The sequence below is a fragment of the Urocitellus parryii genome, chromosome 3 (genome assembly GCF_045843805.1).
Source record: "Urocitellus parryii isolate mUroPar1 chromosome 3, mUroPar1.hap1, whole genome shotgun sequence".
NCBI lineage: Eukaryota > Metazoa > Chordata > Mammalia > Rodentia > Sciuridae > Urocitellus > Urocitellus parryii.
The window spans coordinates 33487363-33559451 of record NC_135533.1 but is presented as its reverse complement, the minus strand read 5'-3'; the positions used below and the strand labels follow the sequence as shown (position 1 = coordinate 33559451).

Here is a 72089-nt window from a genome sequence, read left to right as displayed (position 1 = left end):
TGTAAGACTCCCAGTTGTTTTAGAGAAATATCTTTTTTGATTCATATCATTTTTTTTTTAATAATTATTTATTTTTATTTTTGTGTGGTGCTGGGGATTGAACCCAGGGCCTTGTGCATGCAAGGCAAGCACTCTACCAACTGAGCTATATCCCCAGCGATTCATATCATTTTTTTGTTTGTCTTTAACTTTGCCCAACTTGATCATTTTTAGCAATCCTTGTAAACTTATTGGCCTTTGTGGTTTTTCTATAATTACCATTTCATGATATAATGACATTACCTCTTTTGTTTTTCATATCTGTAAACTAAGAAAGATTTAAGGATATACCTTAAACATGTATGAAGTATTTGGGAGCATGATAATTTTAGCAATAGGTAATAAGTAAAAAGAAAAAAATACATTAATATCAAAAGAACAACTTGATTTAATTTGAAATTATCATGTTTTAGAATGTGTCTGTTATTCAGTTTATCAAGAAACAGTCTCAGAGAAATGACTTGTCCAATGTCTTATAGTTACCCAGAGTCTTCTTAGGATTTGAGCCCAAATCCTTTTGAATTCAGTCCTCTCTTTCTAGTTACCACAAGATGCTGCTTAAAAAGCCAGTGGATTTATTAAGGTGGAAAACTGTTTCTATCTTTCCTTTTTGTGTACCTTAAATTTTACTGTATTACAATTGGGATGCCTTTACTTCCAAAGAAGTAACCTACCAAAGAACCCAGTTTGTTTTAATTGAATAAAAAATGAAGTATAATATCTTCTCTATTTACACAAGTCCTGGGAGAATTTCCTTTCCACCACTCAGCCTCATTCACACAGTATACACACATTCTCACTCTAACATAAAACTAAACACATTCTAGCCAAATATACCATTATTTTTTAAGTTCTATATGCTTCCAATAACATTGCCTTAAAAAGTAACTTAACATGAATAAGTGCTGAAGGACTTTAAAGTAAGGGCATGATGCTAAGTGATATAAAGTAGTCACAGAAGAACAAATACTACATGATTTCACTATTGGAAGTATTTAAAATATTTAACATAGAAGCAAAGAACAGAATAGTGGTTGCCATGGGCTGGGGGTTGGAGGGAAATGAAGAATTGCTAATTAATGGATATAAAATTACAGTAATACAAGATGGATAAGTTCTAGAGATTTGCTATACAATATTATCCCTATAAACAACAATACTGTAGCATAAAGTTAAAATCTGTTAAAGGGCAGATCTCCTGTTAAATGTTCTTACTACAATTAAAAATTGTTATTATACTATATAATATATGATTTGCTTCCAAGTTTTATAGTATGAGAATCTTTTTTTTAATTTTCAGAAAGTTGCAATTTTACATGCTAAAAGTTGTACTTTTTTGTATCCCTTTGATTGAAAAATATTTGAATAAAATCAGTATGCATTCATTAAAATTTTGAAATGCATCTATATTTTCTTTATCATATGGCATCTCTATCTGTTTGAAAAGTATTCACTCAAGTGTGAAAAATAGCTAACTATAAGGAGCCTGGACAAATTATTATAGGCTTTGGGAGACATGCCAGGAAGATTAAAATTTATTTTGTAGGAAAGATGAAGTCAGAAGAGGGTTTAAAGCAAAGTGACAGAATTTGATTGATTATATTTTCTGAAAAATAATTTTGGCAGCAATGTGGAGAGCCAAATAACATATGGAGAGTCCTGTAGCAGGAGGTCAGTTAGGAGGTAGATGATGTGAGGAGCCACAGTGATATAGAGACACCTCTAACCCCAGCTAGATGGGGCATGGCTAAGGATGTCTCCATATTTGAAGAATATGTTGGAAGACAGTACTATGAGTAGAATAAGAAATATCAGAGGAAGCAATATTTCATTCATTCTGATTTGTTTTGGTGGGGAAGGAAATTGGAGTAAGTATGGGCAGATACAAATAATATTGAGTTAGATTTTATATATATATATATATATATATATATATATATATTGTGTTAGTTGGCACTTATTTCATCACTGTGATAAAAATACCTGAAGGGGGAAAATATCTAAAAGAATAAAGATTTGCTTTAGCATCCAGTTTCAGAAGTTTCAATCCATGGTCACTTGGCTTTGTTGTTGCTGAACCTGTGTTGAGACAGAATATCATGGTGGGGAACCCTGGCAGAGAAAACTGCACAATCCGTGGTGGCTGGGAAAGAGAGTGGGAAGGGAACATCCAGGGACAAGATATACCCTTCAAGGACAGAACTTATTTCTTCCATATAGGTCACATAATCTATCATTTCCATCACCTCCCAATAGTCTATTCAATTATGAACCTATTAGTGGATCAATCCATTGGTAAGACCAGAGTCTTCATGGTCCAATCATTTCCCAGAAGCCCTACCTGTGAACTTTGATGTAAATCTTCAACACATAAGCCGTTGGGGGACATTTCATATTCAACCATAAACATATATATACATGAATTTTATATATACATATATTCATTACATATTGTTAGGGTTTGGATATGAAGCAACCTCTGAAAAGCTCATGTGTTAGAAACATGATATCTAATTCACCAATATTCAGAGGTGAAATGATTATATGTTATTAAAGCTGTAACATCATTGGTGGATTAATCCATTTAATGGATTAATAATTTGAATATTACTTTGTGGAAACTATAGGTAGGTAGGTAGGGTGTGACTGGAGGAAGTAGGTCACTGGGGGCATGCCTTTAGGGAGTAGTATATTTTGTTCTTGGCTGTTCATCCCCCCTTCCACCAGTCTCTCTGCTTCCCAGATGCCATGAGCTGAACTGCTTTCCTCCACCCTGCTCTTCTACCATGATGTTCTGCCTCACTTTAGACCCAAAGCAATGGAGCCAGCCAAGCACAAACTGAACTTCTGAAACCACGAGCCAAAATAAACTTTTCCTCTCCTAAGTTGTTCTCATCATGTATTTTTGTCACAGTGAAGAAAAGCTGACTAAGATACATATACATTCAATATATAAAGATTGAAGTATGATTTACATCCAGATGATGTCCATTAAGCTGCTATATATGTGGGTCTAAAACTGATGCAGTATGAGTAAGAGCTTCAGATAGCCCTGGACTATGTCCCCAGTGACATAAGCAGAGACTAAGGAGGAACTTAGTGCAAGTGTTTGTTCTTCACTTCTCTTGGGAGAGGAGCAAATTTATTTAGAGTATGTTCATCTTGACCCCTTGCTGAAAGAGTTGAGATTTCTGAAAATTCTATGTGTTATTCCAAATATATCTTTACTCCAGCTGATAAAACTTAAAGGTCTGTAGAATGTGTGTGTGTGTGTGTGTGTGTGTGTGTGTGTGTGTGTGTGTGTTTGATTTCTCTTAGGAACAGAGACTGAGACAAGCATTCTTTGAAAACAATTCATTTGGGAATTTCAGAAAACACTGATATAAATTGGAGTAGTAAAATAGGGAAGGGAAGGCAAATAAAAAGAGGAAATATTAGAACAAGCAATCACAGTGAAAGGCTAGAGCTTAATCCCATGAGGACTTCTGGGAAAAGATGCAAAATGCCAAGGGATTAGGCAGCTCAGGTATTTATAAGCCAATTCCCAAGAGTTACTGAGGTCATTCCTTGGGGTGCTAATTCCCTTGCACTTTTCACCTGTCAGAAGCGTAGATAGACACATTGTGCTTCTGGCAAAAATACTCCAGGCAATAGGGATAGATACAGGCAAGTGGAAATCACATAAAGTCCACTAAAAGGTCTGAAGGACATGGAAGGAAGACTGAGTCTCCTCTCCCAGTCCAACGGAAATGACTGTATGCATTGGCAACAAGAAGATGCCCGTAGGCCTCTAAGAGATTACCTATTAAAATCAACAGGAAACATGGAAAAATATATCTTAATTGAGCAGGAAGGGAAAAAAATCACTGTAGCCCATATGTTCAGGCTAATGTGTTCAAAGGGAGCTGGAATAGTCATCAGGAAAAAACAAACCTGGAAAAAATATGTTGGAGCTGCATGGCTGTAGACCCTGAGTGCTCTTATTAGCAAACTAATTAGTTTTCCAGCACCTTCAATAATATCAGTGTGTTAGCAAGGTTTTCATCATTGTTACAAATTCCTGAGATCATCAACTTGAAAAGAGGAAAGGTTTATTTTGGCTTACAACTTCAGAGTTTCAGTCTGAGGTGGGTTGGTCTTGTTACTTTTGTGCCTCTGATGGTGGGGGGGGTGGGCAGCACATTCATGGCAGGCACACATGGCATACCTGTTCATCTTATGGCCAGGAAGTCAGAGAAAGGAAAAAGACCACAGTCCCATAATCCCCTTTGAAGGCATACCTCCAATGACCTAAAACCTCCCACTCGATCCTGTTTCTTAAAGTTTCTACCACCTCGAAAGCTGAGGACTAAGCTTTGGACATATGGCCTTTGTGGAGGTGGGGTCATTCCAGATCCAAATTATAGCATTCTGTCCTGGCCCCCAAAGGCTCTCGTCCATCTCATAATGCAAAATGAATTTTGTCCATCCCTAAGAATTCTGAAGTCTTACTGGATCCAGCATTGCTCAAAAGTCCAAGTCTGAAGTCTCCTCTAAGACTCAAGGAAAACTCAGTCTTTATGAAAAATCAAAAGGAAATTACATACTACCAAGATAAAATGAATAGACATTCTCATTCTAAAGAGAGAAATAAGAAAATAAGGAAGGATTGGATCAAAGTGAGACTGAAACCCAGCAGGGTAAATGTCAGATCTTAGTGTCGGCATCTGGGATACACTGTGGCGGGAGGTTGGCTGCCAGTGGTTGAGGCAGCTCTATCCCTATGATTTTGCTGGCTGCAGAACACAGTGGCCTCTCTTGGGCAGGTTTTGCTTGCTGCCTGCAGCTTCCCTTGGCAGGCATTGCACTTTCTTGGCATCTCTATCTTCCTGGGCTCTCCACTGCAGCTTTGGCTTCACTTTCACAGCTCCACATATCACCCCGTCAAGGCTGGTGGGAGAGACTAACCCTGCCACACTCTGCCTGGCCTCTTAGGCTTTCCTTTGAAATCTTGGTGAAAATTTCGTGACCACATAACACTTACAATTAGTATTTTAAATGAGTTGAGGGTAAACTTTTTTGTAAATGGGCATATAATATTTTAGACTCTGTAGACCACATGCAGTCTCTGCTATAACTATTCAACTATTCCACTGTCACATAAAATAGGCATGGCTGTGTCCAATAAAACTTTATTTATAAATGCTAACATTTGAATTTCGGGGTTTTATTTGTAATAAAATAATAACTTTCTTTTGTTATTGTTTTAGCCATTTAAAAGTGTAAAATCTCTTCTTAATTTGTTGGCCATACCAAAAGAAATACAGGCAATATTCAGATATGACTCACAAGCCACAGTTTGCTGACCCCTACTGCAGAAATGAAAGGAGATGGATACCTCATCTGTGACAACCCTTGGTCACTTGAATGTCCTTATCATTCTATGACCTTTCCAGACCTCAGCAAATGCTGTTCTTCACATACTGTGTCATTGACCCTCAGACACATTGATGATGGCACTTTCTTAATCTCATCAGCAGTTTTATTGTCATCATTGTTGTCATTTTCCATTTTTGACATAGGCTTTATGACTTCTTGTTAAGTCCTCTTTTATGTGATATATTCATAGACAGTAACATTCACTCCTTTAATGTGTACAATTGCCATCTAATTCCAAGACAGTTTTCATCACCCCAAGCAGAAATTCTGTACCATTAGCAATCACTTCCCATTCTCCTCTTTCCTGCCTTCTGGGGATCACTAACCTCCTTTTTGTTTCTATGGATTTGCCTATTCTAAACTATGTATATAACTATAATCGTATAATATGTAGCCTTTGATGCCTGGCTTCTTCCTCTTAGCATAACGTTTTCAATGTTTGTCTATGCTACAGCATGGATCTGTACTTCATTCATTTTTTATGATACAATAGTATTCCATATATGTAAATGCCACATTTTATTTATCCATATATTGATTGATAAACATTCGGCTGTTTTCACTTTCTTTTGGCTACTTAGGATAACACAGTTATAAACATTCATGTACAAGCTTTTGTTTAGATATGTTTTTAGTTCTCATGGATTTACATCTAGGACTGGAAGTGCTGGATCAGATAGCATCTATGTTTAGCTTTTTGAGGAACTACTACATCAATAGGTTTTAAATCCACTATGTCATGACTGCCACCTAGCTGACAATGATTATAAACACAGTCAATTGTAAGAAGCATTCTGATTTTGAGGAGGTTAAAATTGGAAGGAAACAAGGTGTGTTTTAGTATTTCTACCACAGAATAGAAGAATTAGACTTTTATTGCACATTTACAATTGAGGGAAAAAGCAATAATTGCTCTTGTGGGTGCAAGCATCCTGTCCCACAAGTCAGATGATATTTCTTATTTTAAAGTAAAATATTGGAATTCCAATTTACATCTCAGAATAAGTCTGATCACCATGAATCTACTCTAGCTCCTGAAAAGATATAATTTTTTGGATGCAAAATCAAAAATCCGAATTTTAGATCCTCACGTCTTCAAAAAATAACATATTTCCTGAGGCTGTGTTGGCTTGCCACCTGTCAGCCAAGCCTAGACTTCACCTCTGTGAAGTCATCTGTGCTCTTTAAACTGTTTTTAAATTTGAGAGGTAAAGGGGTAACAATGAGGAGGAGACATATGGAGACTTCTTTTTGTAAAATTTCGAAGGTGAAGGCAGACAGAAACATAAGCACTTTCGTCTCTAAATTGGCTAGATGACAATGGACCTTGGATGGTAGAACATGGAGAATGGGTAGAGAATGGATTAGGTAGTCACCAGCATTAATGTAAGAGACTGGTCTGGATGGGTATCTTAGTCTATACATGCTGCTATAACTAAATGTCTGAGATTATTGCCCATAGTTCTGAAGCTGAGAAGTCCAAGATCAAGATGCTGAAAAACCAGCCCCTACCTCAGAGCAAAGCCTGTCCAAGGAAGGGGGCATGACCCTTGTCCTTGGAAAGACCTACAGAGCACTCCTAGGCACATACCCTGCTGAGTTGATTATCTCCAAATAACAGGAGAGATCTGCTGCACCAGGTGTCCCTGACTCAGTCAGGCTAGGTAGGGATCCATAGCAACCCCCTAGTAGCCACCAATCAGCATGAGACAGGGAAATACCTGGGATGCTAGATGACCCTCCCAGTAGTTTATGGTGATTGATAACATGTTGGGAAACCCTGTAGTTCAGCAGGAACACCCCTCATGGCTTAAACCAATCAGTTCAAAGGAATTTCCCTATTTTACTAGCCAATCACCCTTACCCAACTTGTTCCCGCCAGTGAATGTGCTAATCATGTTTTAGAGTTGTTTTATGATTTTCCCGTGGTGTGTGATGATTTGCTAAGAGATGCTATGATGTTTGTGGGGGTCCCTGCCTTCTCCAAAGAATGTATAAAACTGCTACAAACCCTGGGCTCGGGGCCTCTCAGCATCACCAGTTGCTGTGTGCATGCGAAGGACCGAGCTAGCTCGCAATAAACACCTCTTTGCTGCTTACATTGATCTTGGTCTCTGGTAGTCTTTTGGGGGTCCCGAATTCGAGCATAACAATGCCAACAGATTTGGTGTCTGGTGAGGACTGCTTTTCAGCTGCCAAGATGGTGCTTTGTTGCTGTGTCCTTATAGAAGAACAGAAGGGCAAAATGGGAAGAGTGCTGGATCCTTACATAGCAGAAGAGATAGATAGGCCAGGCAGCTCTCTGAAGCCTCTTTTATAAAGGCATTAATCCCAATCATGAGCATGGAGCCCCCTCATATCCTAATCATCGCCCAGGGGCCCTACTCCTCAATGCTTAAACCTTGGGGTTTAAGCTCCAACATGTGAATTCTGGAGGGGCACATGTATCAGACCACAGCAGAGGGGGTTCAATGTTTTCTTCTCTGAAGTCAATGGAGCCAGAGTAGCTGAGCCAGTGACATTTGGTTTTTGGAGGAATAACCATAGGGAATCTGCAGATATAACTTGTATGGACTATTGTGTGTGCTTGGGAAAGGGAGGATAGTTAAAGCTTATTTTAATTATTCTCTAAAACTGGAATAAACATCAGGGCTGAATAATGAAGACTAAGTGATTATTTAAATCATAAGGATAGAAAATAATTTTCTTGTTCAGGGTTGTCGTTATTAGTTTCTGAAAAGACAGAGTTTGAGAAATTCTGGGTTGAGTGTGCCTAAGTGTTTGCTGAACAGATTTGGTGTCTGGTTGAGGACTGCTTTTCAGCCACCAAGATGATGCCTTGTTGAGGCACCATCCATTGGGTTACAGCGATATTCAGTGCGGTCAGTATTGGGGCAACAGAATCCTGGATGATGCCTGGGAATATTCTTATGTGGAATATTCTTATGTGGATAATTACATTCTGAAAATGTTTTTCTTAGATTCAATGCAGCAGGGGCAATTTGGAATTAATCCAATTATTATGGCCACATAACAAACCTCCCTAAAACTTAGTTTTACATGTATTTTCCTCACATAGTCATTGTGTTCAGTGTTTGTTTCAGCTCTGCCTGGTGTCAGCTGAGGGAATTTGAAGATTGGGGGCTGAAACTATCTGAAGGTTCTTTTGCTCATATGTCTGACAGGTGATCCTAGGAAGACTCAGACATCTGGAGTTAATAGCTGGGACTCCTTGGACAGGTCTTTTTATTTTTACATGAAGTCTTTCCAGCAAGGCAATTTCAGAGCAGTGGGGCTTCTAGTACATCAGCACTTAGGGCCTATGTCCTAAGAAATACAGCCAATCAGTTGGGACCCAATCACCTTGTTATGATTTAGCTTCGAAGTCCAAGTGTGTCATTGCCTCAGGGTCTTAGTTGATGCAATTACAATGATCTAGAAGAATGGCAATGTCACAGTGTAAGAAGAGCAGTTAGGATAGCTGTGGCCATCTTTGGAAAATATACTCTCACAGGCCAACCTTTGGTCACAACAATTATATCTATATCATATGCAAAATACCATTTTTTTCCCTCAAGACTCTCAGTTATCAGCTCTTTATGACATCAGATCAAAGTCCAGGATCTTGACATGTAAATCTGGTCCTGGTGAAGAGGAGGATGCATATAGTTCCTTGTGTTCAGCAACTTAAGTACAATTTCTATTGATCTAAAAGGTCTGAGACTACAAAGACAAGTTCTATGTTTCCCAAACATCCAACACACAATAAGAGATTTAGGATTACTACTAAAATGAAAGGAAAAATGGGAAGCACACAGGAGTCACTGTTCAAAGTAACTTTGAAATAAGGCCAGGTACATTCTATTCTACCAGTTTCTTGATTAGAAATCAGCTTTACAGTCTATAATTAATTTTTCTTAGTTCCCTTTTCTGGGTTCTCTGCTTTAGCACTAGAGTCATCAATGGTTTTCATGATAGAGAATGAAAAATTGGCTTCAGCAGCCAATTTTCTCAGCTTCCTTCCTACCTATAGTTGTTTGGGAAGTGAAAGCCCTCTTTTGATTTTGTGCTGTTTCTATTCCTTTTAACTTAAACTGAATATTTCTCCCATATAATTCTCTTAAAAACTGGGTAGGTCTTCTCTGAAATTTATTGAGTTTTATTCCATTATGTAAAAGCCACACTCACAGATCTCATTGGCATAAGACTTTCTTTGCCCTGGGTTGGTGATAGGAAGATTCAAATAGCTGGGGGCTGGCCCAGTTGGGCTTCCTGAGCACCTTTTCCTACTTCTATGAGGCTTCACAATGTGGCCTCTCATTAAAGCATCTTCAGGATAATCATCCTTCCTATATATCAGCTTAGAGTTCCCAAGATACAATCCTAGGAGACAGAACCTGGAAGAATCCTTATGGCCTTCTATGATCTAGACTTAAAAGTGACATTGCACTACTTCTGCCACGTGCTATTGTTGACGTAGGTATAAAGGTCTGCCAGTATAGTGCCAGATTCTGAGACCCCAATAGACCTCCAGGAGCCGAATCCAATGCAATCACACAAGAGTCTTTATTGCAAGCTCGAGCCTAGACTCACAAGTGTTTCCAACGCAGTGGTCCCGAGGAGTAAGTCCTGACTCTTAGTTCAGTGAGAATTTATAGTTTTGGGGGGGATACTCTATGTGTCACAACATCACACAGCAAATCATTTCATATCGTGGGAAAATCAAACAACAATTCTTAATATTGATTAGCACATTAACTGGCGGGAACAAGTTGGGTAAGGGTGACTGGTGGGTTCAGAGGTGGATACATTTGAACTGATTGGTTTAGGCCATGAGGGGTTGCAAGAGTGGCCTAAACTGCAGGTGGCCTAATCATGTTATCAGTCACTGAAGCTACTGGGAGGGTCACCTGGCATTTCAGATTTTCCCTGTCTCATGCTAATTGGTGGGTTGCTAGGGGGTTGCTATGGGTCCTCACCTAGCTTAACTGAGTCAGGGATACCTGGCACTCTACTGTTATTTACAGACAAACAACTCAGCAGGGTGGCTATGTGCCTAGGAGCTCTGTGGGTTTTTCCAAGGACAAGGGTTACGCCCCCTCCCTCTAGACAGGCCTTGAGATAGAAGCTGGTTTCTCAAAAATGGAGTCATATCAGTTTCTCACCTGATCAATGGGTACAGCTATTTTTTGGAAATCCTATCTTGTGTATTGCTTCCAGTTGTGATTTCTCAGCTCCTAATTCACCTCCTGCTGCCATTCTCTCCCCAAACCATTGGTCCTCCTCTTTAATTTCAGTTATTTTTTGAAAAAAAAAAAAGGATCCTATTATTCTACTTAAAAACCTTTTTTTTAAGTCGCTCAAGCTTCTTTACTATTGTCCCACTTGTCCCCATGCATATGATTATTTTTTCAGGGAAATATAAGCATTATAATGAAGGAAATTAAAATTTGTTTAGAGGTTTTTACTTCATGGGTGCTTTTCATGATCTATCTCTTCAATCAATGACTTACTGAAAGTACAATTTATGATGCTAGAAATCTCTTGATTAAGAAGATTTCTCATATTTGAAGATGTATATCAACCAATCAAATCTTTTTATAAATACCCTCTTTTGATTTCAGATTTCTCATATTTGAAGATGTATATCAACCAATCAAATCTTTTTATAAATACCCTCTTTTGATTTCAGAGGCATATTCTTTTGAGTAATTTGGGTTTGTGTGGAAATGTACCGTGGGTGGGGAAGGAGGTCATGTTAGCTTAACTGTCTTTATTTAATAGGAACTAATTGCATTCTTTTTTTTTAATATTTATTTTTTAGTTGTAGGTGGACACAATGTCTTTATTTTATTTTTATGTGGTACTGAGGATCGAACGCAGTGCCTCATGCATGCTAGGAGAGAACTCTACCACTGAGCCACAACCTCATCCCCCTAATTGCATTCTTTTTAAAATATATATTTTTTTAGTTTTACACAGACATAATATCTTTGCTTATTTTTATGTAGTGGTGAGGATGGAACCCAGTGCCTCACATGTGTAAGGCAAGTGCTCTGCCACAGAGCCACAACCCCAGCATTCTTAATAGCGCAATTCAAAGAATTTTTGTGAAGGGACAGGAGTCATGAAAGCATATTTAGTGATGATTTCATATTATTAATTCATTACAGTTTATTCTTCCATTATGTCCTGTAGCAAAAAGAGGATGAAACAGGGTTGTATCTCAGCAAAGCCACCTACACAAATCAGTCTTGCAGTACGTGGACAATATGGTGGGGTTTTGGATTTGGACAGTTTGAGTTCAAAAGCTGGATAATCATTCTGACCTTGAACAAGTTGCATCTTATCCAAGTCCTGCCATACCACCAAGGAAAAGAAGAATAAAATACTTTAAAAACATATTGTCAAGTTTAAATAAATTTGATCTTTAAAGATTAGCAAATAGTATTTTCTCTACTTTAGAGTGCCATGCTTCACCAACTTATATCTGTTTAGTGCTTAAAATTCTAGGGCTAAAGAAATCTTAAACTATAGTAAGTAGCACAATTTGGCAGGTTAAAGCTTCAGGAGGGAATGCAAGTTGTTTATGGTCACATCCTATGTGACCACGTGACTGGGGCTTGAGCCCAGAGACTTACCTGACATGCCAGCTCTGCTTTCTTTGTATGGATGTGGAGATTAACCTGCAAGTACATACTGATGAAAAATCAACATTGCATTGAATTGAATAACAATCTGAGTTTCCTTAGTGCTGGTGAATGTGTTGGTATGTAAGCTGCTTTCTATCTAAAGGTGTTCCCAATCTAAGGACACCAAGACTTAAACCAGCCTTTCTGCAGTTGCACTGGAATAGCAGCTGAAATAGAGACTTGTGACCAAAGAGGGAGGGTGGTATTAGTTTTGCCTGTAGACAAAGGGAGCTCATCTCTAAAGCTTCATAATTCTAGCCAGTCTTTAGAAGTCATTTGTTAGTTCAACAGATGTTTAAGATGTTAAGTCTTTACCAGTTTTTAAATTGGTCAGAGGAAAATCAGGCAAATAATGTGCCAAATAGTTTACAACAAGGGAGAGAGATTAGATAAAGAGAGTAATTACCACCATAAGTAATAACTACCTCATTAGCACTTTGCTCTAGTGGGGAAAGATTTTTTTGTGTTTTGTTTATTGCTATATTCCTGGGCTCATGTTAAGATCTGAGTAAGTATTTGTTCAATTGATGCACTTTCTCAGAAGTGATGTGAACAAATATAAAAGGTATTGACATTTGAAGAACATTAAACTAGACAATCACTAAATACTGGGGGGGGGGAGGCACCCCCCTCCATATTCTCCATGCAAATGAGAGACATTCATCCTACATGGTTCAGAGTAGCATGTGTTTTTCTGACAGCCTGGCTCTCAGATGTAGTTTTGGGTTTTTTTTTGTTTTGCTTCCCCCTCCACTTTGTTCAATATTAATTTAGAATATTTCTCTTGCTACAAAACTTATACAAAGAAAAGAACAAATGTACATATCTTAAGTATAAATTCACTGAGATTTGGCAAAATTATTCACTTGGATAATTTAAGCTCCTACCAAAATATGAAAATTTATATCACTTCAAAAAAATTCCCTTTTGCTCTTTCTCAGCTATTGTATAAATTAGACCAAGAACTTCTCCATGAATTTGCCCCTGGATTTTGTCTTCACTACAGGTTGAGAACCATTACATCAAAAACCCATTAATGCCAAATACAAATCAATGCATACCCAGTTATTTTACAAAATAGCCTAAGAAAATGATTTAAAAAAAAAAGAATCAAAAAATGTAACACCAAAAATCCAAGTAACTCAATCAATAAATTGGCTAAGGAATTGAACAGACATTTCACAGAAGAAGAAATATGAATGGTCAAAAATGTAGAAAAAATGTTAAACATTTTCAGCAATTATAGAAATGCAAATCAAAATTACACTGAGATTCAGTCTCACCCCAGTCAGAACAGCATTTATCAAGAATACAAGTGACAATAAATGTTGGCAAGGATATGGGGGAAAAGGTACACTCATACATTGCTGGTGGGGCTACAAATTGGTACAACCAATCTGGAAAGCAGTATAGAAGAGATTCCTTAGAAAACTTGAATGGGACCACCATTTGACCCTGTTATCCTATTTCTCAGCATATACCCAAAGGACTTAAAATCAGTACACTACAGTGACACAGCTACATCAATGTTTATAGCAGTTCAATTCACAATAGCCAAGCTATGGAACCAAACTAGACACCCTACAACAGATGAATGGATAAAGAAAATGTAAATATACACAATGGAATATTACTCAGCCATAAAGAAGAATGAAATTATGGCACTTGATGGTAAATGGATGGAACTGGAGAATATCATGCTAAGTGAAATAAGCTAGTTCCCCAAAACTAAAGACAGAATGTCTCTGATATGTGGATGCTAACCCACAACAAGGGAGGGGAAAAACAGAAGTTCATTGGACTACACAAAGAGAAATGAAGGGAAGGGAGGAGGGATGGTAATAGGAAAGACAGTAGAATAAAATGGACATATCTTTCCTATCCTCATATATAAATGACATGACCAATGTAACTCCACATCATGTACTACCACAATGATGGAATCCTAATCTGAACAAGTTATACTTATTCTATGCATATATAATATTTCAAAATATACTCTATGGTCATGTGAAAAAAAAGATGTAGTTTTAATATGGCCATTTCCATCTCTCCTTTCTCACAGTGTCTAGTTAAAGATGGATTTTTTTTTCTTTTGCAACAGCAGATTTCCATACCCCTTTGTGACCCTAGTGGGGCTTTGCAGAAATTATGTAATCTACCTCCTAAGTCGAAATATCCAGGTATGGGAGGTTGAGGAGAGCTGAGGGTATTCTGTGGCCTTCAAAGACTGCATAAAGTGTGTATCCTGAGCATCAGCTGAACAGCTGGACATGGAGAATACTTGACCGTGGATTACAGCTGGGCAGAGTGGGTTGAGATGGAGTGTAGGGAGCACCATGTGGGTGATGCTGTTTTGGCACCTTCTTATAGCCACACCCTCTTACTCTTTCCTGCCTTCTTCCTAGCTTCCAATTGGATGTTTCCTTCTGGAAGCGAATGACTCACAACCCACAGACACATGATATTATTTTGCATATCTTACAAATAACAATCACAATAATGAAATCCACTATCTTAACAAGTTGACTGCTATTTTTCCTTGAGCCATCAATTCCTTCATTATATTTGCATAATTTTGAGATATTCGTATTCAGAACAGGGGTTAGCAGGTTTCTACCCTGGTTGGTCATTAGAATCATCAGGGGGAGCTTTAAAGATGTGGCCACACCAAACTCACACATACATCATTTCTGGGTGAGGGTTAGGCATCTGTGTAGTATAGGTGACCCCTGACTTATGATTTTAAACTCTACAATGATATGAAGAGATATGCATTCAGTAGAAACTTCATTTTGAATTTTGAGTTTTGATCCTTTCCCTAGCAATACGTGGTGTGATATTCTCTCTGGCAGCTGGGAGGCAGTAGTGAGTCACAGCTCCCAGTCAGCCAAGTGGTCCAAACAATACTTGCTCTACAGAGTACCATGTTGCTAAGCTCTGATGTTCAGTAGGTGCATTGAATGCATTTTGATTAATGATAGTTTCAACTTGTGTTGGATTTATTGGGACACAACCCCCCACCCATAAAAATCCAGAAACGTGTATTTTTAGAAAGCTCGACAAAGACTCTTAATATGCACAGAAAGTTGAGAACCATTGAGAGTAGATTCAGTTTTATGCAGCATTTAGAATTAGAAGTTCACTTTTCTGTGCTCACATAATAGCTTAGTCCTTCAGATAATTATTAGATTAAAAATTGAAAGTGGCTAAAAAATACCCCCCCCACACACACACACATCCCAAATATCAGGTATTTCTTTCTTAGTTTTACACACAGTGCTGAGAGGTAGAGTTACAGGAAGCCCTAGGTGGTAGGTGGGAAGTACGTGATTCCTCTCCACAGGCCTGGGGAGACGGATTGTGCTCCTGGCAGGGCCCAGGAACAAGGCCTCTAATTTGTGAATGTGGTATGAAGCTGAAGGGCAAGAACCACCTCAGGTCTCACATTGGTAATCATAGATGCCAGTTTTTTTCCAGCACACTTTAGTGCATGGCACTATGTTAAGCGTCTATAATCTTCTGTTTATCTCTAATTTTCTCAACTGGAGATAGAAAGTTGATTTGCTACTTTAAGCTGACAGCAGAAATAACCAAAGCTCAATGAAGTAAAGCAACTTGCACAACATCACATATCTTATAGGTTATTTATCCAGGATTTCATCATCTATTATCTGACTGTAAAGCCAGATTCTTTGGCAGATCCACAGCATAAATACACAGTATAGGCTTCCCAAGAGAGCCCTGGATTATTCTTCTTGTCTCATGATTTTTTTTTTTTTTTTTTTTTTGGTACTAGGAATTGAACCCAGGGCTTTGTGCATGCTAGGCAAGTGCTTTATCACTGAATTATATCCCAGGTCCCTTTTATTTTCAATTTTGATACAATACAGGGTCTTACTAAGTTTCCTAGACTGGCCTTGCACTTTTGGATCCTTCTGCCTCAGTCTCCTGAGGAGCTGAGATCTCCCGTGCCACCACACCTGGTTTTTCTTGCGATTTTTAATAGCATTTCCTTTCATTCTTATAAGCACCACACAATAAGTTATGTGGTCATCTTTTACATATTGTAATGACAGTGCCACAAAACCAAGGCTTTAATTCAAGTGCAGAGGGTGTCAAAGAGTCTAAAAGGAGCAAGGGGGAGGATGGCAGGGTGTCCTCTTAGGTGGTCCGGGAATAACTGATAAGGCAACTGTAGGTTTAAGAAGAATGGAGACCTATTAGTTAATAGAAGAGCAAACAGTAAACTGGAGGTGAGAAGGTGTTCTGTAGGGAGAGGTGGTGCTGTGATATATGCACATTCCAGAGGTAGGGTGGGGAGGAGAGCATGGTGTCTGTGTCCCGGAAAAACAGAACACCAGTGAGTGTCCCCTTGAAATTCATGTTGAGACTAGTCCTCACTGTGGTGGAATTAGCAGGGAGCCTTTTGGGAAGTGATTAAGTCATGAGGGCTCCACCCTTATAAAGGGACTGAAGGAATCTGGCTTGGGGCCTTTTTTGTTCTACTCTTGCCACAAGAAGACACAGCCTTAACTCTTTTTCCCTCTCAGCCTTCTGCCATATAAGGATACAGCAAGCAAGCCCTCCCCAGACACCCAACACCGGGTGCCTTCATCTTGGGCTTCCCAGTCTCTTCCCAGTTCTTCCCAGAACTAAATATAAAATAAATTTCTGTCCTTAATAAATTACTCAGCCTTCAGTATTCTGTGATAGCAGCACATACAGATGAAGAAAGTGTTAAAATATGATTTTCAAAAAAATTTTAAATTATGATTCCTATGACAGGGACAAATAACATCATTTGAATTGGGGGATTACCTTTACAACATATGAACTAGTAGGGGTCACATTCAAACGACAGCAGAATGGTTAGAACTTGGGCTTATATAACACCTTAACTACAACTTAAAGGTTGTTGTAGTATGATTTGCTGTGCAAATTCCTCTCAGTAGCATCCTTTGTATTATCTTTAGTGATAAGTTTATATCCTTTTCCTGATGTAGGAAGTGGGGCCACCTGCTCAAGGGGGATTTTATGATCTGCTTTGAGGCAGATGGAGAGGGCAGAGGGTTGTTTTAATATTTGCTTTTTCTCAGTTGCCTTCAGTTCAAAATAATATTTATGCCAAACTATCATATTTTGGGATGCCATATTTAGCTGCTCTGTACCTATGAATATGTCAATTTTTACTTACATGGTAAAAGGAACTTTATAGATGTAATTAAGTTAAGGATCTTGAAATGGGGAGATGATCATGGATTATCTGGGGGCATATTATAATAGGATTGCAGATGTATCAGAGTCAAAAAAGAGGACAGAAAGTGAGAAGCAGAGATCAGAGTAACGTGAGGAAGAAGTCATGAGCCCAGAATACAGGCAACCTCTAGAAGCCAGAAAATGCAAGGAAATAGCTTCTCTCTTAGAGCCTCAGGGGAAATAAAGCTCTTCTCATATTTGGATTCTGAACTTCTAACGTTATAAATAATATTTTGTTGTTTAAGCAATAATGTTTCTGGTAATTTGTTATAACAACAATAGGAACCTAATACAGATCCACCGACTCTCAGTTGAAGTTTTTTTTTTTTTTTTTTTTTTTTTTTAGAGAGAGAGAGAATTTTAATATTTATTTTTTTAGTTATCGGTGGACACAACATCTTTGTTGGGATGTGGTGCTGAGGATCGAACCCAGGCCGCACTCATGCCAGGCGAGCACGCTACGGCTTGAGCCACATCCCCAGCCCTCAATTGAAGTTATTAATAGAAGGTTTACAGCTAAGACTCTCATAATCTCTTCTTCAAAACCATCACTTCGCTGTTTGCACCAATCCCAGACCTGCATCAGTATCCTTGCTCAATTTGAATCAACTCCTTCCTTCTTGCTTTGAAAGATCCACTTTAAATAAAACTTCTAATTCTTAAAAAATTCTGACCTTGCTGTAAATACGGTAGAAAACACTACCAAAGCTTCCAGTAGAAGGTGGTTTTCCTTACCACAGTAAACAATACACTCAGCTTTGTCTAATCAACACATTGTGCTTGGTGAATACCATGGTTTGGCATGGTTTACTTGTGGTTTATTGTTTAATGTGTCCCCCAAGAGCCCATTGGGATTAAAGACTTGGTCCCCACCATTGGGAGATGGTGTATTTTGCTGTAGTCATACAAAGATGACTAATTTAGTAATGTTTGGGGAACTAAATTTTGACTGTCATCTAGGTAAAGCAATTACCATTGGCTAGTTTCTTAAGGTGCTGCTTCTAGGGCTTCATAGAAGCTTTGGTTAACACTAATTCTTGCTTTTGGCTTCCTGGCCAATAGGTGAAATGGTACAGATTACAAATACTGCATCCTGCTAGAATATTCAAGCCCCGCATTGGGTGTGAATTTTATGCTTCTGTCCTTTCATAGAGGGCCAGAATTTGGGCAGAGGTGAAGAGAGACATGTGCTCCCCTAGGACTGTGCTAGTGTCTGGGATCTAGCTTGGGGCAGAGATTGTTATCAGGATACTCAGGGTAGATAAGTAAGGTTTGAATGGTTCACATTCAATAAGCCTCAAGAATTACTGGATGGCAGCTTCCCAGGGTCTTTCAATATAGAGGTCATAACCAGACATTTGGAATCTGTGAATGGGTTGGCCCAGAATTTCCTGGGGAAAGTAGCTTGAAATGCTGTCTCACCACACAGCAGTCCCATTTGGGAAATTTAAAAAAAAATATTTATTTTTAGTTATAGGTGGACACAATATCTGTATTTCATTTTTATGTGGTGCTGAGGATTGAACCCAGTGCCTCATGCATGCTAGGCTAGCGATCTACCTTTGAACCACAACCCCTGTCCAGGAAAATTTTTGATTGAGTCACTAAGACAAGAAGCTTGTTTTGACTCCATTTACTTCTCTAATGTTATAATCCCTGTGACTACCATCATCTTCCATTTTAGCACCTTTTAATTTCCTTATCACCCCCAATAGGCCTGGATTCTTCTGCTTTTCCATACTCTCTATTCAGTCAACAGAATGGTTGGTTTCACATGGCTCATGGTTTCACATCTTTGCCTTCTCAATACCAAACCTCAGTTACATCATATCAACGACTCCTTCAAGAAGCCTGATTTTCTTGCCCTTTTGTGCTTCCCCCTTTGTTCCAGTCTGGAGCATCTATATGAACCTCTCTCTGGCTGTCTTTACTTCTGGCTCTGTCTGTTAGGTATTTGTCCCTTCCTGGATTGTGCCACTAGAAGAGAGTGGTTTCTGGCCTCTGTGGGATTGTCATTCTTCCATTTATTTGCCCTTTCACTTCCTTTTTGATGTGCCTTTCTAAGTATGACACACTTTTGCCAGTCTCATCAAGTTCCACTCCCTGAATATGACACTCTAAGCATAAAAAAAAAAAGGATTCCCTGACATCCAAACCCTTTTAACTTCTTTTTTTTTCCCCCTAGACTTACCTATTATTCTGCCCATTTCTACCCCTTCTCTCCTATGACACGGTTCCCTGAGAGATCAGCCCCAGGCGTGAATTACAGCCAGCACCTCCTTTCTTTGTCATACTCCTTGAAGATTTTTCTTGTATTGCTCCCACCACTTCAGAATGGGAGATTCTTGATTTTCACAAGGTCCTTTCCTCTCAGCCTCTTTGACCTTAACGTCAGCATAAACTAGAATTCCGTGTAGTCTCATCCTCAGCCTAGACTACAGCTTAACACATTATCACCTTTGCCCATTTAAAGAACACAGAAAATAAGCACCAGTTTACTAGGTAGGTGTGTAAGATGACCATCAAATGATCTCATGGGAATGTGCTATTTCCTGTAGTTATCAGAACAGGCTTTGGACTGCAGCTCTTCCATTCACAAATGGAAATTTCCAAGAGTTCCAGAAGTAATTTAGGTAGAGAGATTCATGGTTACAAAAATCACAGTGGCCTGATATTAAACCAGAAACCAACATACCACTTTGAAAATCTGTAAGTATTTTATTCTGTGCACCGAAATTCTTTCTCAGTAATAAATGCACACAAGAAAGCCAATTATGTAGTTATTAAGCAATGATCATGATGACTTAACAGCAAGAATATGGTTCATGGTTTCAATTTATCTTACATGGAGGTAACTGTCTAGAACATTGACATTTGAAAGGCCTAGAAAACTAAATTTGTAGGTCAGAGTTTCAGAGGCCAAGGTTGTGCTGTACAGATATTATTTCTTTGATTTTTAAAATTCATTGGTTCTTTTTAGCTATACATGACAAGTAGAATCCATTTTGGTATAATTATACAAACATGGAATACATCTTATTCTAATTAGGATCCCATTCTTGTGGATGTACATCATGGTGAGATTCACCATGTTGTTTTCATATATGTACATGGGAAAATTATGTCAGATTTATTCCACTTTCTTTCCTTTTCCTATTCCCCCTCCTTCCCTCAATTCCCCATTATCTGATCTACTGAACTTTTATGTTTTCCCCTCCTGCCCTTATTGTGGGTTAGTTTGTACATATCAGAGAAAACATTTGACCTTAGGCTTTTGGGGACTGGCATATTTCATTTGGTGTGATAAATTTCCAGATCCACTCATTTGCTGATAAATGTCATACAGTCATTCTTCTTTATGGCTGAGTAATACTCCATTGTGTATATATACCATATTTTCTTTATCCATTCATCCATTGGAGAACACCTTGGTTGGTTCCATAGCTTAGCTATTATGAATAAAGTTGCTATAAACATTGATGTGGCTGTGTCACTGTAGTATGCTGATTTTAAAACATTTGGATATATGCTGAGCAGTGGGATTACTGGATCAAATGGTGCTTTCATTCCAAATTTTCTGAGGAATGCCCATAATGCTTCCCAGAGTAGTATGTTCTCTATTTCATCTTCCTTTAAATCTGTTAGGATCATCAACTGAACTTGAGTAAATTTGTAAAGGTAAAATTTCTAAGCTGCAAGAGTCTGAGTTAAAGTGTAAAAGAGTGGGCATTGTAAAGTTTCTAAATTGAAAGGCTTGGGCTAAAAAAAAATAATAATAGACCAGGTATTGTTAAATTCCTCTGCTACCCCAGGAACCTGTAATCTCTGTAGCTGTTAGGACAATACCTGAACTGCCCAGTAAATATTTCCATTGATTCCCTGTTTTTTTATTAGCTAAGGGCTCCAAATAGCTCAGTACGTAAGCATCTAGGCTCCAAAACCAATCAGTTTAAATGTGTACCCCGCTCAGGAATGACCAATCACCCCTGCCCAGAATCATGTATGATTTGTTCTGATGTATGCAAAGCCCCCCGCCCTCTCCAAAAAGTGTACTTAAGCTCTGCTTGACCTCTGCTCTGGGCTCTGGGCTGCTCTCCCTTCCTGAGTGAGCCTTGAGCCCCAGCATGCTGGTTCAATAAAACTTCCCCCTGCAATTGCATGAAGCTGGTCTCTTGTGTGGTCTCTCCCTCCGACGCTCCGCCGGACCCTTACAAATTCTCTTCTTGCTTAGCGTTGGCTATTTTGTGCACTTTAGAATTAAATATTGATTTTACTCATCAGGCTTTCAGAGCTCTAACTTCATGGCACCACGTCAGATCACCAGTGCCTTCTTGATTTCCAAATCCAGTAGCCAATTTTCATTCCCAGTCTTCCTTTAGTATGATAACTAGCCCCCTGGTTGTTCTCTCACATTATTACCTTGGCTTCTTTCCCCTATCTTGTCTTGATTTTTCTCCTTCTCTCTCTCTCTCTCTCTCTCTCTCTCTCTCTCTCTCTCTCTCTCTCTCTCTCTCTTCTCCCCTCCCCCCCCTCTCATTTTCTCCTTGTATCTCTAACTTATCCTTCTTGATATTGAAGGGTACTGGGATATGCTACCCCAACTATACTATTATGGCATAAAGAGTATTTCAAAATCTGAAAGCAATTGAGAAAACTTAAATGCAGGGAAAGCACTCTATCCTTCTCCTATCTACATAAAAATAGAGCATACATTTCCCTGTTTCTTACCAGGGAATGAAAAACTCCTTTTTATCAATGGAATTGAAGATAACACTGAGATGGGTCTGCATTTTTAAAAAAGACCTCACTGAATAACCCTTACCCTCCATTGGTCTCCCTCTTCTATTTACTTTCCCACATTTACCACCCCTTTTATTAAAATGATATGAAAGTTAATGGGTCTAACTGCTGTTTTGAGTTTTCACTTCTCTCTGAAGGCCTCCATGTACATATAAAAATTAATTTAAAGGAAAATTGTTTGCCTTTTTCCTGCTAACCTGTCTTTTGTGATTTAATTTGCAGATCTCATCTAGAGAATATAAGAGGGTGGAAGAAAATGTTTTTCCTACCCTCCAATGTCTTCTGCCCACTTTAACAGTGTGGGCTTTTTTCAACAACTCCCCTTATCCTCTCAGGGCCCCTGATTCTGATTCCTAAATATGATGTTGCTTCTTAGATCTTTATCATTTATTCATCACCTAATATTTGTTGAGCACTTGCATTGTTATTGGACCCTAGGAGCAATGACTATCAGATCCAATGCCTTGAAGTTTACTTTCTAGAGAAGTGAATTTTAAAATAAGGACATAAATTTATAATATATCAGATGTTAGTAGGAAAATGTAGAAAAATAAATCAGGCTCAGAAGATAAATATAATAATCACACTATTGATATTTAGCAAATATCATTCTTTAAATATTATGATATGTCAAGAACTGTGCTAATCACTTGTCTTCATAATTTAATCCTTAGTAAATATTATTATTCACATTTTGCAGAAGAGGGTTCTCATTGTTCCAAGTCACCACTAATAAAAAAGTAATCTAACCACAAAACTGTTTTCTTAATTCGCATTCTACAGTGCCAAATAAACACCAGCAATTGCACTCAAACCATCTGAAGAGATCTAAAAAAAAAAAAAAAAAGTGCACACATCTGTGCTTTAATCCAGTTTACATTTCAATAAACATCTTTGAAAGTGGAATTAGGAAATATCTATTTTGGAAAAGTGCCAGAAAATACTGGAGGAGAAACAGACTTCCCTCACCCCCTTAGTTCTTATGTGGGCTCTTTGACTGACCCTAGGAGCCCAATTAATACAAGTTCTAATTAACAGAGAAATGCATAAAATTTTACTAGATTTACATGTGCAAGGGGCATTTTAACACCAGAGAGAAGGCTGAAGACACCACCAAGGCATGATGCTTTTATATGTTTTAGAAAAAAAAAATTATGGAGGAATGACACAACAGAAGGATATCTGGACCAGGGTGCTAACTTCTAGGGATGTTAATAAGAGATATAGGAGGATGGTGGCTGTGCAAGCTAGTGGAAGATAAGGGTTACTCCAGGGTTTGTTTATTCAGATTCAGTGCAGCTCCAATGATCAGTCTGTAGAGACCAAGGCTATTTTCCAGCTTTGATATGGGAAATGCATCCCTGCCTGAAGAATGTTTATGGTTTGCTGCATGTAGGGAAAGACAGGCTAAGTGGCTCCCTCTGAAGTTAGTTCCTCAAGTGATTTCAGCTTAAAATAGTCAATATATCAATATGGCATATTTTAAGATGGCATGTCCTTAATTCTTTGGACATGAGACTCTGTTCTTGACCCCTATTTCCAACTCCTAATAGTCTGTCAAGAATCTTAGTTGAGCTGAGTGCAGTGGTGCATGTAATCCCTGTTTTCTTAATTCGCATTCTACAGTGCCAAATAAACACCCGCAATTGCACTCAAACCATCTGAAGAGATCTTAAAAAAAAAAAAAAAAGTGCAGACATCTGTGCTCTAATCCAGTTTATATTTCAATAAACATCTTTGAAAGTGGAATTAGGAAATATCTATTCTGGAAAAGTGCCAGAAAATATTGTAGGAGAGACAGACTTCCCTCACCCCCTTAGTTCTTATGTGGGCTCTTTGACTGACCCTAGGAACCCAATTAATACAAGTTCTGATTAACAGAGAAATGCAATTAACAGAGGAGGCTATGGCAGGAGGATCACAAGTTCAACGCCAGCCTCAGCAACTTATCAAAGTCCCTTTGGGTATTCGGATCATTACCTTCCAGGAAGGATAATTTAGTGAGGCCCTAGGCAACTTAGTGAGACCCTCTTGCAAAACAAACTAAAAAGGGTTGGTGTTTCAGTTAGCAATTTCAGAAGAGGAGGAAAAGTTAATTTGGGGGCTCACAATTTCAGAAGTCTCAGTCCGAAGACATCTGGCTCCATTCTTCAGGGCTTTAAATGAGACAGAGCATCATGGTGGAAGAGTATGGTGGAGGGAAGCAGCTCACATGATGATCAGAAAACAGAGATGCCACTTGCCAGATACAAAATATATAACCCAAAGGCACGCCCCCCAATGCCCACTTCCTGTAACTACACCCTATCTGCCTTCGGTTAGCACCCAGTTAATTCCTATCAAGGGATTAATTCACTTACTGAGTTAAGGTTCTTATAATCCAAACATTGATGGATTATAAGGCTCTTATAATCCAAACCCTTAATGTTCTTGCATTGTCTCACACATGAACTTTGGGGGATACCTCACAACCAAACCATAATAGCTGGGGATGTGGCTCACTGGTTAAGTGGCCCTGATTCAATCCCTGGTACCAAAATACATAAATAAATGAATAAATATTAGTTTAACATGTGTACAAAACAGAGCAAGCTACTTTCTTTCCAGACCTCCTCCTTTCCCTCTATTTTTCATATTTATTTATAATTATCATTCTTACAAATTTAGAAACCAGGTATATTAGTTTATGCCCAATCAGGAGAGAAAGGACACAGTAATCAGAAAGTTTATTATTAAAAAAGAAAACCTTACTATAACAGAGGGTAAAAGTAAAAAGATCTAGGTTAGAAGGAAGTAAAGTATAGAGAATCTAGAAATGGCAGATGAAAGAAGGAGCCACCAACCCCATGGCTGAAAGAGAACAAAGAAGGACCCTACCCCTCCAGGACTGGGATCCAGGCCTTATTGGAGAGGATGGTAGAGGAGTCTCTGTGCCTGCAGAACTTGCCAGAAATCAGCCTTCTAGGGTGCCAAGGAAAGCTGTTCACTGGAGCAGGCATTCCACTAAAAACCATCTGAGGGGGTCTCCTAAGGGGTGACTGAGAGCTGCCAAGAACTGGAAGAGCTTCCAGTGTTAGGGGGAGGGCTCTGGAAAAATGCGCAAGCACGAGTGCACCAGGAAATGAACCCCTTTCCTCCTGTGCCCTTTACTGACAAAGCTTAACAATGTGCCAGCTGGCAAAGGAAACATATTTAAAATTCCGGTCTAATCTCACAGAATAAACTTTGGGTGAATTTGGATCCCAGAGGCTATAAATTGCTCCCAGGTACATGGGGGGATTTTCCAAGGCTTCTTCCTTCCCTTCCCCTCAGATTCAATTGGCACCACATCCTGCTGAGCTTCCCCTGGAAATGTCCAGGCATCCCCATGACTGCCTCATCATCTTCTGCCTCCTCGTCGTCTGCCGCTCAGCTGTCCCCACTTCTGTATTCTTCCCACTGCTTCCAGAGATATTTTTCTTGACGTCAAATACATCTAGTGATGGACTGGGCAAATAAATCCTTTCTGAATTTATAAAGGATACAAAGTCAACTTTTTCTCGTTATCTAAATAAAGTCCCTTTGGGTATTCCGATCACTACCTTCCAGGAAGGGTCATTCAAGACAAATCCAGCAATAGTTCGGTAGTAGGATAGTATAGCTCTTAGGGCAGACATCCATCAATCAGCAATTGAAACTGATGGCTGGTCACAGGACTGTTTAAAAAATCAAATTTAAATGACATTCTTAAGAGTACAGCTAGAAGCTGAACAGTATAATGGTCAATTTGAATCATCAACTTGATTAGATTAAGAAATAGGGATTGACAGAATTTTGGGTGTGTTAATGTGGGTGTGTCTAGGAATGATTGGCATGTAAGATAGCCAACAGAAATGGAGACTCTCCCTAAGCAGGTAGGTAGCACTGACCAATAGGATAATGGCTTGGATGGAATAAAAATTGGAAGAATAAGTAAGCAGCAGCAGATGCAAGCTGGATTCTTTTTTGAACAGGTTCTTGACTGCTGCTGCCATATCAGACTTTCACTACTTCACTCTTCCAAAGTAAACTCGGCCAGTGATTCACCAGAAGCCTTTGATCTAGCACTAGGGTAACACTGTTTTTCTGGGGCGTCAGCCTCTTGGACTGCACAGCTACTGGTTCTTCCAAATCTCTAGCCTGCAGATTGCCATTGTGTACTATCCAGCTTCTGGTGGCCTAAGCCAACCTAATAAGTCATCTTTTATAGTTATACTTCCTGTTGATTCTGTGCCTCTAGAGGACTCTGACTAATACAGTTTTATCCAAATTTGTTGTTCAGCTCAGTGGTAAAATTTCCTCACTTCTTATATTGATGCTATATGACTATTAAAACACTTCCCTCCATTTCTAGCTCACCATTCCTTATTATTATTTTGTTATCATCTCTGACTACACTTTCAAGATTTGCTTAATCATTTTCTTTACTCCTACTATACTGGCATTTTAAAGGCATGGCCTATAATTCCTAACTCTATTGCTGTTTAAGGATGATTGTTTCCACTCTCATTATGTTGATGACTATCAAAATCTGCCACTTTTTTGGGGTGGGGTGGGGTGGGGGAGTTGGGTACCAGGGATAGAACTCAGGGGCACTCGACCACTGATCCACATCCCAGACCCTATTTTGTATTTTATTTAGAGACAGGGTCTCATTGAGTTGTTTAGCACCTCATCATCATTGCTGAAGTTGGCTTTGAACTCATGATCCTCATGCTTCAGCCTCCGGATCTGCAGGGATTACAGGCATATGCAACTGTGCCTGGCTCAAAATCTGCCACTTTTTGAACAATTATTATATGCCAGAAACTATGTTTATTTCTTTGTATGTTTTATCATATTTAATTCTTATAATAATCTTAAAAAGGTATCATTACAATCCCCATTTTGCATAAAGCTAAAAAAAGTTGTATAATTTGCTCAATTTACAGCTTACAAAAACTAAAATTTGATCTTATATCTGACTCATAACTGTTGCCTTAATCTTATTGTATGCTAACAAACATATTGCCAACCCAGATTTCTAATTTGAACATGAGACTGGGGCCTCACACCTGTGGGGACACTTTAGAGACAATCAGTAAAAAAAAAAAAAAGAAAGAAAGAAAAAAAATGGAGACTTGCTTCGTATTTCCCAATTCTTAGTGAAAAAAAAAAATCTTGGTAGCTGGTTTTGATGCATGTTATTGATGCGCAAAAGTTAATGAGAACACCAGGTTTTCTCTCAGGAATTTTGACATTAATGTGAACAAACTGATTCCCACATTTCTCCAAATCTTCCCTTCTTATATTTCTCATATCATTATTATATCACCATCCATGCGAATATAAGACATTTTGGAGACATCCTAGAATGCTTCTGCTCCCTTACCCTCTTTAGTTGGCTTTGAATCCTAAAGAATTTACCCCAGAGATATCATTTCCACTATCACCTCCTAACTGATCTTCTTTCTTTTAACTGATCTTCTTTCTTTTAATGTCTCCATACTATAAATTCATCCTATATCTTGCTGCAAGGATCATCTTAATTTTTCCAAGATTTGTTTTTTGAGGACTATTCAGATAGCTATTTTATTATTTTGCACAAAGAAAAATGGGGCAGGGAAATGTTGAATATCTGATTAAAATATCACAAAGCAAAAAGATCATGGCAGGGCTAGGAATGTGGCTCAAGTGGTAGGGCACTCGGGCATGCATGAGGCACTGGGTTCGATTTCAGCACCACATAAAAATAAAAATAAAGATTAAAAAATGGTCAAGATGGTAAATTAAAGTTAAAAAAAAGATCACGGCAGTTAATGACATATTGGACATTCTTGAGTCTTTTGCTGTTAAACATTTTGAACTGCAGTTAGCATGTGAGCAGATGCAAGGAAAACCATAAGACAAGTCTGAGGAGCTAACCAGGAGGATTTTTGTTTTCATCATTCTGAAATACTTGTAAACAGAAAATCTCTGTAAGTTATGTCTAGAAATGAAAACAGGAATCAAGTTATCTAGGTTATCAAGTTATATACAGTTCATAGAGTGAACTCGACCTCGAACACATAAAGATTTTGGTGTGTGTGTGTGTGTGTGTGTGTGCAAGAAAACTATATATATGTTAAATGTGTATATATGTAAAGTATGTATATTTTACACACATACATATATAGTCTAGTTGTATGTTTTTCAACTGGTGGATCCTATATCTGAGAGAGTTTAGGAGTTATGTAAAAGGGAATTATTGAGTCCTAAATATTGCTCTCATCTACAGACTGAAAGAAATGTAGTTGGCATCTATAAAAGTAAGTGTTCAAGCATATGTAATAGTAGTGAAACACAAACTTAAAGTGTGACCAAAGTCACAGTAGGTTGCTTCATGATAAGTTTTTCTGTCAATGGATGCTAATTATAACTACCCTCGTGCAAGCTTAATTCTTTGATGTTAGGAAAGGGCTCCACATACTTGAAAATATTAGTCAACATTAACCTAGCCAAATATATCGCAATACTTTATAGTTTTGGAAAAAAGGATTTCAAGTGGAAATGCTGAATTGAAGATGGATGTAGTAGTCTAGAATTTCTGGAAAGTCTGGACTTAAAATATAAATTGTGGGATCATCAGCATGTAATATTGTTTTAAAGTCATGAGTCTTGATTTGATTGCTGACTGAGTGTCGCTCATCACTCAGATTACGGATTTAAAAAATAGGAGGGGTTTTATAGATTTTTAAAAATATAGGAGAGGCTCAAGGACCAAGCTGTAGATTTCTCCAATATTAAGAGACCGAGATAATATTCAGGAATAAGCAAAAGAGAATGACTGCTGAAAAAAAAAATAGAAAATCAAGATGATGTGTTTCCTGGAATTCAAATGAATCAAGCATTTAAAGGGAAGAGAGGGTGTTTAATTGTGTAGAATGTTGCTGACAGGCTGACTAAGGTGAGGACTGAGATTGGCCATTGGATCTAACAATAGGACCATCACTGGTAACTCTGGCCAGAGTAGTGTTGGTAGAATGTGGGAAAAAAACTCTTTTTGAGTGGTGTAGGAGAGAATAAAGCAAAACTGGAAATGAGGAATTTAGAATTTGGAATTAAAATAATTTTGCTGTGAAGGTAAGGAAAATTAGAACAGTAGATGGAGGAAGAGTAGAATCCTAGAGTCAAGAGGGTTTATGTGTAGTTGTCATCGTGGTGGTTGTTTTTATGATGGGAAAAATAATAGTATGATCGCATACTGAGGGGAAAATTCCTAGAGAGAGCTACTTCACATCTGTTAATGCTACTAATTAATCTCTTCCTGTTTTTAAGCCAGATTACATCTCTCTCTCTCTCTCTTAGAATTATATCTATTTTTAATAATTAAGCTTTCCGACTTCCAGGAACGCTGAATGCTATCTCTGTGTGCTGCCTCTACCCTATTTTTCTTCAAACTACTATTTAGGTCAACAAAGAAATCCTCACTGGCAGTGCTAATGGTTAATTTTTTCCACTATCTCTGCTTAGTGGGATGATTCTGATCCACCCTCTTATTTGTTGCTACTCTTCTAGTTGGTTTAGGGGTCATCACCCTCTCCTCAGTCTCCTTTCCCCTCCCTCAGTGCCTTCTCAGCTTATTTTGCCTGTTCCTGCTCTGCCTGCCCCTCAGCAGTTGGCAACCCTGAGGCCCTGTCTTGATTCTCCTCTCCGTGTACTTCAGGGTTATCAGCTCCAGTCCCGTGCCTTCAATTTCTAAGCTATTCATGGCTCAATAACTTATAGAAAAATGAGGACATCTGCATTGACTGTGTGCCAGACACTTTGCTACCTTTATATCTCCCTTGTCTTACTCAATCTACACCACTCCTCTGAGTGTTCCTGATTTCACTTTCAAATAAGGAAATTTAATGCTCAGTAAGGCTCCAAATCTCACCTAATCCCACAAGTTAGTAAATAGCAGAACTTTGAACCCATTGTCTATTTGACTTTAAAGCTGTTGTTATAATGACTGCATTTTATTCTCCTCTAAATCTCCAACTCAGTTAACCTTAGTTTTAGATGGGGACATTCAGCATTTCCACCTTAGTGGAGGTTAAACTAAACTCATTACTTGACCCTTACTCCAGTCTCCTTCCCATACCAGCCAAATGTCCCTATATCAATACCTCCTCCTCTAATATTCCTTATTTCTTATCATGATGTCTCCTTCAATTCATTCTTTAAGTCTAGAAAATTTTGGATTATTCTTTTTTGGGGGGGTATTTCTCATATAATCTTTTTTTTATTAGTTACACATGACAGTACAATGATCTTGACATTTCATATATTTGAATCAAATGGGGTATAATTTCTCATTTTTCTGATTTACAGGTTGCAGAATCACATTGGTCATACAGTTCGGATTATTCTTAATCCCGCATCCTTAAATTTGTTGTTCTCCGAGTCACTGGAGAGGTGCCTCTACATGGCAGTACAGGTGACTTTTTCCTCTGCTTCCTAACTGACATCTTGCTGCCTGGCTCCTTACCACAGTTGATCTGCCTCACAGGTATCAGGATTAGCTTTGGAGAAAGTCAATCTGATCCTTCCACTTCACATAAAAATCTCTCATGGCCCTTGTCACTACAGAAGCATTTTCATTCTCCTTAGAATATCACTCTATAAATGGTCTTGCCTTCCTTTTCAGTCAGAGACATCATGAACACATGCAAAGGCTTATATTTCAATATATACATAGATACCTCTTTTGCTAAAGGAAAGAAAATTAGTTTCAAAATATTTGCTAAAGTTTAAGTACTTTAGCAACTAAAAATAAATTACTACTTATTTTTCTCAATGGGTAACTAAACATATAACTATTGTCATGTAAGTCTTCTCAATTTTTTATGTCAAAACCACTCTTATTCAAAACCATACACCAACAATAATTTCACGTAAAAACTCTCATTTTAACTAATATTCTCATCTAGGTTTGTTCTCTGGCTGTGGATCTTGAAATTAACACTTACTAATTTTGCATAAAAAACTTTGGGAACATATGAATGATAGAGTGGAAATGGTGAAGGTAGGGATACTGACACAAGGGTCTTTTCAAAACAGGATCAAGATGAATTTGTTCTTCTTTTTTTTAAATGTGCTTATTCACCTGAGGAACATTTAATCTAATTTGGATATATGCACAAACTTAAAAGGTTCAATTTTAACTTGATAAGTAAAGAAATATTGAATGTAGGGTTATTTCAAAATTTGTTCTTCATTAATATTCACTTTTTGCTTTTATTGGTACATGATAGTTGTACATAATATTTGAGTTCATTTTGACATAATCATACATTCGTGGAATTTAATTTACTCCACTTTGAATTCGTTCTTAATAGCCTAATTAGACTAAAAAGAATTCTTTATGGTCTTTTATTAGATTCCAAGAAAGGGATTCAGGTAAAGCTTGACAATGAAAGATTATATTTGGTAACATACTAAACATATCTGGTACCAGACCTCAATATTCTAGTCTTTCATTAATGTGTTTCAGTGAGGCTAGTAGGAATTTACAGCCTCTAAACACTCCTGCAATTTCTCACACATGGGGCCACCTTGTATCCAAACTATAATATACTCCAACTTACTTATCCCACACCAACTCAATGGTTAGTAATTTAACAAGCTTTTTTTTTTCTTCCAAATGCATTCTTCCCATTTCCTGCAGCTTCCCCTCAGCCCTGCTGCATTTAATTTTTCTTGTTCTTTTATAAGGGAATCTCTTCTTCATGGGCCCTTCCCATTTGTTCTATATACTGGCTCCAGCTGTCCTCAGGGACAAATCAAGACCTTTCATGTCTCACTGACATTTCTTGGAAGGGCTCTTTACCTGCTGAGCCTGTTGTGCAGCTTCCTGGGGAGACATGAGCACTCTGGAGTCACCACATTAGGTTTGAAACACTTGGCTCAGCCATTTAGTAGCTGTTTGGTATTGGTATTTTAATAAACCTTATTGAACCACTTATCACATCTTTAATTGTTAAAAGAGAAGAGTAATTATTATTTTTCATGGTTGATGTAGCATACAGATAACTTATACTGAAATGCACTGCACTTAGGAGGTCCTTGATAAATGGCAGTTAATGTTATTATAACAGTTTCTGCTCAAAAATCATCTGTTCTGTGAGCTTTACTCTGAACCATACTTAATTGTTCTCTGTGTTCATGGCACTCTGTTCTTAAGTCCTTTAAAGCAACAATTACTCTGATTCTAATTACTGGTTCTTACATATAAATTTTTAATCTTTCAGATCAGACTATTTTTTCTGTTTCTGTGTCCCTTCACCCCGCCCCCAGCTCTGTCAGTGTTTTCTTATCTATGCCTCACCCCAGACTAAGTCTTCTTTTATTTGGGACTAAATAGATGTTTTGTAGGAAGAGTAATTAGTTCCTAGTTCCATAAAATCTAGAGTTCTACAAAACAAATATGCACACAATCTATGTTAATAGTTCATCATTTGTTTTACCAAAGCCAAATATCAGATCCTAGATATTTGTAGGATCAAGCAAGTAGGATCATGATAATCTTTCTGGAATTTGGGAGCTTCCTGAATTTTCCATATGATTGTTTAACCTTTTGATTTGAACATAGGCATCAGGGAGAATTTCTATGAAATTGAAAGAGAAGTATGGGATACAGAAGTAAAGATCAGAAGTCCTATTTCAAACTGCACTTCAGAGTCAGATAAAAAAGATCATTAGTAATAGACCAAATTAGGGAGAATCAGAATCAAAGGCTGCTGAGGCATGTATCTAACATTTCCAAGATGGGGCAAGAGTTCAAGTGGAGGATCCAACTCTATTTCCTTCTCACTCTGGCTACATCCTCTAATGACAGTTCACCTATGCAGGTGGTATTTGAATTCCTCTGAGTAAATTCATGACCAGAGGAAAGTTCCACTGTGGATTCCAGGACAAGGGTTCTGGTTAGTGAGATCCAAATGTGATACAATTACTATTAATAATCTAAGTGCTAACCACGTGCCCGACTCTGAAAGCATTTCCTATTTGGAGAGAGGGGTAGAATGGTGTGGGTAGACTTATAAACTAGTTAGAACCAATTTTGTGCTATCTTACGTGTGGGTCATGGGCTCTATTGATGTTATTTTAAGAGTTTGGCAAATCTGAATGCTTTTATAGCATCTCCTATAGATTTAATAAATAAATTTATTCATCAACAAATACTAATTTTATAAAGGTAGATTGGGTTGAATAAAATGCAACTTTATTTTTATATTAAGGCATTAATCTCAATGAAGGGTTTTCTTATTATGTGTATGTTTTTTAGTTAAAGGATACCAAAAGATAGCTATTACTATGTGATGGTCTGTTTAATTACTATACATTATTATCAGTATTTTACTTTTTGAAAGCAGATCCAACTGTAAAAGAACTATTGAGAAGCACTGATTTAACTGATATTTAAAAGAACTTTAAAGACTTTATTTAATTAAAATGCTCAGGGCCAAACAAGTGTAATTTTGCATTGTTGATTCCTTATAGAATACCCACTCTCATACTTTTGCTTTTAGATTTAAAAGATTTATGTTGACTAGGATATAGCAAAGTTTGTTTAATGCTGAGAATTTTCAGGTGGGGAGGAACCTTAGAACTTAGAAATCTATCATCTGTCTACTTATTTTTTGTCTATTTATACTCTGTGCTTAAGGATTTTATACTATTGGGAATTTTCAACCAGTTGAAAATACATTATAAAGGGATATCAAACTTGTACATTAAGTATTGACAGTGTCTGATTTTAGTAGGTCTTGCACATGTAATTTTACTATTTCTTCATTTATTTTGGTACTGTTATGATTAGTAAAAAACAAATTTATTTAAGTGTATTATAAAATAATTATACCCACCCCGCCCTTTTTTTAAAAAAATAATGATGTATTTTCTCTATCAAAGGAATATTAGAAGCACACTATCATCTTGTGGAGGCATGTTGAGAAAACCTCTTTTGAGATCCTCAAAGGAATTTTTGCACTTAAAATGCTTAAGGACAACTGATCTATCTTAACTTTATGTATGAACTTGATTTAGATTTTATAAAGAAACTTTAGGCCCTATCAGTTTCTTAGGACAAATCTTTCCCTTTACTGCATGATGAATTTTAAGGCAGTGCTGATTCTAGTGTTTTTAAAATGGAAAGTTCCTCTCCCAAATTCTCTGTGCAGAGTATAAATAGGAAAAATATTTAAGGGTAACAGGGTAACACTCCAATATGAAAATTGAAATAAAATCTGGAAAAGAAAATACATTTAATTATAAATGGAAATAATCATGTTTAGTAAAAATAACAAAATTTATGCCAGCCCCTTACTCCTTTATCAGCATCTCTAGGACAACCTAGTTATTCTAATCATTTTTCCCCATAGGCACATTGAGATGAAAATAGAAGGACCTGGTTTCACATTCTGTGTCTACAAGTGCAGGTACCTGAATTTGAATAATTTACTTCTAATTGACCCTAATGCAAAAATTTCCACATTGTAATATTATTTTTACTTTAAAATATTAGATTGGAGTGTAGGATGACAATGAATTAACTTCCCTCCCTCAGTATCATGGCTCTCAAGAGCTCTTATCACTCTATGACTTAGAATTTCAGGGCTTGAAGGACCTCTTCGGGTTTTAATTTCCTTATTCTAAAGATGGAGAGATAGGCTAGTATGCACAAGGCTCTGTGTTCAATCCCCAGCACTGGGGGATAATTCTACAGATCGGAAAAAAGATGGAAACCTAAAGAGCTTGTAGGATATACTAATAGTCACACAAGTAGTTGTCAAATTCAGGCAGGAATTCAACCTTTCCTTAGAATGAAATATGTCAAAAGCCAAATATAATAAGGAATACAATTGAATCAAATATATGTTTAGAAGCCACTTAGCGGTATTTGCTGAACTCTGAGTATTCAAAAGGTGAAGACACCAACACAACCAGGAAGGTCACAAGCTGGTTGAGTTGGAATACAACCACGACCCATCACAAAATACAAATATACTGAGATATATATCTACAGGAAGGCAAATTTAATGCTGCCTGGAGGTAGGCAGAACACAATAGCCATCCTTTGAGCTATTCTTCTCCCCATTGTTGGTTATTATTTTAGCAAATGCTTACATATCTACATGTATGTATCAGACTGTCTCTTAGAAAAGGAGAACTCAAGACTTTAAATTAAAGGTATGAGGAAATCTGCTGCAGCCCAAATCGGTGATGATTTCCCTAGGAACAAACCAAGTACAGAAGGCCCTCTAATTGCCAGACGGTCAGGTAGTCCTAGGTACCAGGATGGCACTTAGCCAGAACTCTGAAGCGATCCTTTAACAGGTAACCCAACACCTCAAGGAAAGGGAAGCACAGTCGCTCCTCCTCTCTCCCTTCCACTCCGCCCCCTCCGCCCCGCCTTGGGCACCGCCCTCCGCCCCGCCTTGGGCACCGCCCTCCGCGTCTGCAGGCCCGCACCGGAGGCCACGCCCCTGCGCGCTGGTTGGTCCTCGCCGGAATGATGAAACTTCCCGCACGCATTACAGGAGCCAGGCGGCTGTAAGCCGAGAAGAGGCCGGCGGTCTCTCCAGCGCTTCGCAACCTTGGTCTCCTTCCCTCTGTCCGTCCGACCCATTCACTACTAGGTAAGTCGGGGCCGCCTAGTGCAGCGCCCTTCGTGTGCCCGGGAGGGCGAGGTTGATGTGTAGCAGCCTGGCACCCGACACACGCGGCTCCCTAGCGCCCGGCGGATGCTGCAGCGCCGGCCGAGGACCGAGGGCGGGGCTGAAGCCTGCGATTGTTGCGCACCTGGCCCCAGGTTGGTCAGGGAGGACCTCCGTCCCGGTCCTGAGGGTTTGGTTGAAAGGCGACCCGGGGCCAGGCTGCTTGAGAGAGAAGGTAGCGGCAGCCAAAGTTTGGCCTCAGTAAATGTTATTATTTTTAACCATATGGCGTTGAATCCTGTGAAATTGTAGCAGTCCCAGGGCCCCGCTGCGGACCTGCGGGAGCGTGCACGTGGCCGGTGCGCCGTCGGGTGTGGAGGGGCGATGCAGTGTAGTCCGGGTGCAGGAGGGGAGGTCTCCGGCTTGGCAGTCATCGCCTGGAAGCCTGTACGTGTGTGTTTACTCCTCCCCCACCCCTTTCCCACCCCATGTCCCACCCCTGGACTAAGACCAGCCACGCTCAACAAGTGACTTGCTGAACAAACCCTGCCAAGAAAAGATCTGTTTAGGGAAATAAGAGGCTAAGTACCGAAAAAAGCCAAAGAACTACATGCCTTTACTGAATGGACAGCTGTTCTTCAGGGCTGGCTTCAGATTAATCAAGCACCCAGAGAAATGAAGAAATAATGTAGGCCACGGGCTAAGTTTTCTTCTTAGCCCGTGGCCTACATTATTTCTTCATTTCTCTGGGTGCTTGATTAATAATTTGGAAGCACAGAAAATCTATTTTTTCACTGATAACATTACAAGTAAGGTAGGTCTTGCACCTGTCCCTTAGTTGGTTACTGAGATCATAAGTAAAAACTAAGCGATCTGAGGAAGTTTAAGTAATTGGTAAGCACAGAAATTAAATACACTGAAGTGGCTAATTTGGTAGCTGTCATGTTATCTTATATTTTGAACATTTGAACTGCTGGCTGGTCTGAATTGGAGATGTGCTGTACATGTGAAATACACCAGATTTTGACGAATTTAGTAGGAAAAGCAATGTAAAATACCTCATCAATTTTTTTTTTCATATTGATTTCATGTTGAAATCAATTACATGTTGATACTGTTTGGGGTGTATTGTGTTAAATGTTTTAAATTCCATCTTTTATACTTTTTTAATGGGGCTACGTATATGGCTCATATAGCTATTGCATAGCACAGCTGTGTAAGTTTAGAAGGAAATATGGAAAATGACTGGGAACAGGCAAAAGCAGTAAGGAATAAATATAGCAAATAAGACGACCTTTGCTGACTTATAAGAGTGATTCCAGTAACTATAAAAAATAGGTTATGGATTTAATTTTTTTTTTCCTTCTAGAGAAATAAGTATGCTTCACAAAATTTTGTTCCTCTTTTCCCTTTAATTTAGTGGTTAGGGTGTGTTTCCCTGTTAGAGGCTTAATACTGGGATTCACTAGTTAGCATTAAGAAGTTTAAAGTAAATGTTTCTGATGATCACACTTGATTTTCAAATTACTTTCCTACCCTATTTGTAATCTTCATAGATTGTTTATCAGTAGTTATCTTAAGTGGTAGTGAATCTTTCACTAAATTGGTAATTCTTTCATTTTAGGCTGTTTGGCCAAGTGCATGCAAGGGACTGCATAGGACTTGTGCTACTTCATTTCCAAACTGCTTAAGTTGGTTCCATTTTCCATTATTTTGATCAGGTCTTAAAGGGCAACCAAAGCTTTGTTTCATTTTAAATGTCCTCAAAGGATTGCTCAAAGTGAATGATGTAATTTGAATATATGTTATAGTATATAGTGTGCTTGTCCCAAATTATCTGGACATTTGCTGCAGATTTTCATTTTAAAAAAATATAGAAGTAGTTATTTTTTCAAGTTACAGAAATTCAATTAAAATAACTGAGCTGGCAGTATCCAAATGAAGTAGCCTTTTATTTCACAGTTGATAATGAAATTGGAAATTGAATTAACATTTTTAAGGATTATTTACTTTCTGGGTTACAGGAATGTGCCAAGTGTTTTTAAATTTTTTTTTTCCCCCAGGGATGTTGCTATATACTATGCTTTCTTACTGACCAGTGCAGCCTTGACACCAAAATATTTGAGAACATTTTTGTCATCTAGGACATTTTGATAGTGAAGTTTTTGTATCTTGTGTCAACTAAGAATGTTTTGTTAGAATATTTGGTATCAGATTATATTGCTTTGTTTTTCTGATTCTTCAATCACATTTGAATAAATTACTTAGAGGTAAGCTAGAAGATATGCAAATCTTGCAAGAACTGAATCTTAGTATTATACTTAGCATATATATCTCTATTATACCTGCCATATTCCACCTATAGTTAGTATAGTTAGAGGGCATTTAATAGTCTAGGACACCCAAGAGGATAGTTTCCTGGATTGTTGAGGGCTTTTGTGATTCTGGAGTGGAAAAAGTTTGGCTAGGCTGGAAGCAGCCTTTATGCATGTCTGTATCTTGGGAGGAAACCTAGGCTGCAAAGGCTGAATTTTACCTGGATGCTGCCAGCTGTAGTTGACCACCAAATCATAAGGTGGGAAGAGATGTGGATTTTGCCTGGGTGCAAAAGAAAAAGCTGCTGTAGCTGGTTAGGTGCAAAGGTCATCCATCCTTTTTGCATACTTGTAAGTAAATCAAATCTTCTACTTCTGTGTGTTTGCCAACGTAATGGAAAATTGCTGTAGATAAGATGGTTTATGTTTCACCCTTTGAAGTGGTTAATGCAGGTTTCTAGAATGGAGGATTAATCAGGCTTGGATTGGATGTTGAATATTTGATTGGTCTGCTTTTCTCTTCATAGAAAGTTTATAGCTTCATTGCACCATGTGTGGCATTTGGGCCCTCTTTGGCAGTGATGACTGCCTTTCCGTTCAGTGTCTGAGTGCTATGAAGATTGCGCACAGGGGTCCAGATGCATTTCGTTTTGAGAACGTCAATGGATATACCAACTGCTGCTTTGGATTTCACCGGTTGGCGGTGGTTGATCCACTATTTGGAATGCAGCCAATTCGACTGAAGAAATACCCTTATTTGTGGCTCTGTTACAATGGTGAAATCTACAACCACAAGGCGGTAAGCAAAAACCTCAAAACTAGTCAAGTGTTTTAAAATATTTTGTGTAATGCTTTTTTACTTTTTACTTTACTCTAGTCATACAAGTATACAAGACACTGATACACAAAGAGGTGAATTTTCTTGGTCACAAAAAAAAATTCAGCTCTTAGAATTTTTTCTATTAAAAATTAATATTAATTGTGCCTGTGCTGTTTTTTGTATTAGATACTGGAGTTACAGTGGTAAAGAAGAGGGGTAAGATTGCACTTAAGTGGAGCTTATTATGGAATATATAGAGGAAAAGTATCATAATATCTACAACATATTCTCATGTAATTCATCTAAATAATAACTGTGTGCATTTGTGTATGAGATATTGTATGCAAATATGGGCAAATATTAACAGTTGATTTAATCTAGGTGCTCATTGCTTTAGTCTGCATATTTGAAATTTTTTCAAACTTCAAAGTTGGGAAAGGAGGTAAATAAAAATAGCTTGCAAATTGTATATGAATTTTATATGAAACTCTAGCCAAATAATCCTGGATTGGAAGTTCTTGTCAAATTCAGTATTTGGGTCCTCTTTGGCAGTCATGACTGCTTTTCTGTTCAGTGTTTTTGCTGTAGAGATTGTACATTTTGTTTTGAAAATGTCAGTGGATAAAACCAGCTGCTGCTTGGGGTTTTACTGCTTGGTGATGGTTGACCAGCTGTTTGTAATGCCGCCCCCCCCCCCATTTGACTGAAGAAATATTAGGGAACAGGAAAAATTTGTTCATATTATATGAACAAAAGAACACGTACACAGATGATGAATATGGGACACCCACATCCAGGATGGTGGTCAGAAAAGGGCTCTTGAAGCAGCACTTGAACTGAGACCTGATGGACAAGCAAGGTTGAGAAGATCACTCTCTTTAGAGGGAGATTGCACATGGAATAGCCCTGTGGTGGGAAGCAGCCCTGGGATCGTAGTAAGTGAGTTAGGGGGAGGTAGGGAAGGTAGGGTTGGGAAGGTGGGCAGGACCATGGAGCAGCACTTCATAGCCATGCTAAGAAGTAGGAATATTCTAAGGGCAGCAGCAGTTGAGGTTTTTAAGGAAGGAATGGAATTTAGTAGTTTAGAGATGACTATACTTACAGTGTTTACATAATACTGCCACTGAGTATTACTGTAGTTGCATACTTAATTAGAATCAAAGGGCAGAGATGTGGGTGGGCTGGATGCAGTCAAGTACATTAAGACTTTTAGCAGTACTAAAATTGGAACAACTTTCTAATCCAGTGAAGCTTATTCTCAGGGTAAGAATGGGTGAGAGGATGGAAATTTGGATCCTAGGAAGCTGAATTTGACAAGAATCTTTTAATACAAGATTATTTAGCTAATGTTTCACAAGTAATTTACATACAATTTATAAGTTATTTTTTATCAACTCCCCAACTTTTTATCTTGAAAAAGTTTCAAACATAAAAAAAGAACAATGAGCATCTTGATTAAATAATTCTTAATATTTATTTGCTTTATCTCTTAAACACATGAATATATTCATTATTTGGCTGAATAATTTGAGAGTATGTTACAAATAGGAAGACACTTTCCCTCTCTCTGTTTAAGCATTTGTCACCCAAGAATACACACATTCTTCCACCTAACATTAATACCAAGAATTAGTAATATCATCTAATATCCAGTTCATATTTAAATTTCCCAAGTGTCTCTAAGAGTATTTTAAGAGCTGTTTGGGTTTTTTTTTTTTTTTTTTAAATTTTGTTTTGTTTGGTTTTGAGACATATTTTAGTTAAGGTTTAAGCATTTAGTTGTGATTTTTCTTGGTGTTTTTTGAGACTTCTTTATATATTCTATCGACATTGGTAGGGATTTATATTCTAGCCACCCTTTGGCTATTTTTACATCTGAACAATAGCTTTTGCCTTGTTGTTTGCTTATAGGAATTTTCTTAATAGACTTCTCATTTGCAGATCTTTTTATTATTCATAAAATTCCTTTCACAGATTTATTAAGGGCCTATATACATGGTCATCATTTTTCTAGGTACTTGAAGATGAAATGGGGAAGAGAAAAGGTAAGAATGGAGTTTCATGCTAGTGGGAGTGAGAAGAGGGGAGTAGTTCAAATGTCTTTGGAAGTCAAATCAATATCTTATACATCATGGGAATACTACATTATACTATAGCAATATTGTCCTGGGTTTTCCCTTAAGTGAAGTAAGAAATACCTTATTTTGTTTAAACAAATTTGCTGCTTATTAATTTTGTTAATAAGTTATAAGTTCCTAAATCAGTTAAATATATTGAAATTTGCAGAGTTCTATTGCTTCTACCAAGTATCTGAGTTTGGGCTGCTAGAAACCTACCTAAAGAGTAAAATAAATATTTTAGTCTTATCTAGAGCATTCTGTAACATAAGCTACAAAGCTCCTTTTTTTTTTTTTTTTTTTTTTCCCTGGGGTTTGAGTGAAAATAAAGTATTGCTACTACAAAAATACATACAGAGTGCTGGGATTGGAGGGAGACTGAATGAAGAAGTCTGGGGTCCACAACCACCAAGTCAAATGCCAGTATGACTTTGGGATGGTGGAAAGATATGGGGCTTTTATCTAAAGGGAAACATTGAAGTGTGTTTTTAGGAGAGTAGCAAATGTTACTTAACCATTGAATTGTCAACCAAGTGACCCCTCTACTCTTTGAATAAATTGCCTGCAAGGTTTAGGTCAAAGAGAAGAGGTTAGAGATGGGGGAGGTAGATTTGGAAAGCTGTTACTTGCTATTATCACCAAATGCATTAGGATTAATTATCCTTCAGGTATTTCTGCCCAGAAGGGTTAGCAGGAATCTTTTCAGATCCCACCTGCTAATGATAGGACCATCCTGGTAGTCTCTCAAAGCAAGGAGGAGTGACTAGGTGGTGGCACTGTAGAAGTAGCCAAAGCTCTTTTTTGTGTAGATTGTGAGTGCTTTTAGATACAAGGTTCAGATGTTAGGAAGTAAGCTAGACTGTGAAGCATATTTGTAAGTCATACGTTATAGATTTACTTTTTGAAAATTGGAAGCATGTTCTGAATATTTAAGCTTATTCAAGCTTTCCACCTGATTTTGTTTCTGCTAACTTCTTTCTCTTGTCAGCCAACAATGTGAGTTTTAGTACAAAGAAAGCAGCACACACTAAGGACTTGACACCCTCAGAAGTTTGTCAGTGATAGTGGAGAGCCACTGAATTAGCCACAGTTTAATCAAGCATTCTGCATGTGGTGGCAGTGACCATCTCTTCTGTTCCTTTGGGGCATGTGGACTGATAAAGCCCCACTGTCATTTTCTCTATCAGTGAGAAGTAGCTTTAATGCCACTGCAGTGGTGGAGTCTGGATGTGGTAGTTCACCCCTGAGGACAAGTAGCTTTGTTTTGGATTATGTATTTGTCATTGTGGTAGAGTCATTTATTTGTCAGAAAGTGGTGTTTTTTTGCTTTAAATTTTCACAGGTAGGTCTTTGAGGCTGATCAGGAAGAACCTTAGGCAATACTCTATTCCCAGAACAAAAGTTCATAGTTGCTGAAAACACATTTTTAGTCTCATTGTGTTTTGGCAACTGGGTGAACTGTTTCCTTAACTTAGGCATATGCAGTCAGCCCTCCATGTCTGTGGATTCTGTATCCACAGATTCAACTAACTGGATGGAAAATATTTGGGGGGGAAATTTTCTCTGTACTGAGAATGTACAATTTTTTTTCTTGTTCCCTAAACAATATAGTCTAACAACCATTTACATAGCATGCATTTATATTGTGTCAGGTATTATAGGTAATCTAGAGATGATTTAAACTATACCAAAGGATATTTGTAGGTTGTATATAATAAACATTACAACATTTTATTTAAGGAATTCAAGCATCTGCAGATGTTGTTATCTGGGTGGGATTTTGGAACCAGTCCCCCACGAATACCAAGTGATGACTGTATATGTAAATATAGGTGTATTACATACAGAGTATGTATATAATATGAATTTTCATCCCTGCATGCCTTAACTGTTCTGGTACATTGCCGCTGTACATCCCATTTATAAGATAGCAACTAAGACAGTAACCTTATGTTGTAAAGAACTAGCAGAATCACAGGTTGAAATAAGCTGTATTTTGATAATGCCACGATTCTTCTAAACCACTAAAGTGCTTGAAATAATTATAAAGCACAGAAAACTGAATCAACTTTGCAATAAAAAGTTATTAGTGAACACACAAGCATGCTGACATTTTTGTTTTGCTCTGTTTCTTAAGTTGCAACAGCATTTTGAATTCGAATACCAGACAAAAGTAGATGGTGAGATAATCCTTCATCTGTATGACAAAGGAGGAATTGAGCAAACCATTTGTCTGTTGGATGGGGTGTTTGCTTTTATTTTACTGGACACTGCCAATAAGAAAGTGTTCCTGGGCAGAGATACCTATGGAGTCAGACCTTTGTTTAAAGCCATGACAGAAGATGGATTTCTGGCTGTGTGTTCAGAAGCTAAAGGTAATGAGGGAATTTTTTTGTGATTTTTCGTTCGTGTCCTGGTTTTGTGTTTTCTTCTAAATCATATTTGATAAACCCTGGGGAGGAGCAATGACAATTTTACATGTGACTGTCATGGATCCTTAGAGCTATGTTTTCTTTTTAAACAGAGGAATGGGCCTCCCTGTTTCAATATTTAAATTCTGTAATCCTTGAGGTATGAGTCTATAGTACATTTATGTTTTTATTATGCTGATATACTCTGCATCTAGTTTGATCCTGAAGTATATTACAAGTTTTCCTGTGTCATATTGTAATCCCAGGGTTGGCCCTGTAGTTATTGCACTGTGGAACCTTATCATAGCTACTATCACAGATATGTGTAAACAGCACTCCAGTTAATTTTAGAATATTTTTTATCACCTCAAAAAGAAATCCTGTACCCTTTATCTATCATTCCCCTTCTCTTTTTATCTATCATCTACAACATTCCTTACCCTACCCTCTAGCCCCTGGCAACTACCAATCTGCTTTTTGTCTCTATGAATGTCCTATTCTGGACATTCCATATGGATAAATTCATATCATTATATGGAATTTTGTGGATTCTTTTACTTAGTAGAATATTTTCAAGATTTATCTGTGTTGTGAGCACTTTCTTTTTATTGCCAAATAATACTTCATTACATACCACATTTATTTATCCATTTATTAATAATAGTGCTATAAATATTTGTGTGCAAGTTTTTGTGGATGTATGTTTTTATTTCTCTTAGGTATATACCTAAGAGTGGAATTCCTAGATCATATGGTCACTGTATTTAATTGTTTGTGGAATTGACAGACTGTTTTCCAAAATGGCTGTATCACTTTATGTTCTCATCAGCAACGTCTGAAAGTTTCAGTTCTCCATCTCCTCATACTTACATGTGAATATTTTGAGTCTAGCCATCCTAGTGTGTGTGACATGGTATCTTGCTGTGTTTTTGGTTTTGTGTTTCCCTTCTGACAATGATGTCAAGAATCTTTTCATGTGCTTATAGGCTATTTGTATATATTTGGAGAAATGTCTACAGAGTCTTTCCCATTTTTTTCTTCCTGCTGAGGATTATTTCATTAAAAATTAATAGACTTTTTTTAAAGAGAAGTTTATGGTCTCAAAAAATGTAAGTGGTAAGTACGGAGTGCCCATATATTTCCTCTGTCCTCCTAGTTTCCTCCACTGTTGGCATCTTGCATGACTGTTACATTTGTTATGATTGATGAATTGGTATTGATGTATTATATTAGCTGAAGTCCATTGTTTACATTGGGGTTCACTCTTTGTATTATATAGTTCTTTGTATTTAACAAATGCATACTACCATGTATCTATCATAAAGTACCATGTAGAATAGTTTCATTGTCCTAAAAATCTGTGATATCTGTGATTCACCATCATCTTTTCTCTTATTCTGGCTCCTGAACCCCTGGCAAGCACTGATCTTTTTAATGTCTAATTTTCTCAGAGTATTTTAAAGTTATGCTCATATAGTACATAGCCCCATCAGACTGGCTTCTTTTACTTAGCAATGTGCATTCAAAGTTCCTGAATGTCATTAACTTGATGCCCCCCTCCTTTTTTTTTAATTACCAAGTAATCCACTGTTTTTAACTACAGAAGAGTTTATTTATCCCTTTCTGAATTACCCATTTGTAATTGAGTCATCTATCTTATTACTTAATTATAAAAATTCCTTGTATATTTTAGATACAAATCTCAGAAAGATGTTCAGCAAGATTGCAGTATACAAAATCAGTGTACAAACAGTTGTATTTGATTGACATATGCAGTAAACACTATACACTTTGCAGTGAACATTCTGAAAATGAAAGAAAACAATTCCATTTACAATGGCATCAAAAAAATAAAGTACTTAGGAATAAATTTAACCAAAGAGGTGCTAAACTTGTACTTTGAATATTATAAAACATAATTAAAAATGTAATAAAATATAAATAAATGCAAAAGTATCCCATGATCATGGATCAAAAACTTAACATTGTTAAGATGACAGTACTCTTCAAATCGATTGATAGATTCAGTGCAATCTCTTCAGAAACCCAGATGACTTTTTATAGAAATTGACGGGCTGACTATAAAATTCATACTGACTTATAAGGGGCCCAGAAGAGCCAAAACAATCATGAAAAAGAAGAAAATAGGCAAACTTATTTTCCAGATTTCAAAGTTACTTAAAAAAAAAAAGGATTCCTACTTCTACTGGGTCTCCTTTAGACCCTATGGGCTCTTGATATGGAACTATAGTCTCATGTCCAATTTGTCCAAAATTTCTTGATTTTCTTGTCTGTATCCTTAACAGTGCCCTTTTGCATACCCATTTTGATCTTGCTACATTCTACTTAAAGCCTTTTCATTACCCTGTAGCCCTTGCAGGGGTATGTAACTCACTTGAGCTCTGGGAGCTAGTGAGAACATGTGGGTCCTTTGTCTGATCTTTGTAGTCAAAGATTACTGGGTTAATAAGCTCAGGTAGTAAATCGTGCTGTGTATTCTGTAGAGATAGGCAGTAAAACATTGACTTTCCTGTCAAAGGTAATGGTGATGTCTGTTTAGTTACTGCCTATAGAAAGTTACTGAAGAAATTTGTCTGCTTTTATTCATACATGGTATATAAAGACGATTCTGGGATAGATGTGTGACTTTTACATACTAACAGTGGAGCATTTTGCTTGTTAATGGATCTTTTCTTAAAATACCTCAGTGATGACAAAGAAATGACTGCCATTATATCATAAAATTAACATTTAAATTCTTTTTTCCCTTTAATTGTATCCTTTCTTTTTGTGTTTGTTTGCTTTATTATAGAAAATAAAATTTTCCTGATCAGAAATTCCAGCTAGGGAAAGGGAATTGAATACTCGAGGTTCTTCCGTTGTTTTGAATTACTACAAATTAGTGTAATTTTGCTGTATGTCCTATGCCACTTTAATCTCCCTAGTAAGTAGATGCTAGAACTTTGGCTGATTAACCCCCACCTCCATTTTACTTATATAATGGATATGGATGTATATTAAAGGGGGGTAATAAGTAGGAATTTATAGGATGTTAATTAGTTATAACAGTTACTATGAGGTGTTCCCTTATTTGAATATTATCTTTTTGGATTTGTAGGTCTTGTTACATTGAAACACTCTACAGCTCCTTTCTTAAAAGTGGAGCCTTTTCTTCCGGGACATTATGAAGTTTTGGATTTAAAGCCCAATGGCAAAGTCGCATCTGTGGAAATGGTTAAATATCATCACTGCAGGGATGAGCCTCTGCATGTCCTCTATGACAGTGTGGAGAAACTCTTCCCAGGTAATAAAAGCCCACCCAACCCTGCAGCACCCCCCACCAAAGGAAAATGGTCACGTTCTCATACCAGTACGTTTCCTAATTCACTTGGAGGTGATACATTGGGATTTGGCAGGCTCCCCTGTTGAGAGATTGCCATCATGGTGGAAGTGGGTGACTGTGGACCTCATTTCAATAACTAACGAAGCCCCACCCTTTCTGGAGCTGTTTCATTTATTTTGTTTTTATAGGTTTTGAGATAGAAACTGTGAAGAGCAACCTCCGCATCCTTTTTGACAATGCTGTTAAGAAGCGTTTGATGACAGACAGACGTATAGGTTGCCTTTTATCAGGTGAGGTCTTTTTTTAAAAAAAACTAATAATATTTTTTTTATGTTTGTTTAAGTGAAATGATTTGTAGCCACCCTGAGGTTTGACTATAAAATATTTTTGTTCTAAGATTTAATCTTTCCTTTATTATAGGACATAAAAGTTTTTTGTAAGCTATTTAATATTCATATTAATGCTGTGACTTAGAATTACACTGTTGCTGTATTGTTAGTGTAAGAGCTAGGTAGTACACATTCTTTAGAACTCTAGTGATTTTAACCATTTCATATAGTTACCGTATCAAGTGTCCAATAAAAAACATTTTTCTCTTATTAAGGTTCATTTCAATTTAAAAAACTTGGGGATCTTAAATAGTAAAACTATAGTCTAGATGTATATCATATATATCCCTGTCTAATGCTAGGCACCTAACCAGTATACTTGCTCTTTTTTTCTGCAGGAGGCTTGGACTCCAGCTTGGTTGCTGCCACTCTGCTGAAGCAACTAAAAGAGGCCCAAGTACAGTATGCTCTCCAGACATTTGCAATTGGCATGGAGGACAGCCCCGATTTACTGGCTGCTAGAAAGGTAAGACACTGTGTACAATCAGTGACTTGAAAAAATGTGCTCTATATGTGTAATATGAAATGAATTGCCTTCTGCCATCATGTAAGACAAATTACAATAAATTAATAATTTACTAAAAATAAAATTTTAAAAAACGAAAGGTAAAAACGCTGTCTTTGCCCATTATGTATTACAGCAGACTTGTTATTAGAATGAAAATTAAGCATAGATTCTATTTGTACTTCTCTTTTGACCTTAGTAATTGTTTTGAATTAAATATGTTAAAATAGATTGAAATGCCCTTTGAACATCAGCTGAGTTGATGTCCTCTAGGTACTGTCTTCTACCATGACCCATGTAATCACAAAGACCCTGTGATAGTATTTCTGTACTTCAGAAAGTAAGGGCTTGGTGTGGTGGTAAGATTGTGGCTTGGGGACTAGCTTCTGGTTTCAAATCCTGGCTCTATAATAAAAGTACTTACTTATGTAATGGATATAAAAGTGTCTATAATGGGATAGTTTTGAGGTTAAAAAAAAATATATATATATATATAATTCATTTGAAATATGTGGAGTAGAACCTAGCATATGTAATAAGTGGTGAATATTAGCTGTTTCTATTTTTTGGTTTTTTTTTAATAAGTCATAATGCTTTGACCCATATATGGACAGAGGGGGCTTGTACATATGCAGTGTGGGACATCTGGTTCTTGATCTGGAAGAACTTAGAATGGATAAGAAAGAGCTAAAAATCAATCTCAATGAGAGTTGATTGCAAAACAGCCTGAGAAAATAGAAGGAGCCAAGGGCCATTCTATGTAGGAATAACACCCAGGGTCTAATATTAGACATTTTAGGAGTATAAAAAGGAGACCAAGTTCAAAGTGGAAGCACATTGAACTAGAGAAAGATACTGGATTAGATAAAATTGGTGGGGAGGGAGGGATAGTAATTGGGAGCCTCTTGACTCTTAGGTTTCAGTCTTGAAGTGGGAGGGGCTGATGGGAGATTTACTTCTTTTTGTTGAGAGGTCAGGAACAGGCAGAGGCACTTGGCAGCTTGGGGCTTGAATGTGGTGGCCTGGAGAATTATTTCTTCTTACTGTGGTGACCTGGGGAATTATTTTTTCTTATTTTCCCTTGTTTATTTTTCACTACTAAATTCATCATGTTTTGTGAGGTACTATCTGTTTCATTTTCAGGGTTATTTCCTTTAAATAAAAGAATTTGAATATTTCTTTAATCAGGTGGCAAATCATATTGGAAGTGAACATCATGAAGTCCTTTTTAACTCTGAGGAGGGTATTCAGGCCCTGGATGAAGTTATATTTTCCTTGGAAACTTATGACATTACAACCGTTCGAGCATCAGTAGGTAAGATATTTTATGTTATTAAAAAGTTTTTTTTTTAATATTGAAGACAAATAATGAGGTTTTAAAAAGTTATTTCAAGAATTAATGTGTTAGCTTTCTTCTGCTGTGACAGATATCTGAAACAATTAATTTAAAAGGAAAAATGGTTTATTTTGAAGCTCATGGTTTCAAAAGTTTCAGTCCTAGTCAGTTGGCTCTGTTGTTCTTGAGGTGAGGCAGAACATTGCAAAAGAGAGCACATGTTAGGGTAAAGCTGTTCTCCTCATGCTGACCCAGAAGGAAAAAAAAGGGGAGGGGCTAGGGTCCCAATAACTCCTTCCATGCACACCCCACTCATCTACTTCCTTCTAGTATCTCCCACTTCCTAAAGGTCCCACTGTCTTCCAGTAGCTCCACAGGCTGGGAGCCGAGCTTTCAACACATGGGCCTTTAGTTTAAGAAATGTTATTTAAGAATGAGTTCATGGGGCTGGGGTAGTGGCTCAGCAGTAGAGCATTCGCCTAGCATAATTGAGGCCCTGGGTTCGATCCTCAGCACCATATAAAGCAATAAATAAATAAAATAAAATTAATGTGTCCAAGTACAACTAAAAAATAAATATCTTAAAAAAAAAAAGAATGAGTACAAACAAAAGTCCTATATTGCAAATTGTTTAAGATCACTTAACAATTCCATGAATTTCTTTTGGAGTGAAGGAAATACTAAATGCGCAGTTTAGACTCCACATTTATGTTGTCACTGTTTATATTTCCCCAAAGAGTGGATACAATTTTCCACCCTTTTCCCTCCTTGTTTCTCTAGTTTCACTGTGTAGTTTCTTGGGCTATCAGTTGGCCTTCTGTATTTGTGAGTTCCTCATCCTTAGATTCAACCAACCAAGGATTGACAATATTTGAAAAAAAAGAAAAAATTAAATCTGTACTGAACTTGTGTAGACTGTTTTTTTTCCTGTCGTTATTCTCTAAGCAGTATAGTATAACAACTATTTACATAGCATTTACATTGTTTGTATTAGGTATTAAAAGTCATCTAAAGATGACTTAAAGCACAGGCATACTATGCCTCAGAGTGATTATGATTTCAGTTCTGGACCTCTTCAGTAATGCAAATACTACTAGAAATTGAATCATGAAGTTTCTGATTTCCCAGTACATAAAAAGATATATTTACACTGTGTGATCTGTGAAGTATGAAACTGCATTGTCTGAAAAATATATGTACATTAATTATAAAATTCTCCATTGCTAAAAAAATGCTAATAGTCATCTGGGCTCTTGGGAAAATAAGTTTGTAAGAAACAAAATATCTGAATCATAATAAAACTAAAGCATAATAAAATGAGTCATGCCTGTGTATAGTAAGTTATGTGGGATTATATGCAGATACTGTCCATATTATATAAAGGACTTGAGCATTTGTGACTTTTGGTATTCACAAGGAAGGGGTCCTTGAAACAGTCCCCCATGGATACATGGATGGAACACTAGTCTTTGGAAAATGGGGAATTACGTGCATGTTGTAATTTATTTTCCTTAAGGAATTCTTACTTTAGATGTATTTTGGTAAATATTCCATCTACAATTTCAGTCACTAGCAGTTATTTAGCTCTACAAATAATGCTAGTTTTATCTGATGGATACATATTGATATAGAAAATGTACCCCAAATCAGAAAAAAGCCAATGTTGTTAAGCCTGTAAAATAACAGTAGCTTAGATAATCCTCTTTTTAAAAACATTTAACTTGGAGGACAAAAAAAAAAAAAAAAAAAAAAAAAAAACCTCTTGCCCTCTAAGACATTACAGTGAGTAAGTAGATACACAATTTATCTGTGTTATTGAAATTTAATGGGGTTGGGGGTGGGATTAGCAGAGGGGGTTTAAAAGTTTCCCTTGAGGAGAGGGAGGTTATTAAAAGAAAGGTTTAAAAGAGACACTCAGGTTGGGGATTTAGCTCAGTGGCAGAGCACTTGCCTAGTACACACAAGGCTCTGAGTTCCTCAGCCCTGGGGGCAGGGAAAGAGAGAGAACACTGGTTTAGGAAGATGTGGAGCAGGGATCAAGCAGACATGTTTCAATAACTTATGTAGCTGCCTTAACTATATAAAATTTGTAAATGGGAGTCTTGGGTGAAGTCAGTCCAAAAAAATTAAAACTAAACTATTTCTGTTAGTGTATTTTATGTGACTGTAATGAAATACCTGAGGTTAGATAACTTAAAAGGAGTTAATTTAAGTTGAAGTTTGGAGGCTGAAAGTTCAAACAGTGTGGCAGCCTGGCAAGACCCCCAGCTGTGCCACCTCATGGTGGATTGCATCCAGGTCGGAACATGCATGAGAGCGAGAGATTACAAGGAGAGACAGGAGGCCAGCACTCAGGAAAGGACTCTTTTATAATAATTAGCCCTCCCCAGAGCTAAGAGTCTCATGAGAACTACATCAGTCCCTTCCCTTACACTGGGATTTCTCCAATGACCCACCCAGCTCTTAGCATGCCCACCTTTTACAGATCCCACAACCTGTCACATGGCCACACTGTAGACCAAGCCTCCAACACATGAACCCTTGGGAAACAAATTACATATCTAAATCATAGTAAAACCCTTATTTTTGTGTATTAATACCAGCATGTAAAGCATGATTTTTATGTGTTTGAATATTATTCAGTTTAGCAAAATTTCAAGGTATATGTTCTTGGTCTAAAAACATTAGAAATTTTAAGCCTGTTTACAAAATTGTAGAATGATTTCTGGCTGTTTATTGCAATGGTACAACTTTTGAATTAAGTACATATAAATGGCTTATCTGTGTAAGGTCATTATTTTGGAAACTATTTTCTGTTAGTACAAAGTCTAGTATAATAGTAAAACCTGTAGTTGTTTCTGAAAGCCAAATAAAAAGATATTTTTGGTGGAGGGTTATGTTGACATTAACATTGATTTCTTTCTTATTTAAGGCATGTATTTAATTTCCAAGTATATTCGGAAGAACACAGACAGTGTGGTGATCTTTTCTGGAGAGGGATCTGATGAACTTACGCAGGGTTACATTTATTTCCACAAGGTGAGCACTCTGAAGCAGAGGACACTTGTGCTAGTAGGAAACATTTGACTGTTCTATTATCTGTCCTTTTCAGTGTTAGCAGTGACTTTTCTAAGTACCTTCTGAATTTATGAGGAAATCAATAGTGTCTGTTTCGTATTTCTTTGGGGAAGAAAGAAGTCTTAATAATAGTATCAGATGATTTTCATTCTTTAAAATGAACAAAGTTACAATCACCTTTCTATGTCGTCATCTGTTTTATCTGTTGTAATGTTAGCAGTTGTGGTAGGTGTGTTTTATAAGGCATTGCCTGTCTCTAACCAGACATTTACTCCTGTCCTTCCCCTTGCTTTGCTTTCTATCTTACCTATCTTTAGTGTTGGAATATGCTTAAAAGGGAGAAGTAAAAGTAGTTTGGTGTGCCACAAGCATAGCTGTTGTTCTGTTCTTTCTTTGTAAAATAGGCACCTTCTCCTGAAAAGGCTGAGGAAGAGAGTGAGAGGCTTCTGAAGGAACTCTATTTGTTTGATGTTCTCCGTGCAGACAGGACTACTGCTGCCCACGGGTAACTTGACAGTTGTTTAAAAAAAAACAAAAAAACAGTCTTCAAAAATGGAAAAGATCAGTGGTCAATTTTTTTTTTTTTTTTCCCAGTCGGTATGTATGTTGTAAAGTATGACTTTTATGGAACAAATGAAGCTGGTTTCTTAACTTAGTCCCCAAGAATTGGGCTGAAGTCAAAGTGCTATTGTGGTAATGGGAAGGGATCTTCTGTGGGTTGCCTCAGACAGTTTCCATCTTTAAAGTTTAATAACATTCTACATCTGACCTACAGGGAAGGCAGCTACAACTATTTTTAAGTCTTTTTAGAAAAAGCTAAGGCTGTAAACTCCGTATAACAAGTATTGAGTGCCCACCATGACTCTTTGATGCTGTAGTGACTCTAAGGGCACAAAGATAAGGAAGGTTTGATTAGATTATAAAACCAGGGTTCTTGTCCCCCTTGTCTAAAGTTTTCATGTTTTAACTGGTCATTGGAGAAGTGAAGACTCTTACTGTATGTGATAAACAACTGACATTAAATATTTTAGTTTCTTCTACTGAATCACACTTAGTTTAGGAAATAATTACATGGGAGATAGAGTTTAGGAAATAATTACATGGCAGATAGGGAATGAGCCTGATGCATGATTAATACCCTATTCTGTCTACCCTAACCGGGGTCATTAGGATTCAGGGCACAGATGATGTGGCATTTGATGGAATATTGTGAAACATTGGTTTCTTTTGCATACTATATGTGAAAATATTAATCAGTGGTAAAAAAAAATACTGAATTGTTATTGCAGTTGTTAATAAGAGAAGAAATGATCTCATCTAGAAAAAACTTGGAGTCAGTTCCAGGCAAGGTACATTCTTAATTATCAGGTCACTCATGATCCTTAACTTTTTCTGCTTTTCAAGTTATACATTTAACTTTTCATATAAGGGAAAGTAAAAGTAATAGTCTCAAAACGATAATCACACGCAATAGATGAAATAATATCTATTATTTTGAATGAAGATTTCTGTATTCATCTGTTAGTGTAGAACAGTCAATAGGAGGTTGTTGAAATGGCTCTATAATCCCAACATTAATCAATCTGGTTCCGTTGCTTGGAAACTCTGAGCCTGAACCTAAATTGACAGGTACTCAATACCCTTTTTGATTTAGATCTTTCAATTTTCTCCTTTAAGCCTTGAACTGAGAGTTCCATTTCTGGATCATCGCTTTTCTTCCTATTACTTGTCTCTGCCACCAGAAATGAGAATTCCAAAAGTAGGTAAAATCAACTCAACGTAAATACTGCCTGTTGCTCTCAGGTTACATCTGTGTCTTTTGCTAATGCTTCTTCTGTTTTCATGTCAGAATGGGATAGAGAAACATCTCCTGAGAGAGGCATTTGAAGATTCCAACTTGATTCCTAAGGAGATTCTCTGGCGACCCAAAGAGGCCTTCAGTGATGGAATAACCTCAGTTAAGAATTCCTGGTTTCAGATTTTACAGGAATATGTCGAACATCAGGTACGAGGTCTTTAAAAACAGTTTGTGCAATAGAATAATTTAGATGCAGATCTGGAATCTCAGTTCTTTTCATGTTTATTTTGAATGTTTGCTGTCTGTAGGAGAGAGTCATAGTCTCTATAAATAGCATCTCTTTTAAAATAACAATTATGTAAGAAATAAGGAAAGAAGGTTTATAAAGTAGTATTTAGAATTGAAAGAGAGAGAGGGGAGGCTTATTAATCAGCACTGGCCATTTAACCTATTTGGGGATGCTTACAGACATTAGACACAAGTGAATAAAATAACCTCTAAGTATTAGAAATATGCATGTGAATACTTTTTGAAAGTTAACTATGGCTGTGCATGTTATGGATATTGTAGCACTTTCCAAGTGATGCGTGTACAATTTATTGTACAATTTATTGTCATGCTTTCTCTTTATTTTGGTTTTGTGGTAACAGAGCAAACACAGGTATTTCCATGCCATTTAAAAGGCTATTCTGCTCTTATACTCTTATTACAGGTTGACGATGCGATGATGGCAGCTGCAGCCCAAAAATTCCCCTTCAACACTCCTCAAACTAAAGAAGGCTATTATTACCGTCAAATCTTTGAACAACACTATCCAGGCCGGGCTGACTGGCTGACCCATTACTGGATGCCCAAGTGGATCAATGCCACTGACCCTTCCGCTCGCACTCTGAGCCATTACAAGTCAGCTGCCAAAGCATAGGCACTCTCCAAGCCGTGAAGTGAAAGTAGATGTTTCTTCTTGGGGTGTAGAGGCACGGGACAGTCAGGGGAGCAGTGAAAGTCAACCACTTAGGCCTACTTGGGCATGAAAAAAATAAAAGTCATACCTAAAACTTTGTTCTGCTCATTTGTATTCCTACAGTTCTGTCATTAGAGGTAACTAGAAATGGAATAGCTGTGCCATAAGACAGTAAGGAGGATACAGTGAGCTAAGCCAAGAGGGAATGGTCTGATATCTACAAGAACTGTTTGGAAGATGTCTGGGCCTCATGCACATGTGGTCTCCCAGTCCTTGTCTCATCCTAGTGTGGTTCTCTTGTGATTGCCCTCTTAGTTCTGCCCACATTCCTTACAGTTGGCTGGAGATGTGAATCCTTTATAGGAGTTGGGGACCATTCTATTGTGTAATATAGTGATTCAGTTTTTTCTTTTTTAGGTTGAGCCATTGACCCTCCTGGAGACTATTTTTCCAGAATTGAAGTCAAACTTTTAAATGAAGTGATCTTTGGTGCGATTGTTCAGCTCTACTGTTGTACCAAAGTGGTTACATAGACAATACGTAAACTAATGGGCATGGCTGCATTCTATTAAATCTTTATAAACAGACTTCGGTCCCTGTTCCAGAGCAATAACCCAAGCTGTGCATTTCCAATAAAAGGAACAAAAGTAGTTGGAGAAATAGGAAATTCAGAAACATTTAATAAAAGGTAGATTTTTTGTTTGAATGCTCACTGGTTTTTTCAAGACAGCATATTCAAATACATAAGAAAGGTGAATTTAGCTATTAAAGACTTTTGAAAAGGGAAGTGTTGGTACACAGGTAAATATAAGAATGATTGATGGGAAAAATGGGTAAGCCAGAAATTTAGTAAGTTGGAAAATGAGGAATTGATGTTAGCTGTAGGCCTTCATCTATAATTTAGAAATGTTTCCAAGAATCTAAAGAATGTCACTAATATTGGATGACTTTTAATGATTGTCTTGTATGTGTAGGTGCATAAATTGTTTAAATACAGCATGATTTGTCTCTGGGTATGTATTCCTGGTAAAGTGTCACCCAGCCAAGCTAAGTGGTGTTAAGAATACTTGGGAAACTTCGTTGATAATGATAACACAATGTACATTGCAAGATTAAGTATGGCGTAAACCATGAACTGCCAGTTTGTAAGGTTGTGGGGTTTGACTTCACATTTTTAACTTTAGTGTCTGTGAGATCTGGAATATTCAGGTACCACCCAGAAATTTGATGGTTGAGATACTTAGTTAAGCCAATTTCCTATTATCAAACTGGCAGCAACTTGCTAGATTTCAAGCTACACTTAAGATCCATATAAGTTTGGTTTTTTTTTTTTTTTTTTTTTTTTTTTGCAGGTGGTGGGGGTACCATGGGGCACTTGACCACTGAGCCACATCTCCTGTTTTGTATTTAGAGACAGGGTGTCACTGAGTTGCTTAGTGCCTCGCTTTTGCTGAGGCTGGCTTTGAACTCGTAATCCTCCTCTCCCAGCCTCCTGAGCTACTGTAATCATAGGTACACACCACTGCGCCCGGCCCATTTAAGGTTCTTGGCACACATTATAAACTGGCTAAAAGTGGCAATCTCTGGGGCATGTTCTTGTGACTCAGCAACTTTCAGATTGGCCAAGCCTGTTTTCCTGGACCATTCTGGTCTTGGTAATTCAGTGATGAGGAGGCACATGGCATCTAATACACATAGCACCACTAACAAAAAATTGTTTTTGAGGAGTGAACTAAAAGAACAGCTGATGTGATCCTGTCATTTCTGCCTCATGAGCACTTTATAATAAAACAGCCTGCTGCTTGAAGTTCCTCTCACTTTGATCTAATATCTGCTCTAAAAAAGGTATCATATAGTTTGACAGTCTTTTTATACTTTTATTTTTTAAAAAAATGAATGTGGGCTGGGTGTATAACTCAGTGGTGGAGCACACGCTGAGCACAAGGACCTGCATCCAACCCTCAGCACCAAGAAACAGAAACTACAGAATATCCTACCACTACTTTTAAAGAGTTCTAACACGTCCTTGCAGATCTCTTGCTAAAAGACACCATTGTGCATGTGTGGATCAATTATCTTGGATAACACACAGCTTGAAAGTATATTAAGTCTTTCATAAGGAAAAAATAGAAAGAAGCTAGCTTATCCTGAGCCTGTGAGCCTTCCCACGGATGACACCCTCTTTTGGAAGTTTCCTTGTGTCAAGATTGTTGTATGAATAGATCTTGTTGAAGCCACAGGGGTCAACTGTACTCCGTCATTCCTCCTGTTTGGGGGTTGCCTTGGTTTGGTCTGGGGTCTGTGCTAAGGGGTCCTTTGCATTCCCATGGATGGGAAAGCTGGCTATGAAGAAGCAGAGTGAAAGCTGATAGGGAGGTGGTTACAGAGACTAGCCATGTGTAGTGTGTGAAGCACTACCGCCCAGCACATACCCATCCACTGTCCTAAGCAAATTATTCTGTCAGTCTTCTCAACCTTAACTGCAAATGTAGCAGCTTTGATTTTCTTTAAAAGTGGCCACTGCAGTATTCCCGATCCCATGTACTCTACTCAAGCTTTGCTATTCCTCTAAATAAGCAGTCTACTTACACTCTCTGTGAGCCTGGCAGGATTTTATGGTTGTTTTGAGTAGCAGAATTTGGTGGAAGTGAGGCTGAGTGACAAAAAGTGATTTGGGGTTGGTGTAGTGGTGCATCCCTGTAATCCCAGCAGCTTGGGAAGCCGAGGCACAAGTTCAAAGCCAGCCTTAACAACTTTTCCAGGCCCTGTCTCAAAAAAGGCAGGGGGCTGGGGATGTGGCTCAGTGGTTAAAGGCTCCTGGGTTCAATTCCTGGTTAAACACCCCTTCCCAGCACGTGCTCGCGTGGAAACACACACACACAATTAAATGACTTGGCTTCCGCTTTCTCTTTGTACATGTTACAAGAAAGCCTTGGCCTCATGGAAAGGCTGGGTACAAGAGTTTGAGTGAAGGTCAACTGTTAACTACCACCAGACTTGTGATAAAGCCTCTAGAAGTTTCCAGCTTCTAGTCTTTAAGTCTCTCACCTGAGCTCCAAGCATGGGGAGCAGAGAAGCCATTCTTATACTGTTTAACAAGATCTATGCATATAATAAGTGGTCAGTGATAGTGTTAAGTTTTGGGTAGTTTCTTATATAGGTACAGTAACTGGGACAGGTGAACACCATTACCCTTATCTTACACAGGTAATGTAAACTGCCAGACCCAAGAGTCAATTACTAAGTGGTACAGCCCCAAGTTAGCCAGACAGATTGGCTTCAGAGGCTTTGTACTCTTCTTTCCTAGCTATTCCTGCATTGTCATCATGGAACTGTAGCCTGTGTCTCTGCTGGGAATTGGAATACTAAGGGAAAAGGCTTCCATTGGGTTTTCTGGGGATCAAGAACAGGGAGAGCAGGATGCTGATCAGGGGATCAATGTGCGGCTATCATTTTCTGTGATGGCATAGGCTCAGTGATGCTGAGAAAACTCCAACATTTAGGTGCATTAGTACAACAAAAGTTTGTTTTTGTTGAAACTATGTGCTTATGGAGGGCTGTGCTCTTTATTGAGGGGTTTATACACTGGGCATCCAGACCATTGCAGGAAAAATCTTGACTCATACTTCCAACATCAGCAAGGGAGGGGATGGAGAAAGTGGTGAATCATGTACTGAAACATAAGGCTTCCACTCTGAAGGGACACATCATTTTTGTTCAGATCCTGTACTAGTCACATGGCCACCCCTAACTTTGGAGAAAAGCACCAATGACTCTTCAAATCCACTCTTTGGACATCAAATAATCTGTTCACCCTCATGTGTATGAAACATACTCACCCCCTTTTCAAGAGTGATAACCTAAGAATTCCATTCCACCATGGTTTTAGGTCCTGAATTCAGACTCTGTGAGTGATGTACTGATAGGGGAGTCTGTTTCAGGGCTGAAAAGTGGCATTTCTTCATGAACTTAGAAACTGCTCTCCACCTGCCTGATATCTAATAATAATAATAATAATAATAATGTAATAATAATAATGTAATAACAATGCAGTGGCAAACAAACACCTATTCAAAAGGGAGAGAACCAGAGTAATTTTGATGTGCTGCTAATTCACCATTTAAAGGCTCCCATGTTCAGCAAAAAGTTGTCCTTCAAGGTCATCAGTAGCCAAGATGGCAGTAAGAAGCAGGAGTGAAAGGGCTGGGGGAATTCAGTACCTGGCATGGGGGGCAGTGGGACCACTTTGATGAGGAAGGGCTGATTTCTAGCAATATTATCAATAATATCAATTGCTGATTCTTAGCAATACAGCTAATTTGGCTCAGACATTCTAATTTTGGCTACAGAAAAAGAGGTATCAATTATTGATCATCCTTCCCAATTGCTGAAGATGGCTTGAGCTATCATCAATCAACACAGCAGCCTGGGGAGGTGTGTACTCTTGAGCTCATTCTCATTTGATAGATAAGGGAGATGGTATACAGAGTAAGTATATTACCAGCTTAAGGTCATATGGCTAAGTATTGGGAGTAGGATATTTGATGTGAGGTTTCAGGGTTTTAGAAACTTCCTACTATGAGCAACCTTTCAAAGGAACAAAAATATAAAGTGTAATTATGGAAAAAAATTCTATATTTTAAACAGGAGTATATATTTTCACTCTATGAGTATTTCATAAGCTATTTAGCACATCTAATTTAAACTCAATTTTCTATTTCCATTTTAAAAATTGGTAGTAAACATATATAAGTACACTTATGATTAGATCTTTTATGAGTTTTCTTGATTTCAAGACCTAACTAGCCAGTAATTGGGTGCCAAGAAATTAATTCATAATTTTCCTTTCAACTCAGAGATTTTTAGATAATGCTGAGGGTAAAAGCCATAGTTATAAATTATCAGTATATTTTAAAAATTGCTTCAGTATTAAAATATGATTGCTGAGGACTAATAATACAAAAAAACCACAAGGTGGCAGTCATGATATACTTTTCTCTTCAGGCAATTTTGTGCATTTCTCAAAGGCACTGGTGTGGAAAATCTATTTTATGCTAAATTGAAGAGAGGACATGTTCATTTCATTGGACAAATCCAAGCACAGATGCTCCATAGGTAATTATTGATCAGTTTTAACTCAATAACAATATGGCTATTGTACAGGTCCCTATGAGCTTATATAGGTATTTTTTTCTGAAACCTTTCATTTCCTCTTTCCTGAATTCCTCTGTCCTAAACATACCTGCAGAAAATGTGTCCTTTTAAAAATGAGGTCACTTATAATCTGGAAGGTAAGAAAGGATGTGGACAACCCCAGATTGCTTTATTTACTTTATGAATGTAATTAAAATCTGCATAACTGTCATTTTCCTAATCACCCATTCTACCTAGCCCTGACCATCACAGTTTATTCAAATACAGTCAAAAGACAAAACATTTATCAGTTATTGATACATAATACATAACTTTGCACATAATATCAGCTAACGTACTGTGTGCCTAACACTGGCCTAAGCCCTTACTCAGTGTATAACACCTTGAGAGACACCTACTATTGTTGCCATCCCTATTTGAAGATTAAAGAAACAGAATGCACAGCAGACTAAACACTGAATAAGATGGTCAACTTGTGGTTAATGGAATTGCTGTCAATTATAATGAATAGCACAGAAAAATATTCTATAACAGCAAGGTGATTTTCATATGTGGTTAGAAACTTGGTGAGCCCTAATTACAATGACCATCTTTCTGTGCTGTCTTTAGTTCTCACCAATAAAGCAGCAACTCCTCTCCATTAACCTTATACTTTATGGGCTTGAGTTCTTGAGCTGCGGTGATAGTGGGAATGCTAGAAGTTAGGGAGCAGGAGGTTTGAAAGTGGAGGGACAGGGAAGAACCCTGAATATGTGTTGGTCTATTTCAAGGGTAAAACGAATGATTCATTATCCAGTAGCAGGTTTCTGGACTATGCATTAATTGACAAGATCTCAGATCAAATTCTATAAATTACTAGCTTGGAATCTTTGCCAGAACACACTGAATGAAGCATTATATCAATCCTTTTGCATTTTCCTCTGACCATGCTACATTATGTTGTAATTGGCATAGGGATTATTGAGGATGTTTGGCTCTCAAATGACCACAAGGTGGGGCAAGATGATATTCAACTGAATATGTTCCACAAGCTTATGTCAGTTTTAACATATGAATCTGTCTCTAAGTACATGCACACATTTGTAGTTTAGCACTTTCTTTGTGGTCATAGGTTAAAACCATAACCTCAGTCACCTACTTGTAGCCGATGAAGCCCACTCAGGATGCTCCCACAGGGATTGTGAATGGCATCACAAAGTTATCCCATCTTTACACCCAACCCTTGGAGGAAGGCTAAACCTTAGGGGAACTTCCCTATGGGGAGCTTTGGAGAAGGCTGCAGCTGTGAGCTGTTGGGGGCTAGCATTCACAGTAGCAGGGGAATTTGGTGTACCAATTTGGTAAAGTGGATGGGTGGACAAAGGACCAACAACATCCCTACATTTTGCCATTTTAATATCTACAAATGTGCAATGAACCTTACAGAAATGATAATTCGATATGCAAACTGCTAATTTTTCTTCCATCTGCACACTAAATTTAAGCCTATAACTTTAACAGTCTTGTGTGTATGTTTTCACTTAAAACACCACTGTATTTTTGGTGAAGTAAACCTTCTAAAATCTTTTTCTCCTAAATATTTTAGTCTCTAACTCTTTCTTTGAACCTAGATGGTTTATTTATTTATGTATTTTTGCCTTGAAGTGCCACCTTAGGTGCCAATTTCTCAATGTCTCCCCCAGTCCTCCTAAAGCTGGAATGCTTTCTTGTTACCAAGTCCTCAAAACCTGACACATTCCCATCATCATTATACTATAGTGATGCTGTAGAATGATCTATGTGTCTGAGTCAGCCAGTTTTTCCAGGAAAACAGAAGCTTCTTCGTGTTTTCTGGGCATAAATGGTTTGCTATTAGCAATTAGAGACTTACTAGACTATGGGAAGAGCTTGGGGGTTGGAGGCATGCAACTAAGGCCAGGAAATCATGGGGTGAGGGAGCTGTTGCTGAAGATCTCTACCTGCAGTAACAGCACAGGTGATTTTCCAAAGCTTACCAGGAAGCTGCTGCAAGTCTTAAGAATCCCTGGGAGTCTCCTGCTGTTGTAGGCTGCAGCAGTACCAGGAAACCACTCTGAATCTCATTTGATAAAGAATCTTGCTGGAGTCACTTCTAGAAGGTACAACTACTCTTTCTCTTTCCTTTTCCAAGTCTTGAGCAACTTTATGGGCAGCTCCACAGTTCAGGAAGAGGATGGTGGGAGAAGATCCTAAAAGGGATGGTGGTTTTGCTCAGTTGATAACAGGCAATCTGTCACAATGCTTGATGATAGATGTAAAAAACAAAAAAGTCCAAAAGTTTAGTTAAATAACCTAATTGATTTTATTTGCCATTTATGAATCAGGAAACATCTAAAAATAGAGAGGTTCTCCATCGACATGGCAGAATAGTTGTAGGGCAGCTTGAACAGGAATAAGAAAGTAACATAATACAAAGAGTAGATTGGTTAACATCAGTTTACTTGTAAAGGTTAAAGTCAGAATTTCCGTATCATGTTGGCTACAGATGGCCTGTTTGGGGCTTTGGGTTTTCTCTCTCACATTTCCCTGATTTCTCTGAAGTTCTGATAAACAACTTAATTTCAGTTGGGCAATGTGGAACTTTAACACAAGTGTTTCCATTTTGGTTTGGTTTGTTGGAATTTAGTGAAGAGGCTCAGCTCAAATAAGTGGTCTTTTATAAACTTTATTTAACATGCATTATGAGCTTCTTACCAGCTAGAGAATATAACTTACCCATTGTTATGTTCTCAGGGCCTAATGCAGTTCCTGGAAAAGATACTCAATAAATATTAGGAAATGACTGAGTAAGTCAATGAGGAAAGGGCAATAACTCCTGGAAACCCGGTGATTTGGGTGGTGGTGTAAATAATGCCATGATAGATCAATGTCATTCTCCAGAAGAGCCTTATATTTGTGATTTATGGTAGAGATAATGGTAATTCAGGATGATATTTTTGCTGGGCTGATCAGAACTGTCACATTTCTGAAATTTAAAATGCTCAGTAGGAAGGAAGCTTTGAAAGTCAGGACACTGAAGCTGGTAAGACACCTTGGGCTAGACTGTCAAACTATAACCACCTCTTTTCAACTTCAAGAGCTCAGGAATCATTTGCATATTGAGATGCCACTAGGTGGTGCTCTTGCTTGCTTGTGTAGCTGACCATTGACTTCCAGACAAGGAGATTGATAAGGCAGTCACAAATGTTACAATTCTTTTAAAACAACTGAACTGTCCCTCAGATAAGAACTATAACATTGACTTAATTGATGTTAGAAACACACAATATTTCAAGTAAGAATTAAAGTAAACCTAAAGATTAAAGCAAATTAGAGCATAACATGGTTGTCCATAATGCTTTCACTATCTGAGAGTTACAGTACAACTGGCACTAGAATCTTGTTCTGTAAGTGTCCCCAGGGGCTCTTATCCCCAATTACCCTGTCCCCGCTTCTCATGTGTGTGGGATGATTCAAAAGCTCACTGTCTTACTTTTGAAGTCTGTGGCGGATTCACCCCACCCCCAGCCAGTGAGTAGGTTCTTAAATTAGCTCAAATTATGGTTAAGAGTTGAACATGACAAATAGAGGCAAAATTGCTACAGCATGACTAAAATCCTTCTCTTTAAGGTCCATAAATTTCTTTTAAACCAAAGTAAAGCTTTTCCTATAATTTCATACACTTCTTTAAAAAAATTATGAAAGTCATACATACTCATTTCATAAAACCCAGAAAATAAGGATAAACAAAGAGAAAAAAAACACTATTAATATCAGCCTTAATAACCAATAAACATTTTAGTGAGTGTTTTTATAATCCTTTAGTATTCATTTATTTATGCATCTGATTAACCTGGTACATTCTTGGTATATATTCTGTGTTCCAGTTACCATGCTGGGTTTGGGTTTACAAAGAGCAAGATAGGTAACCATTCCCTACAGGATAGATATTCTCTCTTATATGGATGCATATAAACACATGCATGTATATGTTTTACAAAAAAGTGTGATATTGTACACACCATTTTGTATTCTGCTTTGTATCTTGTTTTTTTTCCCCCTGAATGATTTGCTAAGAGCATTTTTCCATGTCATTAAAGCCTTCAAAGGCATCATTTTAAATTAATAATATTTTATTTTCTAGATGCCCCATAGTTCATTCATCTAATTTTTATATTCTTGAAAATGAAAGTTATTTCTAATTGTTTAATACAACAAATAATAACTCAGTGAACAACATTGTAGCCAAATCTTTGCTTACAACCACCATTATATTCCTAGTCTAAATTCCCAAAGATAGGGTTGATGGATCAAATAACTGAAAAGTTAAGGGTTTGATATCTCTGGCTAAATTTCCTCTGTTAGGGCTACATCAATTTTTTTCTCTCTTGCTTCTTTAAATTCTCACCATCATCATTTTCATGTAAATGTAGTTGTTAATTATATATTTGAAAGTATTATTTTGTTGCTGTTTAAATTAATATCACCTATATTCCTTTGATTATTAATGAGGTTGAGTTTTTAATATCATTAACCATTTTTCTAATATTTTTTTAATTGCTCACTGGTGTCCCTAGTCTGGTTTTTTATTAGGCATTATGTTTTTTCCTTATTGATATGGAAGGATTCTTTATATATTTAGGTTATTAACTTTTACAATATGTTTCTAGTTTGTTGTCTTCTATTTTTATTGTATTTTTTTTGGGGGGGTCATGTAGAATTTCACCTTTTATTTACTCAAACCCTGTTTTCCTTTAAGGTTTCTGATTTTAGCTCCTTTATTTGGTATCACTTAGCTAGAAGTGGAGGCAAGGATGAGCAGTTTTATGGCTCATTACAAATTATTCTCTAGAATTAGTTTTCTTTTCTATCTTTAGTTTAGGTTTCTCCTAAAAAATTCTTGATCCTTACGATAATGAAATTACTTATTTCATCCTTTTGTTCTTAGGGGGAAACTTTCCAATGGGAAGGGAGGGCAGCACTATTTCCCTAGGGGCAATTTTGAAGTCTATGGAGGCATACTTGACTGTCATAATTGAGAGAACCTACTGGCACTTAGTAGTTGGGGTGCAGGAATACTAAACATCTTGTAATATACAGAATGAGAAATTGTTCCTCCTGAATGCTAGTATCATCTCTGATTGAGAAACACTGAGCTAGACTATCATCCACAGACATCTTTAAAAAAATACCAGCCTTGCAACATTCTACCAAGAATATTTCCATTTAAACCTTGATGGTAGTGTATGTTTTCCAGCAGTGTATGCAGACATAATGGAATGGAACATATAAACCTTTGCTTTAACAGCAGATTACATAGGCTAGAGTTGAGTCTGGGTACTGGACAGATACTCAGCTTATGACTGGTTATCAATTTCACTTATCACGTACATTAAATTACTGATTTCCATGGAAAGTGTTACAGAGGGTGTTAAAGATAAATTAATTGAATCTGTCAACTAAGAACAGTTACAGTCTTAGTGATTCTCCAAAAATATAAAACAAAAATGTGTCCTGTTGGGGATACATCCATTTCCCACCTTTATCACACTTCCCATTTCATATTTTCTAGTAAAGACTGCAATCTCAGAGTTGTCAGTGCAGCTGCTTTTGCTCAATATTATTTTTTTGATTGCTGAGGGTGCTGTTTGTTCCAATGCAAATGTGTGGAGGGCAGGAAATTACCAAGTCTGTTTTTATCTGTGAGTACATTGTTCCTGGAAATATAATTATTTTGTCCACTTGAAATTGCCTTTGATAGAACGACAAATTGGTATAAACCAGAGGTGTTTTCTTGCCTGCAGATGGCAGTGATTATTAACTTGTCATTCTAAATACAAGGTGTTGGTTTTACCCAGTGGTTCTAAGGTGTTATACTAATGGCAGTGCTTATTGTGTTCTAATAGAAATTAATAAGATTCAGACACCATCTTTGGAGGAGATACTGAATTTATATTCTTAACATGATGCCTTTTACAATATTAAGTAACCAGACATGGAACTCAAAATTTATTAAATTAACATACTTCACCTGATTATGCAGAATATTGAGCAGTGAAAAAAGAGCTTAAGAACAACATTTGATTATTGTGGCTAAACCCAAGTAATGCACCTTGGAAAATAAGATTCCAGAATATACTTCAGCTGTTATAAACTTTGTGCTTTTAAGTTTTAGCTCCTGAACAACATGAAGCTGTAATGTTGATTGTTCTTTGAAGACATCAGCAAAATACATTCTGGAATGCAGACAACAAACAATGCCATCCAAATGGATGAAGTTGTCTATCTGAAGTAGTACAAATGAAATCACAAACACCATATTCCTCTTACATAAGCTCTTGGATAATGTGTACAGTTCTAATATCATGAGGATGATATGGTGGAACTGTGAAATCTGGGAAGGGTCCTCTAAAATGGCCAAGGGAAATGAATAAGAATTATGTGAGGGTGAACTTGGAAGATGAGCCTTCCTCAGAACAATAAATGGAGAGTGGTAAGAATCCCCCTCCCCTTCCTCCATGGCCATTGGGCATTATTTTACCTTTGAATGGGGTTAATGTAGGGCATAGAAAAATATGGGATTTCCTAATACTTTTCAGAAGGGAAAAAATGGAAGTTTTAAGGATAATATGTCTGTATGTCTTGTCTTTTGAGGTTGAAATAATGAGTGAAGATAGTTCTGCCTGTCTACAAACTACTCTGGGTTATGGAGACAGACTGCTTGAGCTGGCAGGACTTCAACTTAAACTCCATGCCAATGCTTATATTCCTAGTGTCATCAGAATTACAAATCAACTTTGAAAGGCAAATATAAATTACTGTACCATTATGAATGTAGACAATTCACAGATGTATTGGATGGTCTTATTAGAGGTGTTCAGAGGGACTGGACAACATCTTGTTGAAGATGCCAGAGGAGATTTAGGCATTAGATGTGGCCAGATTAGATTTGTGATCCTGTGACTACTTTTGTGAACTGACTGTTAAGGGAGGAAAATGAAGGTCAAGTGTATGAGCAGGTTGAACATGAATATACAGTGTTTTGAATTAGCAACAGACAGGAACTGCCAGCTCTCATTTCCTTTTTTTTCCCCTCCCTCCAAGTTGAAATTTCTTCACTTATTTATTCAAAAGATATTTATGAAACTCCTCCTCTGAGCTGGCATTAGGAGACAACATTACTCTCTCAAAACATGTTTATTTGGTGGATAAATTATGAATACAAATTGTGTGTTAGTCATCTTTCCACCACTGGGACCTAATACTTGGAGAAAACCATGGAGAGGAGGAAAGATTTATTTGGATCATAGTTTCAGAGGTTTCAGATCATGGTCATCCAACTCCATCTAACTGCTTTGGGCCTCAGGGGAGGCAGAACATCGTGGCAGAAGGGTGGGGCAGAGCAAAGTTACTTCATGGCAACTGGGAAGGAGAGAGAGAATGAGAGAAAAGATACAGGGACAAGATATACCCTAATATCCTTTCAGGGCATGTCCCCAGTGACCTACATCCTCCAACAAAGTCCTACCTCCTGCAGTTATCCACTGCCTCCCAATAATGCCATCAAACTATGAATCAATCAATGAATTGATCCATTGATGGGGTCAGGGTCCTCATGATTGAATCACTTTCCCAAAAGCCCACATCTGAACCTTGCTATATTGGGGACCAAGTCTTCAACACGCGAGGCTTTGGGGGACATTCCAGATACAAACCATAACAAGTAGCAAGACGAAGAATAGACAGGTTTCCCTTCTCATGTGGGCAAAAAGAAAATAATGAGAAAGTAATGAGAAATAGAGGAACAGAATTGAAGAGATGGGATGTAGATCTACTAAAGAAATAACCATAATGTAATATGTGTTAAGTTTCTCTTGTGCTGCTTTAGAATCATCATAAATTTTGAAATACTGTGATTTCATTTTCATCTGTTCAAAATACTTTCTTTTTCTTTTTTAATCTGTAGATTTCTTAGGAAAGTATTATTTAGTTTTTTTAGTAGTAGGGGATTTTCAGATTTCTTCCTCTTATTCATTTCCTAATTTAATTACACTCTGGCAAGAAAGTATACTTTGTATTATTTGAATTCTTTTAAATTTCTTGAGTTTTTTTTTAAATGACTATACAGAATGCAACTCATTGGAATTGATAGTATATTATCAGCTTAAGCAAAACTACGTGCTATAACAAACAATTCACAACTGCCCGTAGCTTAACATAATAAATGTTATTATATTTTTCATAGCCTAAAGAGTGCTTGGTGGACAAATTTTCCGAGACAATTTAGGTACACAGTTTCTTTCACTTAGTGACTCCATCATCCTCTAAGTTCTCTTCAAATTTCTACATTGGAATCTCTGCATTCAACTGCCTGAACGTACATGAAAGTGTACAGAAGAAATTTTAGAAGTTGATTCTGGACATGCTTTAAATCACTTCTCATCACTTTCCATTAGTAGAAACCTGATCACATAGCCTAAGATAATTGTTAGTGAGAGGGAGTGGGTGCAGAAAATAATGTTTAGGGGTATTCTCAGGACAAGGAGAAGTCTAGAATTATCTGAAACAGTCTGCTTTAGATGAAGGCTTTGTATTCCTTGATTTTTTAAACTTTCTGAAGTTATTGGTTACTTGCATCTCTAAGGAAATCATCTCAAGCTTTCTTTCTGTAAAACTGCAGAGAATAGCAATGAAACCTTTATAGGATTATTGCTTTTCACCTATTACCAAATAGCTGTTCCTGTTTTTTGATATTTTCTCTCTACTACTTCAGTTTTTCCCAATTCACTACAAGTATGAATACTGATCCCTTTCTTCATTTTCTAAGACCACACTTTTTTTCACTTTTCAATAGATGATGAATAGTAGTGATTATTAGCAAAGCTTTATTAAAGCCCTGGATGAACAATCAAGGGAGAATTTCAACATGGAAACAAAGATACTTGACGTTGCTATTTCAAAACTCCAACAACAAAATACTACCAGAGTGGGCTCCACATGGTCATTTCTCTCCAGATCTCTGGATCTGGCATATTGACATGAAACTGAAGATCATTTTAGGGCCATTCCCCCCATCTCCCAGTTTCTTTATCCTCTTCCAAAGGCCTTCTGTAAACAAACCAACCACACAAACAAATACACCAGCAACTGTTTCTCAGCTACCAGAAGAAATCAGCAAAGGGCTTTTTAAAGAAAACCAAAGCTGTTGGATAACCAACCAACAAAACAACAACAAAAACAATAGGAAAGAGTTTCTCTGCTAAAGGGAAAGATGTTTTACCTAATTATCCTGAATGATTTCAAACCCTTTAAGACTCACCATTTTTCATATTAAGTAGTCTTTTGCCCTTGCTTTGTCCATCTAAAAAGCCTTAAAGTAATTTTTCCAGAAAACAATTTTTTCTCTCAGTTCCTAGCAAAACTACTTTGCTCTGTGTTTAGTTTCTTTGAATCCCACTGGCATTATTTCCTTTTACACTAGTGGTCTATTTGAATAATATATTCATAACTTTATGGATTTGTTTAAAAAGTGAGAGGAAATCTGAGCTTTCCAAGAATCCTTAGGAAAATAGCACAGCCTGCACATTAGGATCATCTGGGGAGCTTAAAAAACTCTTGGTTCTCAGATCACACTCCAGACCAATTAAATTAGAAGGGGGTCAAATGGGAGCTGGATATGGGTGTGATTTTGTATGCTCTTCCTGTGATTCCAACATGCACATAAAATCGAAAGATACTGGATTAGAGAGAGATCTATCCTTGATTTCAGGAAGTTAACTTTTTGGATGATGGCTAAATTGCAACAAGATTTATGTGTTTTCAAAAGTAAAGAGCTAGGTATACATTTAGAGCCATTTTTCTTGAGAAATAGCCTACAATTCTCTTGGATTGTCGCCATTTGGAGATGCTGACACTGGGATATGATGTATAAGCTTCCAGATGGGATTAGATTGTAGAATTTTCTGCAAGCAGTAGCATCAACCATAGTAATAACTTGGTTGTCAAATTTGTACATTTCAAATCTGGGAATGATTCCATTACCAGTTGAATTTTATCTAGGGGTAATTAAAACATTTCACCATAATTATAATTTAAAGCAGAGGAAATTTTATTTAACCTCCAATTGCTAAGATTATTAAACAGCTGGCAAGGCTTTAAGAATCAGTGATGTGTAGGAAATGCAAGAATGATTAAAAAACTTCACAGGTATTCTATATTCTCAGCCCACCCACTGTATAATTCTGTGGTACTAATAATTTTGACATTAACTTTCTGAGCTCAGAGTTATCTGTCCAAAATAGTAAAAATTGTCTGAATTCCATCCCTTCAACAATTCAATAAATGTTTATAGAAGAATTTTGTACATTTATATGGTAAGTGCAGGACACTGGCTTCAAAATGTCTTTCCTACCATGAAAGTACTTCCAACTCCACTAATTAGGGAATGATTGAGTAGCTGTCTTCTTTCTATTGTGGTTATAGAGACTATAAACTCCTTAGCCTTCTTTTTAAGGCTGTCCAGAAGCAGGATTTTCTCTTGATTCTACTATTCCAACATCCACCTGTGCTAGCATTGTAGCTTTCCCATAGGAAAGTCTTCAAAGATATGAAAGAAAGAGAAAAGAGATAGTATTTACAAGCAATTATTAGGTGTCTTGAAAATTGCTCTCAATGTAACACAACTCCCTAAAGAGGCAGTCTGATTGATTTTACAAAAATGCAATTCATTTATTTCCCCTAGAACCAATTGCTCTGTGCTTTGGGTAAAAATCACTTTGCCGCTTACCTGGCTATAAAAGGATTGTGGCAACTTCTGATCCCTATTCATTCCTTGTAACAGTAAGCAGCCAAAAAGATAGTAGGCAAATAGATGCAGGGCTCATGCCAAGTTCAGAAGGTCTTCTTTTTGAAATACATGCAAACGGATCCATTAGAAAGCCAGCATCTCCTGCCTCAGGAAGACAGCGCTGGAGATGCTTGTTAGGCTGTCTGCTTCCTCAGCTGCGTCCACTCTGTGCAAGTGCTTACTCAGTCTTCAGCACACCTGAAAGGGCAGGCTCAGGTGGTCAGGTTTTTCACTGTATAACTGGATCTCCCTACCTCTTTGGACCCAGTAAGTTCTTCTCAGGCTGGTTTAACAAAATATTGAAGACTGGGTAACTTATGAACAACAAAAACTGTTCTGGGGGCTGGAAATCCAAGAGCAAGGTACTCGCTGATTTGGTGTCTGGCAAGGACCTGCTTTCTTGTTCATAGACCCTTGAGCTGTCTCCTCATGGTGGGCTGTGTGTGTGTGTGTGTGTGTGTGTGTGTGTGTGTGTGGTGGGATAGGGTGATTCTGGTTTCTTCATTATCTTAGAAGGGCATTAATTCCTGAAAGTCAGAGAAGATACTACTTCTGAAAGACCTTAAGAAATAGGCTAAGAAGTTCAGAATTTGCCTCTTTACTGAAAGTACTGATCAAGTAGGTAAAATTCACAGAAGAGCAGAGTCAACTAAAAAGACTATTAGAAGTCAAGACACCACTTAAGTTCAGTATCAAAGACATGATCTACCAAAAAAAAAAAAAAAAAAAGCGGCTGAAATGTAGGGATACAAAACATCTGACAGATATTCCAAGGTGAGATATAACTTATTCTGATGGCCTTGGAGTTTGGGGGTGGGACACAATAAAAATCAAAGGTGACTTGAAAGTCATCTCTGGCTCTTCAATGGCCATGGTGACACCAGGAAGGACCTAGAGACACTAAATGTCCTAGGAGTGCCAGATTCCAATTTCAGGTGCAGTCCATCTGTATCCTTGAAAAATATTTCTTGAGATAACTTAAAGAGGTTTCTGATTCTCAGACCCAGGAGTCTAAATAGAATAGCTACAGAGTTAAACTATATTGAAAAGTTTCTGTCATTAGTATTTAAAAAAATATTTTTAGTTATAGATGGATGCAATACCTTTATTTTATTCATCTATTTTTATATGG

General features: G+C 37.5%; 1 protein-coding gene across 1 annotated transcript; it reads left to right on the top strand.

The window, feature by feature from the left end:
• Window positions 1-35777: 35777 nt before the first annotated feature.
• Asns (asparagine synthetase (glutamine-hydrolyzing)) lies at window positions 35778-55293 on the top strand. Its single transcript, XM_026391530.1, has 12 exons — window positions 35778-35869; window positions 38730-39001; window positions 43277-43514; window positions 46669-46854; window positions 47082-47183; window positions 47621-47748; window positions 48976-49102; window positions 52056-52162; window positions 52606-52706; window positions 53879-53960; window positions 54051-54206; window positions 54712-55293. The coding sequence occupies exons 2-12, from the start codon at window positions 38753-38755 to the stop codon at window positions 54919-54921; spliced, it is 1686 nt and encodes a 561-aa protein (XP_026247315.1). The 5' UTR covers window positions 35778-35869; window positions 38730-38752; the 3' UTR covers window positions 54922-55293.
• The last annotated feature ends 16796 nt before the right edge of the window (window positions 55294-72089 follow it).

Bases quoted from the DNA above. Each gene is read 5' to 3' on its own strand.
- Asns (XM_026391530.1), top strand. From the start codon at position 38,753: ATGTGTGGCATTTGGGCCCTCTTTGGCAGTGATGACTGCCTTTCCGTT. The intron at 43,515-46,668 runs GTAATGAGGGAA...TTGGATTTGTAG, and splicing joins TGTGTGTTCAGAAGCTAAAG to GTCTTGTTACATTGAAACAC. The intron at 47,184-47,620 runs GTGAGGTCTTTT...TTTTTTCTGCAG, and splicing joins TATAGGTTGCCTTTTATCAG to GAGGCTTGGACTCCAGCTTG.